This window comes from Amborella trichopoda, chromosome 8, assembly GCF_054954075.1.
Source record: "Amborella trichopoda isolate Santa Cruz 75 chromosome 8, AtrichopodaSantaCruz75HAP2 v2.0, whole genome shotgun sequence".
NCBI lineage: Eukaryota > Viridiplantae > Streptophyta > Magnoliopsida > Amborellales > Amborellaceae > Amborella > Amborella trichopoda.
Window position 1 is genome coordinate 27,388,297 of NC_142343.1, and position 72,089 is coordinate 27,460,385.

Sequence of the window (72,089 nt, forward strand, 5' to 3'; positions counted from 1 at the left end):
CACATAGAGGAATATACTTTTCCGTGTTAGAGAGAGAGAATGAGGAGCGCGCAAATGTGGTTTTAGAGAGAGAAAGGGTAGATTATTTCCGAGTTTCAATGTTTTGGCACAGAGAGAACGGAGGAGCACCACGTGTCACGTTGCATTATTATAAAATTAGATGACCAGCTTACTTGCGTTTCTTTTCGTCTCACTGTCAAAGAAAACGCAGAGATAAAAAGGGCATTTGAAGGGTAAAGGTCCACCAGAGGGGTCTAGGGTTCTCTTTTCCTCTCTCTGGAACTGACGTTCAGTACTATCGATGCCAGGTCTTTATTCTTCAAACTCAGAGGTTGACTTGGATCGACATGATTACCTCCATGAATCGTCTCCTGAGGCTCACGGGAAGCTTCTCCTGTATCCTTCCACTATTGGTTTTTTTCTTCAGTTTGTTTCTCTCTCAGCTCAATTTTCAGAAGGTTCTACTTTTTTGGATGCTTGATTTGAATTTTTTTTGTGCGCTTCATCTTTGGGTTGGCCCTTAACAGTTGCAGACATGATTTGCTCGATATCTCGCCTATTCTCAGTGAGGCAGCTGGTGCCATTGTAGATGTAAGTTTTCCCTATTCCTCCATCAATGCTTCACTTCTTCTATCGATTATTTTTTCTTTTCCCCTTTGGTGTACAGTTAGAATTGTAATGGAAGCTTCATGATTTGGGTGTCATTAATTTGTAGTTGATGGTGAAATTATGGGTCTCCGTTCTCTCTCTCTATAAGGCTTTTATGGGTGTCTATGATTGCATTATCCAGGGATGTGAACTGTATGAAGTGAAACCTTATGTTGAAGTGGTTTATGATTGTATCTGAAAGACTGCAATGCATGTGGCGTTCAATATATTAGGGCTGTGCGATGGAGAAAAATATCACCTCAAACAAGTATTGCTGCATAAATTCATCGTATTAACATGGCTCAATTATGTTAAATACAAGAGAGAACAACTGCTTTCAGAGGTTCATACACACCCAAACACTCTACAGCTCTATTTCTGTAGAGGAAATTTATGCATTATGTTGAAAAAATATTGTTACTGGCCTATTTCTTAAGTTCTTTATTCTTATTCATATTATTGGGTGGTGATCATTGATCACAAATGGAACTTAAGATAAAATGAAAATTTATGGCACTTGTTTGGAAATCACAGTCCATTAGTAGTTGGTGGAGTTATAAGATTGTTTCTAGATGGTTTGGGAGACTTGTCAGGGCCTGCTTGGATTTATAAATGTGGCACCACTGAAGCATTTATGCTTTAAGTTTGAGAGTCATTGTTTCAGCCCTCTCGGGGCTACCCATGGTGAAGGATTTGCTGAATGTCATTAAATAACCCCATTGAATTTTTGTTCACTTTTGGAGACTTGTAGACTTGATATCATGGTTGAGATCTTTTGGCTTGGATTCTTTACAAAAAAATTTATGTTTGTCATGCACGCAAATATGCTAATGATGCATCTGATAGGTTAACAAAGTGGGATTGACTAACTTTTCTCTTAATTTGGGATTCTCTCCCCTTAATACCTAATATCTCTTCTTCCTAAAGCCTGTTGCTAGTTGCATTTGTAGATTCTGATTTGGTTGATTGCCCTTACTGATATTTTTTGTTTCTTGATTCTTTGGTTTCCTTGAAGAAAGAAAAGACACCCTTTTTCAGAGAAATTTATCAAACTATGCCTGAGATTTGAACTATTTAACATCTTCCTCATACTTTTTGATCTACTTTCAAATTACCCATCATTCAAATTACCCATCATTCTTTTAATCAAATTTCAAATAACCCATTAAATGACAAGATAGATTTTAAGATTTATCAAAATACACGTAGGCTGAATTGTTGAATAGTTCAAATGTTATGTGTATTTTTTTTTTTTTTGTAATTTTTTAATTTTTTATTGTTAACAAAACTTCATTGATTTGAATGTATTTGTACTAATATAGTCCATGTACAAAAATAAAATGTGAATAAGTATGCTATACGAAATCGAATTCCTCTGTATCCTGAACAAACAAAGGAAAAAAGAAAATCCTTTGTAATCTGTAATGAAGAATGCAAAAAACCTTTGTAATCGGTAATGAAGAATGCTTTGGAAAGGCCATCATTTGCTTACATGTCCGCCACTTCATTGGACTAATTCCAAGAGTGATTGAAAGAAATCCTCAGCTTGCTAATAAGTTCTAGGACTTTTTTAAATATTTTAGTCACCACAATCTGTTTACTTTTCTGTTGCATAAAGCGATCATATTTGAGGAATTGCCCTAAATGTGGATGGTGACTAAGCTTGGGTGTAGGCTTTGCAACTTTATTATCTGGACACTGGCTTTGTCCTCGTTCGAACATATCTTGAAAGTGGTCAGAGTATGTCATGAGTGTTCGGCCCATATGATCTCGTAGAGTTCCACCTACACCTGCTGGTGTAGTATTCCCTCTTAAACTCAGATAAGGACACAACTGTCTATAACTCAAGAGGATAAAAGGTTCAATTGGCCAATAGATGTATTATTTGCAGCATCATGGAGGAATCCATCCCTTACCTCTTCATCACTGAAATCTGGTCTCTAAAGGATGGTCTTTCTTCCTCCAACTGTTCGACTACTCTTGGGTCATCCACAATCTGTTGAAAGCCTCTTCAAACTCCACATCTCTACCTTCCCACCTCGAGTTTTGGCTAGAGCAAAACCGCTGAACCTTAAACCAATGTTCGAGAAGGCGGATGCAGCCGCCTAGGCACCAAGGTGGCTGCTTAGGCGCCACCTAGATGCCTGAGTGGCCCTAAGGGAAGGCGGTTGGGGTGGGGGCTATATGTTGTTTTTTTTTTTTGTGTGTGTGTATGTGCATGTGCACGTATGTGTGTGCATGAGGTCTTGCATGAAATTCTTACATCCTATTTTTTTCTTTTTTTTCTTTTGGATCGGTATTTGTAAGAGAGGTCTTGAAGAGAGAGAGAGAGAGAGAGAGAGAGAGAGAGAGAGAGAGAGAGAGAGAGATAGATAGATAGATAGATAGAGAGAGAGAGAAAGAGGGACCTATGGGTCCATGTGTAACTTTGTGTGTGTGTGTGTGTGAGACAGAGGCAGTCCATCAAACGCTTGGAGTCCATCTTCTTCTTTATCTTCTTCTCATAAGTAGAGAGAGCACATGGACCCGGGAGAGAGAGAGAGAGAGAGAGAGAGAGAGAGAGAGAGAGAAGGGCAATAATAGGCCTTATTTTTGTTTGGGTGGATTTAAATTATTTTTTTAAGGGATGGCACTAGGTGGGCGCCTAGACCACCTAGGTGCACGGCTTGACCGCCTGGGCCCCCGCCTTGACCGCCTAGGCGCCTGTCTTAAGCATGCTGTAGCCTAGGCGGTTTGTCGGCCAAAACACTTGGGCGGCCGAATTTTTGTTCATTAACAACTCACTACCCCTAATCCTCGCACCCATTGATTGCATTAGAGCAACTCTTATCTTCTAGGTGCTTCTGTTAAAAGAATTCAAACTCCACTTGACAACAAACTTTCTGATATCATTCGATCTTCACCATCCTTGACTCCAAGATCCTCTTTGTGGTTGCAACCAAAACAAGGTGCCATCAAATTAAACTTTGAATTGGAAGCTCCATTGGGAACTAGGTTTGGCCTGCCCACGCCATGGGCATCTTCGGAACCCACATTGATGGGATCCTACTCACCTACTCTTGACCCGTTGGTATTGCTAATTTCTCTTTTACCAAATTAGAAAGCCTTCTAGCCGGCATGCAGTGCAATCATTCGATAGAAGATGGGACAAAAGAGTTAACATTGAAGGTGATTCCCCAAATGTCATATCCTGAGTTAATAAACACCAACCACACCCCCCACCCCACGCACAAAATAAAGGTCCATAAACCTCTTCGAGCAAGTTTTTCATTGGAGTTGTGACCTCTAAGTTTCTTTAGGCACACTTGACATGAAGCAAGCTGAATCACTGATCGTCTAACCGGAGAAGGGGTGAGTTAATCTGCACTACTAGTTACCCATCGGTCACTCTCACTCCGGTAAATCATCAAATTTTGTATACCTATATATATATATATATATATATATATATATATATATATATATATATATATATATATAAAATATGTGGCTTCCACCAAAGTGACATGGCAGGGAAGGATCAGCCCTTACTCATGGGCAAACCAAGCCACAACATGTGTGTTGTCTTAGTCGCCCTCTTCTTCCTCATGGCTTGAAGAGGGTCTGTGAGTATATAGGAAGAGACTACAAAACTCCTATGGGCGAAAATGAACAGTATTTTCTCACATAGCCTCGGCGCCGTCTGATTTTTTCGGACGGCATAGATTAAAGACCGCCACGAACAAAGCATGTCCGTGGCGGTTCGTCACGAATGTAGCATGTCCGTAATGGGGGCGAAACACTGTAGTAATTAGCCTAGAGGCATTTTTAAGACTTTTCCATATATATATATATATATATATATATCTCAGTGTAGGAAAAATCGAACCGGAATGTTTAACCGGACATGGGGTCAAAAGCGGTTACTTAGTTTTAATCGGTAAACCGGCTAGTTGAACCGGCCTCATTGGGTAAGTCTCAGGTGGTCAACAAAGTGTTAAAAAAATAAAAAAATACAAAAATAAAAAAATATGAAAAGTATATTTAAAGCATGATTAAACAAAGCACATCCAAATGAACTTGAAAATTAATGAAAAACATGGATTTTAAAGAATCGATTTGTGCTCAAGGGTATTTTTACAATTTTCCAAAAAAATGATGGGAAAATGTAAAAATAAGTATTAATGTCCAAAACAATTTTCAATCTTTGCCAAAATGATGACAAACATTACAAAATGCATTACAAACAAAATTCCTTATTTTTTGGGATTTTATGTAATTTTTCTTGGATTTTTTTAAAATACCGCTCCGGTTCACCAAAACCGGCCGAAACTGAAACTGGCCAATGGCCGGTTCTGATCTAATCAGGCGGTTTCGATTTGAACCGCTCGATTTTTCCTACACTTATCTATATATATATATATATATATGTCAAAATGTTTTGTAGAAAAATAATTAAAAATAAAAATAGTGTAGAGGTGTGACATTGTGATTGGGGTCATGTCAGTTATTCTTTCAGAATGGATAGTTGGATAGGGGGAAGTATATAAGTTTTATACATTAGGGAAAGTATAGAAAGCTTGCCCATATATATATATATATTATATATTTTTTGAACACCCACACACATATCTAGGCCTTTGTACCTTACATCAAAATTTATGAGTTTATATCATTTATACAAAGAGTCACTTATCAAAAACAAAAGCTTGAGCTTTCCTTGTTTACTTAAGACGATCTTATAATGATACAAGGCATATATTGTTTTTTTGGGGTAATTCAGTGTACCCGTTTTTCAAGTAGATTAGGAGTTTGCTTTTTGAAGGTATCAGTGGGGTGGTGTTAGTGGTGGGAATGGAAACCACAATGTGGTGACTAGGGTGTGGGGTGCTACCACCACGACCCTATAGATAAGCCTATGAACAAGGAAATACAAACGTAGTACCTATATTGTATATAATAGAGCACATTAAATTGAGTTTCCTACTTGAAGTGAGGATAATATAATATGATATAATATAATATAAAATAATGCATAATTGTGTGCTTTTTGTATATTGTACACATAATTGAACAAGCTCAAGTTGAGTTTGTCAAGCTTGAGCTTGATTTATTTGATAATCAACTTGTAGGCTTGCCTTGGCTTGGCTAGACCTGCTGAAAAATATTGCTCAAACTTGACTCATAATTAGCCGTGCTGTGCCAGCTCACGTGCTTTGCTTGTTTGCAGCCCCTATTTGCTTTATGGGCATTATCTTATGCAGATCAACAGAACTTTTCTTAATATTATTCTTATTTTGTGAATTTTGGATGCATTGATTGCACTGTTTCATATTAATTGTCTACCTCCTGATTGTCTGATATGTTCTGATTGCCAAGCTTTTGCCATTATTGCAATTCTCAGCTCCTTTTCACTAATACTGTGATTCTCTATTGCATGAGCAGGACTCATTCACTCGTTGTTTCAAGTCAAATCCTCCAGAACCTTGGAACTGGAATGTGTATTTGTTCCCACTATGGTGCTTGGGAGTGCTAACACGTTATGTGGTTCTTTTCCCTCTGAGGTGAGCAAAGCTAGCTTATCATTTTAGAGCGTTGGATGGGCTTGTGACAAGTTTTTCTATATTCAACCTCAATTCTTGGCTTGTTACACATCTTGTTTTTCCTTTTTTCCCCTCTAAAATTAACTTAGTTCCCGTTATTGTATGATGCTTACAAGTATGTCCCAAATTTTTTTGGGGAGAATAACAAGAATTGGCTGTTGGGTGTGCCTTCTATATAAAGTTGTGCTGAAAGGTATGAGAATTATGGGGAGAAGTGGTGATAGACTCTTGATTCTCTACCAACTCATTCCTTGCAAGAGTTTGGTCTAGTTTGTTTGCTTCACGTCATGTGTTGGAATTGTGCGATCAGATTCGGTCCAAAGAGCGAACCAGAAAGTGTTTCGTATGGTTTGATTAGCGGTTCAACGAGCCATCAAACTGGACCGTTGGAAACCGATCAAAACCCTAAAATATATTCAAAATTTGCACAAACATACATGCTTTTTCATGATAAGTCTTCACTGGTCCAAACCAATTTAGGTTTGGTTGACCTAGTTGGACTGGCTGATTTGGGTTTCTGATAACTTTGAATGCAACTTGATAATTGGTTGCCCCAGCAACTGTAGAAAATCTTCGGTCCAGCAAAAAGAGTGCAGTGTGTGGACATCAAATAATATTAGCCCAATTACAGTCAAGGTCAGTGGCCGAGAACCCCCTGAAGTACTGGCACAACGGGCCCCAGAGATAGATAGGGGCTTGATATTATCAAGTAGTTTCCTGACTGCTTAGATGGCTCGCAGAAAGGGTCTGTGATTGCATTCAAGTCATATACACCATATTGATGCTTTCAAACTTAGATGCCAAAGAAATGGTTCTTAGCATGAGAGGAGAAAGGTTGTGTGATCAGAGTTGCCCACTGCTCAAGAGTCCCTGGAGGAAAACAGCAGATGTTAATGAGGTTCATGATTGATGTCAAACAGATGTTTTATATGTACATCAGAGGAATACATCTGGTTGTTGTTCCATATTGTCCTTTTCAAAGTGGACCCTTTTTAATTTTGACTTTTCTTCTTTTCTCATCCTGTTTTCTCTCTCTTTACTTTGACAGTGAACTTCCTTATTCTTTATTTGAAAATAAGCAGGAAACTTTGATATTTACATTCTGCTAAACCTTAACAAAATCATTTATGTCTCATCTTCTTTGGTTTCATCATTGAAGTGTCTTAGCTGAAAGCCTGCAAGACTTTAAGAAGTTCTGGGTGAATAAGCTTCTGTGACTAATGCAATATATGTTTTACACTGCTTGAAATCATAGACTGACTGTTAAACATTGCCTTTTCTTCTCTACTATGAGAATCATCATTAGATATTGGGTTATGTTATCTAATATCTATGAATTGTAAACTACATTTCCGTTCTATGTTATAAGGGCTTTGTGCTGCAATGGGTTTTTTTAATTTCTTAATTTTTTTTTAATGTTGTCTAGTTTTTAGTTTGGGGTTATTGGGTTTTTAACTTTCTTTAGGGTTATTTTTGTTTTTATTGGATGTAGAGATTGGAGGGGTAGTTTGGAAGTTTATTTTATTGTTCAGAGAGGATGTGGGGGAAAGGCGATAAGGATAGTGTTTAATTTAGGTGGGGGCCTCCAAATTAAGAGAGTTACATGAGATTGAGAGAGATAAGGAGTGCTAGAAAAAGTAGGGTGGAGAGAGAGTTTTTTGTGGGTTTCCTTTTATTTCACTTTTTTATTATTTCTTTTAGTTTGTATTTAAAGGGAAGGATGTCCCTTCCCTCTTTGTGAACTTGGCCTTTTGAGATTATATAAATTGTTTTTGATCTAGTGAAGAGATCTTTGGGGTGGACTCCCTTGCATACCTTGAGAGAGGGTATATCCTCTCAGCCCTTTATTATTATTTCTATTTTAATTATTTTTTTCCCGTCTTCCCTGCATTAGTTGGATTAGAGCCAGTGGATCATTTGCCTTGAGATCCATACACCATGATACCATCCCAAACATCTACCAATCCAATTATGGAGCGTTTGGATTGATTGGATCAAATAATTAGGAGTCAACGAAGATATCATAGAAGTAATATGACAAGGTTTACAACATCTACTTAGTAGATTTCAACAAGAGGAAGAAGAATGTGAAAAGGCAAATCTCAACGCGAAAGATCTTGACAACAACCCAAAAGTGCTAGAAATTTCGAAAATTAATTATGTAGAAGACGATACGATACGCGTGTTGAGGCATGTAATTTAATTGGGCTTCTATGCTATTTATTTCCTTAGGGTTTTTTGAAATTCAATCTTGGAATAGGTTAACTTATGGTAAATTTAATTTGAGCTTATCCCTAAAATGCTTAAATCAATTTATATTTTTCCTTTTGCCAAAAAATGAGGTTGAGGAGTCTCTTTGGGTTCCACCTCCTTCAAATTAGTACCAACCTGACCCATGGGCACACGGTGAAGGCCATATTTCACTCAGGCGGGCATATGACACGACATTATAACACGCTACACAGCTAGTTGATAGCCCTGCTTGACATTGCAGCCATGCTTTTTTTTTTTTCCTTGTCTTGTTTTCTCTTTTTTGATTGGAAGTGTGGGATCAGATCAACAACCTTTAATGTGATAATAAGATTTCCAAAACACTACATGGCTCAAGCTTTTCATTGCTTTGAAAATTATTTTTTCCTTGAGAAATATTGGATGGAATTTGGTCAAGGATACTGCTATCGTTAAATAGAGGAACCAGGTACATAATTTGTTTCTGATTGCAATTGGCAGGGTTGTGCTTCTTTTTGCTGGATGGCTGATATTTCTTCCATCATTTAGTCTAGTACATTTTCTGCTAAGGAAGAATGACAAGTTAAGACGACAATTAGAGGTTAGCATCTGTAACATTTTCTTAATTGCTGCAAGCCAGAGAGACTTATGTAATGATATATGCTTGTGCTTGGGAGATGTTTGTCGTAGATGACAATGCATAGCCAACAGTTTACCAGTTATTTCACTCAAATATATTTTTCTGTCATTTGTCTTGTTGAGCACTTGAGCTTTTACAATCACATATTCTTATTTCTGTAAGCAGTTGCTCCATGTCCTGGATTTCTATGTATTCTCTTACAGGCAGATATCTTGAAGTCCTTAAGGTTCATGCTATTTAGTATATATATGTATCTTGTTCTGACCTTTGTTAGTGGTAATAATCTTTGTTGCGATCTTTCACATTCTATTTCAAAATTGAAGACCTCAGTGTTTGTTTTCATTTTGTATACTATTTTGTAAAATTTCAGGGACATATGCGTTCTTAACAGTTAACACATATGGTGCATAGGTCATATGTTTATTTCAACAAAGAAATTTGAAATTTTATGACTTAGATTTTATAATCTGAGTTGGAGCATTTCTTTTGTTTAAGATAAACTCATGACCTATTTTGTCAGCCTATGCAAGATAATGTTTAGAATGCATTGGAATATTTTCCTGAAATTTAATTACAGCTACTCTTCAAATTTTTGTTGAACCATGCTTTCAGAAACAAAATAATCCTGTGTGTGTGTGTGTGTGAGAGAGAGAGAGAGAGAGAGAGAGAGAGAGAGAGAGAGAGAGAGAGAGAGAGAGAGAGAGATGTTACTAGTCAATTTTGCAATGGAGAGGGAGGGAGGGAGAAGCTCTCTCTACTTTTTCCTTCTCGTTCTAGAGGCCTTCTAAATTGCCGCAGTTATTTTGGGCAAATTCATGAGTTCACTGTAATTTTTTGTGTCTCAGAGATATCTTGTGGAGTTTATCTGTAGCGTGTTTGTTGCCTCATGGACTGGGGTTGTGAAATATCATGGACCACGGCCTAGTATGCGTCCAAAGCAGGTAAAGTGAGTCATTTCCCCTTCTTCCCCCTAAAATTTAAACCTATCAGATGTCGTATGAATCTTTCGGGGTAGTAATGATAGTCTTTTATTCATGTTTCTGACTTTTAGTTCATCATTGAATCAGGTGTTTGTGGCTAATCACACATCAATGATTGATTTCATAATATTAGAACAGATGACGGCTTTTGCTGTAATTATGCAAAAGCATGCAGGATGGGTTGGTAAGTATTTTCATTCCGAGTTGTAACAGTTCCCACATCTTTTGATGGGCTCCTCTTAGTTTTTTGTCACTTCTCATTCATGCTGCTTTTTTACTGTAGACTGTAAATTTTGGCCTCTTTTATTTTTTAGTTTTTAAACAATTAAACTAAACAATTTCACTAATCATGTAGGACTTTTACAAAGCACTATTTTGGAGAGCTTGGGTTGTATATGGTTCAATCGTACTGAGGCCAAGGATCGTGAAATCGTAGTAAAAAAGTGAGAATATTGTTAATTGATGGAGCTTCCCATGGTATTTATATTGTGTTGTGGCAACCATGAATTATTGAATTCTATTATTGCAGAATGAAGGAACATGTTGAAGGCACGGATAACAATCCACTTCTTGTATTTCCTGAGGGAACTTGTGTCAATAACGAGTACACAGTTATGTTTAAGAAGGTATGTGGCTACATGCAATCGATTTCATTTTAGGTGTACACTACGAATTAATTAACATCATATGACTCTGTTTGTAGAAAAAGTGGATGTTGACATGGCTTCTGCTTAGGCCATTTGTGACCTTCTGCTTGTTAGATTTATTGATAAACTGATAAGGAATTGGTAAGATGCATGATAACCTTTATTTTAGTTGGAAATCTTATTTCCTCTTTCGATCTATCTTGATAGGTATTCAATTTCTCATTTGGCCCATGGGATCATAGGGTCTAGGTTGTTCTATTTTGACTATCACATGCATGATGTTACTATGCACCTCGTGATATTGGTAGCATTTTATCTGCTCATAGAATATGTGAATAGATGAATGGATTAAGTATCCAAGATGCAGTTCTTAGACACGTTTTGGTCTGTCTCACTACTGTATCGGACTGTTGATCGTCAGATACACCAGTAGACAACTCTGGCCAGGTTACTATGCATGCATCAGTTTTTTGTGTCAAACATGCAATGCTTTGCCTGTTCACATCTCCAAATTTCAGACACGGACAACTATGATCTTACATGTGTGCCCATAATTTTTGAGGTGTCTAGAAGTTGAATTCGTAGCCGACCCCAAATCATTGAGACAAGGCTTGGATGATGATGATATCTAGAAGTTGAGCATCTGTATTCATGCATTGGATGCATGTATTTGACTTTTTAACGAAGGCAAAAGTTTATACAAGGTTGCAACCTTAAAATGTAGAATTATAGATGCACCTCAAAAATCCATTGGAAAAGGTTGTTTTAATATTGAAAAACCCTCTAATCGATCATCTCGACATCGAGATGCATGAATATGCAAAAAAAAAGAAGATTTTTAGTCCCATAAATAGTGCATATTGCAACACATTATCTAAACCGTTCACTTTCAAGATTTTCATATGTTTATGGATCTATTTGATTTGAACCATTTTTAGAGTTTCAAATTTTATAATTAGAGATGAAAATAGATTTCAAGATAATCCTAATAATTTTTTACACCAAAATTGCATTTTATGATGAAATTCAGAGGTGCACCTTAATTGGATTGTTTAAGGTTGCAACCTTATAGAAACCACACCCTTTAAGTAATTTTGTTCTTATTTATCAGTTTAAAAAAAAAAAATTGATCTTATTTATTTAGTACTTTAATTTTATATATAGAAAAGTTAGTAGCCAACAGCTACAACATGCTGAAGCTCAGCATCTGTACAAACATGTTGTGTTTGATACCCTGTTTTTTGGGAGCCATGTCAGGCTCGGTGGTTTATTGTAAGATGTCATTGCCCCTGTCCATGTCCTAATGTAGGATTAGACTGATTGTCTTCTGTTTTGTTCACTCTAGTGTGATCAGAATACTTACATTGCTCCACTCTATTATGTTTCAAGGTTTGAGCAATCATTTTCTGACGTTTCATATGCAGTGTCAAATAAACCCTACAAGTCTATTACAGTGGATTAGAGTCCATAAATTCACATTGTTATGTTCAACAGGAAGTGCGGTGGAGATCAATACTAACAAAAATAATATGACTAGGACGAATTTTTATGAAATGATTGATAAGAAAGATCTTATTTATCCTATAGATATGCACTCTTTAAGTTTCTTCCTCTCTGTTGGATATGCATCTCAACCTGCTTTGAATTTTAGCCTGTGTTTCTTCTTCCTTGAATTGCTTACATGCAGCTCTTAGATATAGGCAAGGCCCTTTCCATGGTCTGAATGCAGTTGATTATGGGGGATCTCTTTTCTCTGGGGAGATTAATCTGAAAATTACGACCTTTCTTATGCCATCTACCTTTCTTCCACCTTTGTTTCTTTTGGGGGTTTTGCACCAGTCCCGAGTACTGAGAAACCTTTGAGATTCTATTATATTTGCCACCTTGTAACAATAATCCCACATGGTACAGTAAAAAAAAATTATGACGAGGCAATGTGTGGGCAATTGATAACAATACAAGGAATTGATAACAATACAAGGGAGCTGATTTTTTATTGATAGAAGCTGCTTTATATATAATTTCACACTATACTACATCCAAATGAATCATCTTCTCTTGTTGCCCTTCGAGTGCTAGGAGCAATCCTTAAAAGTGGGGATCAAGATCCAATGGAGTAATGGAGATACCCATCAGGGAGTGTTGGAGCGAGACCTAGGAGTGGGACTGACTAGTTGGGAGATCCTAGTAACTATACCTAAAAGAGCTACTCAAGAAATTTAAAGATTTTTGAGAGAATAAAGTGCTTTGAACACACAATAACACCCAAAAGTCTTCTGTTTAGGAAAAGGAAAACCGATGGTACATTTCATTTTATGAAGAGAATTTGAGTTTGAACCTCGATTATGGGATTCTACCTTGGGAGCAGGCATGTCTTTTTGGTAGTGTTCTTCCTCTATGTCTTGGTTCTTTCTTGAATAAATAACAGTGATGGTTGATGGTATTCATTATTTAATATAGAGGTTGGTTGGACAAACAGTGCAGAACTTGACAATGAGAATTTTTCTACTTGTACTTGCCCATAGGGGATCAAAGAATGCTTCTTGAACATCTGGAGATAAGGTATTATCTCATGGAAAACGACATTCTAAGAAGTGTAATACCTTTTCTTCTTAGAGTCGTAGCACTCGTACGTTTTCAGTAGGATAGTCGCCAAGGAGCTGAGACGTAACAGATTCAGAGATGAGTTTTGTCTCTTAACATTTTCATGTAATGTGCATAACAAATGCAACAAAAAACCTTGTTGTGGTGTGCATGTGTGTGTTTCTGTATGTCACTAGAATGGTAACCTTCTCAAAATGTTGTAGATTGCCTCATCATTACCAGATGACAATAATAAAAAAGAAAACTGATGTTCGGTTCATTATAATGCAGATTTGACCGTCCAAAAATTGGATGATTTGTGTTCACTGTTGGAGCTATTGGGGTCCGATTCTTTTTATTTATTTATTTGGATTGGCTGCTAGGATGAGTACATGTACATCCCCAAAATTTGGGGTCCAAATGACTCCCTAGCAAGCTTTTGGAGCCACGGTGGAAAATGTATTGGTTTGCCTTGGGTCTCTACATGATGAGGGCGTCATGGTCCTTCTATAGGACCTGTCTAATTTAAATTTTTAAAGGGTTTCTCTTTGTTTGTTGTTTTTTCAGAGATTAAAACTGGGGTTATTTTATTTTAGTTAAGGTTATTTTGAGTAATGTTTTAAGCAATTATGTATACAAAGGAGAGAGAGGGATGTCCAACCCATAGAATGTTTATTTTGGAGAATTTGAGAAGAAAGAAAATCCCTAGAAACGGCTTCCTGAACTCCTTGATTGAAGGCCATGGAGAAGGCTTGGTAGCACCTCCCAAGGTCATCCCTTTCAAGGCATTCTTCAATTACTTTTTCTCTTCTTTCCTTTCTTACTTCTTTTTTTCTTTTCTTCATTCCGTTCTTTCCTATTTTCTTCCCTTTCTTTTCATTATTTGCTCTTTTCTTTCCTTTCTTTTCATTATTTCCTCTTTTCTATCCTTTCTTTAACTTCTTACTTCTTTTTTTCCGTTCTTTCCCTTACTTTGTTTTTTTTTTTCATTTCTTTCCCTTATTTATTTTTTTTCCTTTTTCCTCTCATCTTATTTCTTTTCTTTCATTGAATCCTTTAATATTCTTTTTACTTTCTTTTTTTCTATTTCTCATTTATTTTTCCTATCTTTTGTTTTTGTGCTCTTTCCCTAACCCTCAAAACATACAACATTCCCAATTAAAAATCCACTAAAACCTTAAAATTAACCCTTAGGTTCTCCCTAGAATCAATCCTAAATAAATTCCTTGAAAGCTTATCCCTAACTTCAAATCTGAAGTCAAAACTCTAATTTGTTTTATGCCTCATTAAATTTAAAACCCTAAGACTAGTTGTGGAGACGTTCGGGAAGTAATTTAAAGTTATTCTACATCCACATGTTCTCTCTGGACTGTGGATTAACTTTAAATTTGATGGGTATCAACTTTAATTTGGCTGATTTTGTTTAAGGAAATTTCATTCCATTACGGATTCAAAATCTCATCTTCCGGACAATAAAATAAATTCCGAAAGTTGCACGTTAATTTTCACAAGTTCGTGTTGGTTGTTTGGGGTCTCACAGCCGTCAAATATTAGTCACGGTGGACATAAATTCCCCGAATAACTGGGACCAAAACCAGGGGATCTGGAGGCACGAGATACTCTCGCTTTCTTCGAAGTGTTAAATGCCGTCGTCTTGATAAAATTCTGAGGGGCAAACGGGTCATGGCGAGTACACTCCTTGGACACAGCCTGATTGGAATACAATTCTTGATTCCCTGAGTTGCAAACTCATGAGACCCGTACAAAATCACAGTTTATAAACTGATATGTTTTTCCAATTGGTATGGTTCTACAAACTTCAATTGGAAATATATTTGTCTCTCACATTACAAAATCTATCATCGAATCGATATACTAGAATAAAACATCGATTGAGAATATCTTCTTTCTCACTAAGAATTAGTTTTCCAATTGGTAAAATTCAAACATCGATTAGGATCACAAACTATTCTCGCGTGATAAAATCATCCAATCGATAAAATAACAATAATTTAGCATTGAATGGGAAATAAAAACATATTTATAATCATCTTACATAAATAAAAATAATATCTGTTACCTAAAAGTCGCTTAGAGAGAGTCATTTCTATTGACGAGAGAGAGAGAGGGTGTCTTGCTTCTTGGTAATGGGAAGCCTTTTCCTGTTAGCTAGGCCTGTAAATAGCCTTTTTGGAGAGATAGAGAAAGCTTCTATATCGGGGAGAGAGCCAAACATTACATCTTATAAAATAAGTTGTCAAGAAGACAAAAGGAGGGGTTGATGGTGCTACATAAAGTACAAAACGTGGCACACAAAACAAAAGATGAGGTGCAAAAAATGTGTGGATCAAAAGTCCATTCTTTAAAAATGGACCAGTAAAATTATGGGTTGTTTTGAAACGCTTTTTAGCAAAAAGCTAACAATAATACTACAAGCATTAATTGGAAACAAACATCTCTCTCACTACAAAAATCATCATCCAATCGGTATTATTCAAACATTGATTAAGATCACAAACTTCTCTCCCTCACTACTTATTAATCTTCCAAAACATCGATTGGAAACGAAATTTAGTGTCAATAGATATCTCTAATTGTTGGTCGTAGTGTCTTATCGATTGGAAATACATATCAATATTTTTGAGGCAATGGTTTGTATGGGTCTCTTGAGTGTGCAACTCAGGGACTCAAGAATTGTATTCGGATCTGGCTATGTCCTGAGAGTGTACTCGCCGGGACTTGTTTGTACCTCGGAATCTTATCGAGACAGGGGCATTTAACACTCTGAAGAAAGAGAGCTCCTCTCGAGCCCCCAGATCCCCTGATTGTGGTTCCAGTTATTTGGGAGTTTATGTCCTCCATGATGTATATTTAATTGCTGTGAGACATCAACCAACCAACAATTTTGAAGCATGAAACTGGTTACTTCTAAAGATGCCTATTAGTAACTCACTAAACTATAAGAACCATGATTATGTAAGGCCAGATCAGTTTTGATGATGCGCTTCTTTTAGATGGCAACAGAGGTTCCAATTTATTAGAAAATTGGAAGGTGTGTAATGTACAGACCTATGGTGTCTGCCTGCTAGCTATGTATTTGTTGATTTTATGGTTAATTCGATCACACGCAAAATTTCTGCAGGCTTCAAATGAAGCAAAGCCTTTAGCTTAGGTGATCGATGAACATATAGTATGTTATGATCTCCGATGTGAGTGTAGTAAGGGGCCTACTTTTTAATGGGTGGACTCAAGTGCCACTATAATAGGACATTGTCCTATAATAGGACTACCCCGTCTCTACCAAGGTAATTGGCAAAGGGACATTTGAATTAAAATTCAAGTCTGGTGAGGTCCTTGCTTTTTAAAATTTGTATTATGCCCCTGAAATCCGGAGATATTTTGTTAAGTCTATGTTTTACACCTCTGTAGGCATGTTTTGTATAAGATTTTTGATTACCCTTTGCTGTGGGTCAATTGGATAGATATACTAGTAACCCAGGTTAAGAGCATTGGGATGCGGTTTTTAGGGCCCTAAAATATTTGAAAGGAACTATAGACCATGATCTACATAATTTGGGTGATCCGTTGTGATGCTTTCTGGATTCTAATGAATCCATGACTTTCAGATGTATCTCCACTTGTGGTGGGGGTGTATTTTGGCATTCCAAGAGGTAGACTTGTATCTTCAAAGAGGTAGACTTGTATCTCCAAATGATTGGAGAAAATTGCCTTGGAAACCATAGTGAGGAGGCTAAGTGGCTAAAGACTTGATGGTAGATGTACCACCTCTTCAAGGCCCATGTCTGCAGTCTTATACAGTGTGACTGTGAAGCTTTTGTATACCAAGCGAAAGGTTAGGGCATTCTGAAAATCCACTTGTACTCGCTTGAGGCACAGTCAGTTGAGACTTATGCTTGAGACGAAGTCATAACAGTACTCCATATCTATTATACCCAATTATACCCAGGACTTGGTAGAATATTAATAAAAGACCTTGCAAGGTGCCAAGTCTGGAAGATAGTTAGAGGTCTCAAACGTATAATGCCACAGGGCGATGGGAACCCTACCTAGGATAAGGAGATCCCAAGTCCAAGATTCAAAAGGAAAGACCTGTCGCTTGTGTGATGTTTGATGGGTGCGGGTACCACAAAATTCTCTATTATGAAAATTTATAAAATTTCTGCCCCATTCCTGGATGGTGTGGTACAATTTATTGCAATGAATCGAAAGGTTGAGCTTTGCTCTTAATTATTCTATTTGCCTAGATGATGTAAGGCCTAGGCGGGGGTGTCGCATTGCAAGGCATCCTGCATAGAGTCACCTATGTGACTGTGGAAGTGGAGACCTCTTCTTATTGGAACTGAGCATTCCCTAGAGTGCTCATAAAAACTAGGATTAGTGCATGGCCTTTAAATGCGCAAACCTTTTAAAAAACCGTGGTTTTTTTGAAAGAGAATGTGGTATGTGGGAGGTTTATCAATAAAGGAAATAATTCAAGGTGTGCCCACTGACTGTCCTAGTATGCGTTCTGCATAACACTATGTGGAGGTGGTTCCAATTCACAAGACACCTTCACTTATGCATTCGCCGTTCCTAATATGTTTGGAGAGAGGTCTTATTATTTTGAAACAGGTGGGGGATTATTAGCTTTTTGATAAAAAGTGATTCAAAACAACTCATAGTTTTGCTGGTTCATTTTTATAGGATGGACCTTTAGTCAACACATCTTTTGCACCTCATATTTTGTTTTTTGTCACATTTTGTGTTTTATGTGGCACCTTGAATCCCCTCATTTTGTCTTCCTGACACCTTATTTTATAAGGTGTAATGTTTGCCTCTCTCTTTAATAAAGAAGCTCTCTCTCTCACCAAAAAGGCCCTTTACGGGCTCAACTGTCAAGAAGGGGCTTCCGGTAACTAGGGAGCAAGACTCTCTCTCTCTCTCTCTCTCTCTCTCTCTCTCCCTTTCTCTCCCGCATTAACATAAATGATTCTCTCTAAGCGAGTTTCAGGTAACAAGTGCTGTTATATTTATAATTTATTTTATGTAGTGAGATGATCATATGTATGGTTCTATTTCCCAATCGATGCTAAATTGCTGTTATTTTATTGATTGGATGATTGTTGTGACACTAGAGAAGTTTGAGATCCTAATTGATGGTTGAATTTTACCAGCTGGAAGACTAATTTTTAGTGAGAGAAAAGATATTCTCAATGGATGTTTTATTGCAGTATACCAATTGGATGATATATTTTGTAGTGTGAGAGAGAAGTATGTTCCCAATTGAAGTTTATAGAACCATACCAATTGAAAGACATCAGTTTTATAAACTGTGGCTTTGTATGGGTCTTATGAGTGTGCAATTCAGGGACTCAAGAATTGTATTCCGATTTGGCTGTATCTTGGGAGTGTGCTTGCTGGGTCTCGTTTGCACCTTAGAATTTTACTAAGAGAAGGGGGCGTTTAACACTTCAAAGAAAGCGAGAATATCTGTGCCTCCAGATGCTCTGGTTTTGATCCCAGTTATTTTGGAATTTATGTCCACTGTGATGAATATTTGACTGTGGTGAGACCCCAAACAACCAACAGTTTATTTATCAGTTTGGTGGACCAATATCTACAAAATTTAGAGACATTCAGCCTTAATGTAATTTAAAGTGTTATTCCAACATTTTTTGGGGTCATTTAATCGAAAATTAGCGAGCAGTTGATTTTAAGTTACATCACTACACAATTATTTTTATATATTTATATTAGTAAGGAAGAAGTAACCATCATCATCATTTTAGCCTTTTTCCAATTAATTGCGGTCGACTACATGAATCCTGGTTCTCCATTTTGCTCTATTAAAGGCCATATCCTTAGTGAGGCCATAAGTCTCCATATCTTTTTGGACTACTTCCAACCATATGCTTTTGGCCCTACGCTTGCCCTTTTCAGTCCTTCCACTTGAACTAACTTGTACCTCCTAACACATATTGTACTTGGTCGACACCACACATGACTAGCCCACCTAAATCTACTATCTCATTTTATCGTCTATTAGTGCCACGCCTAAATTCTCTCGAATAGATTCATTTTGAATTCTATCCCTTCTTGTCTTGCCACTCATCCATCTCAACATCCTCATCTTTGCTACACTCAATCTCTAGGTATGTTATTTTTTGTCCGCCCAACATCCCCCTCATAGAGCAAAGCTAGTCTCACCGCTGTCCTATAAAACTTGCCCTTCAGCCTCATTGGTATGCTGGGATCACATAAAATTCCAGTTGCACATGTCCACTTCGCCCACCCAGCTCTAATTCTGTGTGCGACATCTTCTTTGATCTCTCCATTTTTCTAGATTATCGACCCAAGATATCGAAAGTGTGACCTTTTTTGTTCTTCCTGTTCATCAATCTTGACTATTTGCTCATCTCTACTCTATTATTACTAAACTTGCACTCCTTAGACTCTATCTTAGTCCGACTAATTTTAAACCCTTTGGATTCTAGAGCATCCCTCCAAAGTTCTTTGTGTTGACGTCATTTTGGGTCTCATCAATCAAAACTATGTCATCTGTGAACAACATGCAACACGATACCTCATCTTGTAGGTGCATAGTTAAGTTGTCCATAACTAAGACAAAGAGGTATGGGTTCAATGCTAACCCTTGATGTAGACCTATTGTCACTGAAAACTCACTCGTCTCTCCAGTAGTTGTTCGTACACTAGTTAGTGCTCCATCGTAAACATCTCTCACCAAGTTGGTGTAGTGCTTTGAGATGCCTTTCTTTTCCAATACCCGTCAAATCAAATCTCGAGGTACTCTATCATAAGCTTTCTCTAGATCAATAAAGACCATGTGGAGGTCTTTTCCCTTCACCCTAAACTTCTCAATCAGTTGCCTAAGTAGGAAAATAGCCGCAGTTGTTGACCTTCCTGACATAAAATCAAATTGGTTTTCAGATATACTCGTTTCATGCCTTAATCATTGCTCAATGACTCTCTCAGAGCTTCATAGTATGGCTTATAAGCTTGATCCCTCGATAGTTCACACAATTCTGTATGTCTCATTTGTTCTTGTAAATATGTACCACAATACTTTTCCTCCATTAGTCTGGCATTTTCTTTGTTCTTAACACCTTGTTGAACAACTTCGTCAGTCAGTCACTGCCAATTTCCCTCATGCACTTCCAAAGCTCTATCGGGATACCACTGGTCCTAAAGTTTTTTTTTATCTTCATCCTTTTCAAAGCTTCTTTCACTTCCGACATCCTAATCCTACGAATGTATCTATGACCTCTGCTGTCACTTGTGCCAACAGTCCCTTCTACCACTATGTTTCCATTGTGTTCGTCATTTAGTAATTTTTGAAAATAGACTCTCCACCTTTCGTTGACCTCGTCATCCTTCACCAAGACACCTTGATCCTCACTCTTAATGCATTTAATATGGTTTAGATCCATATACTTTTTCTCTCGTATTTTTGCTAATTAATATGAGTGTGAATTTTGAATTCTTCTCGACATTCTTTTTTCCTTCCAATTTTCTTAGATATTTCTTGAAGAGAATAAGTTTAAAATTCCTAGAACATCTCTCATATTTTGTTATTAATTGCCATCACTAAGCCCTTTCAATAAATCGATATCTATTTTTAACTCCGACTAATTCGTGAATTCTCTGCCACTATTTGTAGTGAAGGCAAGATATTCATCTCATTTATTTCGCAAAATTTAAATTCTTTTCTTTTTTAAAACAAAGAACATTGGTAATTCAAGATCTTAAAAAAATATGATGAATAACTGTCATAACTAGGAAATTTTTAAAAATTGTTGAGAAATCAAATTATTTCATATAGACGTAAATTTATTGAAATAAAATTGAAAAATTAAAAGTAAATTGCTCATCTCTTATTGTAGATTGGCATTTATTATGTTTAAATTAAAGAATATTTGTTATATAGGATTTATTTAAAACTTTGATATATTCATTGCCATATAAAAATGAAATTGTTTTATTATAACATAGATTAGTTTAAAGTAAAATAAAATAGATCGTAATAAAGAATTTAAAAATTAGTTAACATTATCAAAAAAAATAAAAAAACTTTAAAATTACAATACATTTTGTAAATTAAGGCTTTGTGCAATGCACGTGCCATGGTCATGTGTGTGTGTATGTCTGTCTGTCTATGTATATGTGTGTGTACACATATATATTATATGTAAATATATATACACACACCTATATAATTATGTGTATGTGTGTGCGCGCATGCACTTGCGTGTGTGGATATGGATAGATAAATAGGTAGGTAGGTATCGGTTTCTCTACCATGTTCAAACTTTAGTTTGTCATACAGAACGTTTATGCATTCTTGGACTGGTGGCATGCATGCTGGTGCATGCATACATAAAGACATATAAAGGGCATATTGTGCTTTCTACGTAGACTGATTGTCGGCATACTGTCATCAATAATTCTCTCATTTTCTTTTATGTTCTTGAGTGGCAACAATTTGTGCCTAAGACTAACTTGTTTTTATTTTTGTCTCATGTCATCTTTATGGTCTTTGCTTTTGATACTCTTTTTCCTTTTTTAATCGACATTATAGTACTAGGGATTTTGATTGGAGTTATTCTGTGTACAATTATGACTGATGCTATTCGTGGTTAGATTCCATTAATATGTTCTTGTCTCAATTGAAGCCCGATTAATTTGTTAGTTTCAAATTGTTTATTCACATGGAAAACCATTTTTTGAAGAATATTGCTTAATTAATGGTTGTTAACAGACTGTTGTTGCTTATTATCACCAAGAGCATTAACCTGAATAAATCACTGTATATGTTCTCAAGCTGGTAAATTCATTTGGATGACGTCCTAGTTAGTACTTTGTAGGTCATACTTGAAAAGGTTAACAGTTCAATTATATTAAGAAAGAGGTATAGTAGGTAAAAAATGAGGCTTCCCACAACCTGGGAGCTCTATAGGGCATCCCCAAAGAAGGGAGTTCTGTACAAAAATAATAAGGCCAACCCTAAAGGGAAGCCCTATACAAAATCACCAGTAAAGAGGTGTAGTTAGATACCAAAAAGCTCCCATGATCAGGCTAGAGTGCGGTAGATGGGTGTCTAAGCCAGAGATGCAGCCTCCTTCGCAAGGGATTCAGCTTTGTGGTTTCCTTCCTGCCATATATACCTCCAAGAGATGTCCATACCCCTGCAAATGTGTGCGATCTCATCAAATATGTGAGCAAGCAACCAAGGCCGAGGAGAGGAACCGGTTCTTGGAGCCCCCCTCGAATATAGAGGGTTAAAAAGTTTGATGCCCTCAAGGAGAGGCATTATTCCACTTGATAACTTATTTTTGTCACTTATACGCACTATAGATGCATGGGCTTGGATGCTTTTGTATTTGGATGTAGTCATGCTAGTTTCACAATTTTTTGATATATACCCATAGAGAAATATTGCAAGTATGTGGCTTGGGCAGCTACTTTTATTTAGCATCCACAGTACTAGTATTCTTCTGCGAAGGACAGGATGCAAAACCATCCATTTTACTTCTCTTTTACTTGAAAGGCTTCTCCTACTGCTATTGTTCAATAAGAATCATATTTCTTTTCATCTTCAAATTCTGATATTCTTTATGGCGTATCTTTCTTTTAAGGGAAATTATTAAAATACCCCTAAGAGATTAACTATTTAACATTTTACCCAATTGCAACTATTCCATCTCGTGACCATGTGTCTTTTTATGGGCGTTTTGAAATTAAAATAAAAGATACGGGTAGAATGTTAAATAGTTCATCACTCATAAGTATTTGGATAAATTCCTGTTCTTTTAATGGGTGTCAGAGTTTTTTCTTTCATTATGTTAAAGTACTGCTGTGTTAGTGTTTGTTTACCTTGAGTTCTTTATGCTCTTCCACATGGTAGTGTTTTTTTACCTTGAGTTCTTTATGCTCTTCCACATGGTTTTTCCTTTGAGAGGACTTCCTAAAAACTAAAGATTGGATAATTGCCCAATATTTAAAAAACAAAAAGTATAGATAATGGAGTCTGATCTATAATGGATGATCATTAAGTTAAACCTGAGAAATGTGCTGACTCAGTCTTCAATTATGTGTTTTCATAGTGAATTCAAAATAAGTTGCTGGTATTCTTAATTTTTATGAGGCTGGTGGGCTGCTCTGGATGGGCTGTTTTTGATAAAAAATACATTTAGAGAGATTTTTTTTATATATCTGTTTACATTTCTGGTGACATCTATCCTTTTATTCGATTTTGCAGACTCCTTTCGAACTTGACTGCACCGTTTGTCCCATTGCAATAAAATACAACAAAATATTTGTGGATGCGTTTTGGAATAGCAAAAAGTACGTATTCTTCTAGTAGAAACCATGGAAATAGGTGTCGACATGTGTGCATGAATTCGTGTTCGTGTGGATATTGCCCTTGTTCCACTTTGTTTATTGTATTTATCAGCTGCACCAACCATATCATACTTTCCTGATTTATGAATTTGTCAGGCAATCTTTTACAAATCACTTGCTCCGGCTTATGACATCATGGGCTGTGGTTTGTGATGTGTGGTACTTGGAACCACAGACTTTGAAACCCGGAGAAACACCTATACAGTTTGCTGAAAGGTACTTAGCATTCTGCTACTTTATTTTTTTTAGTTGATTTGCATCTACTTTTAGACGGGAGGAGTTCTTAATAGAACTATTTGGAGTTTCAAGTTCCTTATTTTCCCATTTGTAGGGTTAGGGACATTATCGCTGTTCGAGCTGGTATCAAGAAAGTTCCTTGGAATGGATACTGGAAACATGAACGGCCTAATCCAAAGCATTCTGAACAGAAGTATGCATTACATATGCCCTTAAGTTTTCTCATAGTAGTAGTTACTACTGGGCTTTTTTCTTTGGGCTTGATGGTTTGAAATTGTTTCCTTCCAATTGATATGTTGTGCTTTTTTATCATTGGTGATGTGTTGTGCTCTCAAAAATGTTCCATGCCAGAACAGCGCTATGATGTTTGTAATCTAAAGCACTCAGACCGGATGCATGCCAAACATGCCTGTGTCTTTTGCAGCTTCGTAGTATATTTGTGAAGGAGTTTCTTATACATTTTGTGATGCCTGAGATAATTTTGTTCCACTACAATTGTTTGTGATTTTAAATTTTTGCACCTAGGTGATCACCATTATCACTTGAGTTTTCATTTACTCTTACTGGCTCCTCACTTGTGCACGTGTAATCTATGTGCACGTATGTGACATTATTCATTCACCAGCTCCTTCATATTTAATCAGGCTGTTTATCAAAGATTATATGGCAGCCAATATCATAATTCTATGAATAGCAAGTTCATATTGTTCTTTGTTCTTATGGATTGCTGATTTGGATTGAAACATATCAGAATTGTGTGGAATCTGACTTTCATTTGTACATCATATTATTAGCCAAATAGAGGGGAATATTTATATCTGGTTGTAATCTATTAGTTGTTTTTGTGTTAATTTCTTTCAGACAACAGGGTTTTGCTGAATCAGTCTTGCGGCGCCTTCAGGAAAGATGATGCTCTCAGGTTTATGACTAGTTGCCCTTACTTAATTTCGCTTGCGTACCTGTATTACTTTTGCTGTTACTATATTGTAAAGCAGGTAGTGAATATTCCTTGCTTTTTAGGGAATGATAAAAAACATGTTTAAGTTTCGTTCCCTAGATTTTACCCTACTCTATTTTTCTTTCTGTTGGCTTTTCTTCACTAATCGCCCCCCTTCAGTTTGTCAATGTGATGGAAGTGTTTAACTATTTGGTTGCTTAATAATGAGTTTACCTTCTTGTCCCATGTCTCTCCATAACTCTCATAATATGGCATTTTCAATGCCATGTAACTGGATAATGTGTTAGCATTATAAATAGTGTTTCAAGACTACAGAATTTTTAGTCTACCTAACAAATTTTCTAACTTAAGGCAAAGCATGGCTTAAGATAAGAGAACGGTTTAGTCCCAAATTGCGTAGAGGTAGGTTTTTCAATGGCTTTTTGAGTGGGAAACTTCCTTGGCTCCATGGGGGCTTTGGAGAGAGAGAGAGAGAGACTTGGGTCTTTCTGGTGCTTTCAACTTGTGTCCATGTTTGAAACTTACGTCTACATGCTCCCACTGTTGGCCTGGTCGTGGCCAAGATTGTGGCTGAGGTTTGAGTTTTGGTCGAAGTCTACCGTTTGGCCGGCAAACCTTTTAATCAAAGTTTGACCGCGGTTTGGGGAGAAGTGAAGGGTTATGCTTCGTTTTGAACTCGAACTTCAATATTACTCTTTGATTATTATGAAAATGGAGAGTTAAGCTCCATTTTGAACTCTAAAGCTTTTTTACCTTGGTTATGGAGTTTGACCACGGTTATGCACTTTTGACATCTTGGTCAAGCATCCCTCGGGGGGTTGCAGTGTATGTCCAGCATGAAAGAGGGATTCCTTAAGGTTTGGCACTCAAGGGCCCAAACGCCAACAATAATGAGATGATATTGAACTTGCTGCATTTCATTAACTAGGATCTATGATCGGTTCGATTTAGGGTTGCAAATTTCAATAGGTCATAGCAGAAGGTCCTCTTTCTACAAAGGACTCTTGAGGGTTGAGTACATGTCATGGTCCCACCAATGAGGTGACACCCATGTAGACAAAAATCGTAGACAACAGGGGTTTTACAATTATTGCCAAATTGCCTCCCATCTCGGAGGGGGATCATAAGAATATCCTTAGTTGAAAGCCAGAGGAGATGACCATGGAGTAGTTTATTACTCATTCCCGCAACGAAGAAGAAACCCAACTCTAAGACATGAAGGAGCTGGGGTCATAAATGCTCGATAGGCCTGCAATTGATCAAAGGCCTTAACAAGAAGTTGATGCATCAAGTAACTGAGATCAAGATCGAAGAACAGAAGGGAGAGAAAAACATTGAGAAACTATAGTTTCCCGGAAGGGGTGCGACAAGAGATCTGGGATTGGGAGCAAGAGTGGGGGGCATGATGGGCTCGAAGTTCTGGGGTAGGGGCAGCAAGGTCCGTTCATTGTCATGTAGAGGGTCTGGATCCTTGGCTTTTAGGGAGCGTATTCCATATTTGCACGAGAGCATGTTTCTTATCTCTATAGGAGCATGTTTCTTAGTGTTCCGCTGTGCATAGGATCAAGATTCTTGAAGTTCATTTGCCCTTGTATTGCAATTTGGGAGTGAATTCCAATGAACAATATGTTTAACTTTATCCAAATTCACAAACCCTAGTAACATTATGTACAAGAATCATTTCATTGAAATTTTCTTTGAATTTTTGTTGTCATCAGAGTATGATTCTATGCAAATAGTGATTACGACCCAAGTGCTTGGGCACAAAAGGAGCTATGTGTCCTTGATCGGGCTATCTCTCTCTCTCTCTCTTTCTTGTGTGTGCAATACAATCATCGGGGAATTTTGTGGACTCCTATTGTTTTCAAATGCATTGGGGAACATTGTGATCATCTCCCTCTTGCACATAGTGACAAGAATAAATTCCCTCAGCAGGTGAAATGGCAAAAAGCAACAAAAGAGGAAGCATTTCTCTGAGGCAATCTCATACTTTTAGTGAAGGAGGCCCTTTTCAACTACAGATTTCAACAGACAGCAATCTCGTACTTTTAGTGAAGGAACCCCTTTTCAACTACCGATTTCAGCAGACAACTTGATTGCGGTGTATTGTGCTACTTATTCATTCAATTCCCATCTCGGCTATTGATAGTCGATGCTAGGTTAGATTTCCCATTTCAATGACAGTTTTGGTTTATTATGATGTGTGGCAGCAATGACTTGACTTGTTGGATGCAATCTTCGGGGCAGAATGTTTGGCCTTATCTAATTTTCTGTAGAGAGATAGAGAGAGAGAGAGGTTACATTCTTTTTTTTTTTTTTTTTCTTTTTCATTTTTAATTATTTTGTGGTTGCCCATAATCATAATTCAGAGAGTGAGAGAGAGAGAGAGGGGTAAGGGAGGCGGGGGGGCTATAAGTCACACGATGGGCGAGAGAGAGTTCACGCCATGAGCAAAGAGGGCAGATGTAGCCCTTTCTTCTTTCTTTTTCTTCGTTCTCTTTTGGCATGGTTATCTATTCGAGCTGCAAAATAAAGAATTAAAAGAAGGATGAAGATAGCGTCAATGTTTTTATATTTGTAATTATAAACAAAACGATAATATACAATTAATTCCACTGCCCTTCCACTTTCTATTCCATAAACCCTACCAACACGAGGGGTTAATTGTGTGAGAGAGAGAGACTATTCCTTAAGAATTGCCTGATTTAGAGAGAGGATATTATAAAAAAACAAGTAGAGGGAATAAAAAAAGGACATGCAGCCTATCGAGAGAGGGAGGGAGGGAGAGGGAGACCCTATTTCATAAGAATTCCCTACTTAGATTAACTGTTTGAGAGAGAGAGAGAGAGCATTATAAGAAGCGTGAGGTTTGCATAAGGTGTGAACCTTAAACAATCATGGTAAGGTGCCCCTCAAAATCTCATTAAAAAGATGTATTTTCGGTGCAAGAATTCTTATCATTCCTTAAAAGTTTAATTTCACCCTTTACAATGAGAACGAAAGCTTTACAAATCTAACGGATCTATGAGCGGTTAAAAATAGGCGGTCTAGATGACATGTTTCAAGATGCACCATCTTTTTCGTTTACTGTGTTAGATGCGCCTCGTTGACACGTTATATGACCTTTTCCTTACAAGAAAACAAAGGAGAGAGAGGGAGAGAGGGGAGAGCATTATGAGAAGAAGTACATACAACCTATAAACGTGTCCTTTGCTGGTCCTCCGAACGGCTTGGAGGCTCTGAGCGCCACCGTTGACATGTGGAGGTGCCTTGATTCGGTAGTTGACATGTGGAGGAGCCTCGATTAGGTAACCGGTACATCTACGCATGGATCACCCATTGGGGCGTCACTAAATCTTTGGGCTCATAAAGAGTAGTCGGGAGGCAATAGGTCTCAATGGTGGTCGAAGAGGTACAATCTGTGTCAGCTCAGCGCTGTCTATTGCCACCAAAGTACCAATATTTGTATTTGAGATGGTCGTCTTTAAGATGAGCATCCAAATTCATGTATTGTATTTTCATAACATGATCACAATCAACAACCTGACATTATGATGGGAATACACCCATAATTCTGAGAGATCCACATTCAGGTGGTTGCGTTTCACACTATGAATATAGCTAGAGGAGTTCCAACATCTCTCCACATGGGATGAATTGATGCTCTGGGATAAACACCCTTATTGCAATTGAATACAACTCTAGAGCACCTCCACCGTATAAGTTCTACCATGATGCAACTCCTATAATGCGGTTGTGGAAGTTGCTAGAGAAAAAAACCCCTCTATTGTCAACAAAATCACTTATTTGTTGTGGCGCTCTCCCCACCCCATGTTGACCACGTCTAAGACCAACATGTCTAGAGCAGCATGGTAACAAGATGACACTTCTTTATCATGGTGGGGCTTTACCCCTTGATGTAGGGGTATGGGAGTAGTACTTGGTACTAAACCGGGATGCTAGACAAAACAACAGAAGATTTGAATGGCCCCATCAATTAACAACAAATTCGTTAACTCACTGAAGTAATATCTAACTCGCTGGAATGGAATAATATAATCGTACATGGCCACTATTATCTCACCGATATATTGTCCATGTGCTCATATTCAGTTTATTTTCTCATTTTTTGTCAAAAAATTTCATCCATAATCACTCTGTGAACCTCACCATGCTCAATGTCTATTGGTCCGCGTTTAAGATCAGCCCAATGCCCACCCAATATAAGAGATTCTAAGGCAATTCTAAACCCCATAAGCTTCCACAACATGATATAGTGATAATGGAATCGTCTTCTTTGATTTAAGGAGCTCAAGGTTGACAATAGTCTTAAATACGAACAATATGGTCCCAGATATACTTCACCACCCTCTTTGCTTCCTTGCAATGATTCCTACCAAATTAGAATGCCAAATTTTTCCGTTTTTTTGTTTTTTATCAACAATTATCTTTCATTAGTGAGTTCAATGTGTGAGCCAAGCAACCTATCCAAAAATAATGAGGATGGCAACGGTGAACTATGGTACCAGCACCTTTGCAATTTGTAGCATTGTCAGTCACATTTTGGACTACATTATAATGTCTATTGTTGTCGATGGTGCTCAAAAGAATTTATGCAATATTTCGTCTTGTAACGTGGCTTTTCCACCAGACACAATATAGATCAAATATTCATTCTTAATTTACTCCACCCATAAAAGAAAATTGAAACTCCATAGCTTAGCCCATTCGTTCTTTAGCACACCTAATTCACCGTCAATCTTACTCCACTCTTTATCCAAGAACAATGTCCTATGCCTTTCGTACTTTGGATTTGTTAGTATTTTAATAAAGTAAAATACTATTAAGTTATTTTAATATATATATATATATATATATATATATATATATATATATATATATATATATATATATATATATATATATATATATATATATCATATTTCTAAGTTTTAAATATATAGAGAGAAAGTAGTGGGTTTTAGTCTTACATGGAAGTGAAGTGTGAAAATAGTGGTATAAATATAGGAACATTTTCATGCCTTATTTTCATGGAATAAGGGAGAGAGTATGAGCACTTGAGTGGAGTATGCAAAGTGTGCGACCCGCATACGTGTGCATGTGCGAGGGTGCTTGATGGTGCATATTGCACGCTCGCATTAGTGAGGTGCCCTTTACAGATGTATAGGTCAGACTTGGGGCTTGATCCATTTTTACTTGACGAGACTCATGCCCACACGTGCAAGAGTGGGTGTGAGCATGGCGTGTGTGATCCAATGACTAGGACACTAGCCATTCATGTTGAGGGGTATGCTCATGCCTATCCAGTGATATAACGATTAACAATTGTTGGATGATAACGGTTGGAAGCCCAACAATCACTTGTCTCGTAGACAATTACATTAACAACCACTATTCACTCTTTATATGGGTTTTTTTTCCTCTTCTTGTGAACCAACTTTTTACCCATTCGAATACTCTCTCCTAATATTTTTTTTACTACTTTTATATTTAAAAATACAAAATGAGCCACTTTCTCTCTTAAAATTCAGGCAACTCTGATGCTAAGTAGACTTGTTTATACTGTACAAAATTAGACGAGTATCATTAGTGATTTTCTGTTTATAGATATCCCAATGAATGATTTGCGCATGTTACCTCTTTGCACACTCTTATTTTATAGTAAGGGGTGCAAATTACAGTCTTGAGAGAGCGCATAGCGTGGTTGTAAACATGAAAGTCCTTCTTATTTGTTTCTTTCATTCCTTTATTATTACAAATTTGAACCCTTGTTGCACCCTACTCCAAATTTTCAACAGTTTAAGACTAATTTTTGGGTGAAATAATGAAAGCAAGTGTGAGTTACATGAAAGTTATGAATCAAGACTTTAAGATAGATTCGATGGGACAAATTTGAAAAGGTGACAACAAAAGCTTATGTTTTTGTTGACAACACTTCAGGCGGCTTTGTGATTATTGAAAATACATGGGAGATGCCATCACCATATGAAGGCGAGGACCCCGAATTATCCAAATATTGGAAAAAATGGGTGGACGATGGTTACATATGCAAGGGTCATATTCTCAATACACCTACTGCTCCGATTTATGACATGTATTGTTCAGTGGCATCGGTGATGGAACTTTGGCATTTGTTGGAGACCAACTATTTAACGGAAGAATTAAGTAACCAACGTTTCTTAATTCCTAATTATTTAGAGTTTTAAGTATTCTGATAACAAGCCAATACTCAACCAAGTGTACAAGTTGCAACTTCTTGTAAGTGAACTCAAAGCTTATAGTATTGAACTTCATGAAGCCTTTCAAGTAGAGACATTTATACATAAGTTTCCCTTGGAAAAAATACCAAAAGAAGATGAAAGACAAAAAAGTTGATATTGACTTAGTTAAACTTTAATGATCTCTTCGCATAGAGGAAGAGAGTAGGATTCCAGAAAAGAAGGAAGAAGCGAAGGACTATAATTCCAAAGCAAATCTTGTGGAACAAAAGTCTAAGAATATAGCTCAAAATAATAAAAGGGCATTATCCTCTCATAATCAAAAGGACCTAAGAATAGAAAAATCTAAAAAGAAGAAGGGTGCGTGCTTTGTCTATGGAAAATTCGGTCATTATTTAAGGGAATGTCAACACCAGAAAATACCTCAAAAGCCTCAGAGTCAAATTAGCTTAACCACTGATGAGAAGGTAGTGGCAATGGTCACCGAAGTTGATATGATTGGTAAAGAGGAAGGTTGGTGGGTAGACACTGACACTACCGTTCATGGCACTGACAACCGAAACCTCTTTAAGACATGAACCCGTGGGAGAGGGTAGCTCAGTTCAATTGGGGACTCAAGCACAAACATGCATGGCAAAGGGACAATTGAATTGAAGTTTAATTTCGGAACGACATTGACTTTGAAAAATTTGTAGCATGTATTAGACATGAGAAAAAATTTGTGTGGAGTTATTTGTTGAATAAAGGGGGATTCAAAATGGTCATTGGATCTCACAAGATAATTTTGCTAAAAAAGTGGTATCTTTGTAGGGAAGGGATATTCTTATAATGGAATGTTTAATGATCAACGAAATAAAAATAAATTTTTTTATTTTAGGAGTTCTTTTAAGCATGCGAGATTAGGGCATTTAAATTTTGCTGCAATAGAACCCATGGTTAAGAACCTTTTGGTTTTGAGGGACTTTGGTGAATCATTGTGGTTTTTATATGAATCTAAGGTTTCAATTGATTCGTAGGGTCTCAACAAGAGAATTCCTAACAATTTCCTAACAATTGTATGGTATTTCCTTAAGTAAATCCGTATTACGCACAATTAGATCTTATTTCTAGTTATGACGATGTATCTAATGACAAATGTGAGTGTTATGTGCAAGCAAAAATTACAAAAAAACCTTTTCCTTTAGTAAAAAGAAATGCTAAATTATTAGGGCCTGTACATAGTGATAAATGCTTAAATAATGTACTCATAAGATGTAGAAAAGTATATTTTATCATTTTTATAGATAATTTTTCACGCTATACATATGTATATTTTCTAAGATATAAAGATGAAACTTTGAAAAATTTAAGATTTTCAAAGCCCAAATTGAAAACCAACTTAATAAAAAAAAAATAAAGATGTTAAGAAGTGATAGGGGTGGATAGTACTTATCTAATGAGTTCACAAATTTTTGTGAAAATAATGAAATAATCCATCAAGTTATTGCTCCATATACCCCTCAATAAAATGCTTTAGCAGAGAGTAAAAATGGAACACTAGTAGAGATGGTTAATTCCATGTTAATAAATTCAAGTTTGCCTTTAAATTTATAGGGTGAAGCCTTGCTATCGGCTAGAATTTCATATAAGAAAGTTAATACAATGCCATATGAATTATGGTTTCATATAAAACCCTCATTAATTTTTCTCAAAATATAGGACTCGCATATGTGAGATTCCCTGATTTTAGAAGACGCAAACTTGAAGCTAGAACCTCTAGATGTGTATTTGTAGGATATGCTCAAAATAATAAAGCATATAAATTATTAAAACTTAGTAAAAAATGCTATAATAGAATCTAGAGATGCAAAGTTCTTTGAGAATTTAAGGCATAAAAATGAACTTGAAAATACTATTGTTCTACCAACTGGTGAATGACAAATTGAAAATCAAAATAAATACTTATATTGAACCCATAGAAAACAATGAAGAGGTAATAGAACCTAGAAGGAGTAAAAGAGTAAGAGAAAATCCAAAATATAATTTTGGCCTAGATTTTTATATTCACCTAGTTGAAGCAAATCAAAGTAAGGTATTAAATGTAGTAACTATTGCTTTAAATGTGGAGGAAGATCCTTCCTCAATATATGAAGCTTTGGCATTTCGTGATGCAACATTTGGATAGAGGGTATTAATAGTGAAATGGTCTCCACATTTGCTAATAAAAGTGAATCTACCACCTCCAAAACTATAGGATGTAAATGGATTTTTAAAAGAAAACTTAATGCCGATGGGTTAGTTATAAGTGTAAGGCTAGATTAGTAGTCAAAGGTTTGCAAGGTTTAAACAAAAAGAGGGCATATACTACTTTGACACATATGCCCTAGTGGCAAGGATATCCAACATTAACCTCAATTAACCTCTAGTTCACGAAATGGATGTAAAAACTACATTCTTAAATGGTGACCTTGATAAAGAAATGTATATGGAACAACCCGAAGGGTTCCTCATGCCTAGTCATGAAAATATGGTCTATAAATTGACAAAATCTCTTTATGGACTAAAGTAGGCACCAAAGCAATGGCATAAGAAATTTGATAATGTATTGTTGTGATACAAGGTATCAAAATAGTGACAAAAGAAAATGAGCTAATATTGACTCAATCTCATTACATTGAGAAAATGCTCTATAAGTTTGAGCATACTGATTGTACCCCAGTCTCTACACCAATAGATCCACATATAAAGTTCAAGAATAATAAAGGGAGATACATATTTCAATTAGAGTATGCTAGAGTTCTTGATAGTTTAATATATGTAACGAGTAACTTGAGACTTGACATTGCATATGCAGTGGGCAAACTTAGTAGATATACAAGTTGGCCCTAGAAGAGAGAATTATGATGTAATCTCTCAAGTAATAACATATTTAAAAGGAAACTATCAATTGTGACAGACATTATGTGGGTTATCCCTAGGTGGGATGAATATAGTTATGAAAATTGGAATATGAAAATCCAAGATTCACTATCAACATCCGGATAGATTTTTACCTTTGTTGGATGAGAGGTATCATGGAGGCCAACTAAGAAAATTAGTATTTCGCGCTCTACAATGAAAGCATAAAACTTGTATTCTGCTTCTTGTTGTAAAGACACAGAATGACTTAAGAATGTTTTATATGACCTACCAATGTGGCCAAAACCGATACTGACAATCACAATATATTGTGATAATCATGCTACTATTGCTAAAGTAAATAATGATATATACAATAGTAATTCTAAACACATTATTCACTGACTAACTCCACAAAAATTAATAATAGATGAAGTGATAAGTCTAGACTTTGTGAAGTTAAAGGAAAATTTGGCCAATCATTTGACAAAAGGCCTTGCATGCGATGCCAGTAAAATGCTAAGGAGAATGGGACTAGAGTCCATAAAATAATCATATACAGTGGGAACCCAACCTAGTCTCTTGTAAGATTAAGATTCTAAGTTCAATGTGGTAGTAACAAAACTGTATATATGATTAGTACAGTTACTGGATGAATACTTATTTAAATACTCATTCTAATTGTTTATATTAAAAAATGCGGGCACAAAACTCGATCCCAGCCTTGATTTCGGGTTCAAACAATTCAAAAGAAGTAGATAGAGAAAGGTCCCATCAAATTTCGTTCCGGACAAGAGTCGGGCCACAAGGCCCTCTCCCTCTAGGATCGTCAGCAAAGTCGGCTTCCCATATGCCTTAGCCTTGGAGTTCATGAGAGAGTTTTGAAGTTGCTTAACGAAGAAAAGGGAGGTTTAATGAAAAGGTTTTTAGAAATAGGTTAAGCGGGATAAAGCAATAAATGAAGTAAAGAGATCAAGAACTGAGGAAAAAAAACATTAAATAAAGCTCATAGATAACAATCGTTAGCATGAAAAACAAGGTTAGAAGAGGCGAATAAATAACAATAAAAAAGAAGAAAGAGATGGAGAAAGGGAACAAGGCAATGAATAAACTAAAAGACTAAAATATGCATGGGAGGTATTCAAACAAAGCACATTAATATAATCACAAACATGAAAATAAGATTAAAAGGTGCTGATAAATGGCAATAAAGAGAAGAAACAGGAAAATGAACGATACTGAAACAGGAAAATGAACGATACTTGAGGTCATGCCCCTAGACCCGGTGCCGATTCATAGTAGTTTATTGCATGATCAATCCCGGTCCTTCGGGTTATGACGAGGCTAGTGAATATAGGGAGAAGAGGATCCATAAGGTCCAATTATCCTGACTGCCTTTGAGATAGAGTGTACAAGATTAAGTTAAAGGCTTAGTTTTAGGTCGAGTAGGTTCAGGTATAGTTCGGGCTTGATATGGCAGAGTTTTTGCATGATCTCTAAAAAATGGCCTCCCCCCCAGGAAACAGGGAGAAATGCCTTTATTTATAGGCAAAGTGGGCTCAAGGCCACCATTGGATAGTTTTTGGAGCAATCTTGGCCATCCAAATTCTGTGTCCCTTTAGAAGGGTGCCGACGGCCTTTGGACCAGCGCTGGGTTTGCATTAATTAGCATTAATGATGATCAACAAAACTAAATGCGCTTTAAATGCGTTCAGATCACATGAGATAACACAAGTACAGTTTTGTGGGCGGAGGGTTGGAGGCCTGACGCTAGTCAAAAACGCTTCACGACATGTCATCTTTTGGGTGTTCTTTTGTACATTTGTTGGACCAATATGATTTCAGAGCATTTCTGATTGCCTTCGGTGCCATTCCAAATAGAGACGGTGTTAGAGTGTCTTTCTGGCTCCTTCGTATGACTGTCAGTTGAGGTGACTTTTCTTCGATGAATACGCGGGCGACAACCACCCTCCGTATTGATATCTGACATGTTAGTATGGCATGACATGTGTCAGTACGATCTGGAGCACAACTTTTGTACCATATGTCAGGTTGGTTTCTATTTTGACTGACTGGGGCCTATCGCTGGTGTGATGGGTGCCAGTGCCATTGGTAATGGCGTTAGACCCTTCTCTCTCTATGTAGGTTGTTTTGGTGTTTTGTGTCTTCTGTGTCACTTTTGTGTCGGTTCAGAGTGTCGCGACAACTTTTCTTCTGACGACATTGGGACTGGCTTCAGAATTTTCCTCTTCATGTTTAGAACTTTGGGACTTTTTACTTCCTGATTGCTTCCATCTTGGTAGTTCTCAGTTCAGATCTACCTACTTCGCTCTTCAGGGGAATTTTTTAGTATTTCAAGCTCTGCGGTTGCCCCTGTTTGGCACTTATGTCGCACTCGAGCGATGGGACACAAGGCGACAAAGAAGTAGATCCCTAAGATATAGATTTTGGTGATGAGGAACCGAAACGTTGTCATCCCTCTTACATCTCGCATCGTAAAGACCATGGTGCATATTGGCCATACGAGGGACCTAGAGGCTAGCTAGCCCATTGTTCGGGGCAGTCGCATGTAATATCGCTCCGTTTGTAGGTCAAAGGCTGGTGTACCGTTATTATGAGGAAGTCCCAATTTTGATTATTGGGCGAAATGATTTAGATGAGAATGACAGAGAAATTCCAATTAAGTCAGCCATAGGCGACCTCATGCCCCAGGTGTGTTCTTAGGCTTTAAGGCTGCGATGACTTAGGACTTGGGTGTTTTTCTTTTTGTTTTTTTGGCTTTGACGGGGTCAAAGGGTATTGCAGTATTCATTTCCACGACTTCACCCTTTGGACCAAGTGCCCGTATGTGCATCTTGCTAATCATTATTGGGGCCGTTCTAACTCATTTGTTTTCGAAAACATTTCATGAGGTTTTGAAACTATGGGAAGATGGTTTTTGAACAAATAATGATGTCCTGTTACTATTTGAACCAAAACAATTAAAGTCAAACACAAAGCAATTTTATGAAATTCCCTGACCGGGTTGCAAAGTTTGGTTATTTGGAAGAAGGTAAGATTTTATAGAAACATTTTTCTAAAAATAGAGTTGTTTTGCAGTTTTAGCTCATGCAACCAAGGAGCCAGCTAAGCAGTTTAGCATCATGTGATGATGGACAAATGGGCTATCTGTGCCGAATAGGCATTCACCAAAATCCTATTGGGGTGGTCAATTATTAATCTTAGGTCAATAATTTTGTCATTTGGGGGGTCCAGCATACATATGAGTCGCATCCGGATTGGTTCAAGAGATTTCTATTGTTAGCGTTGAGCCAAGGGAAGCATCATTTTCGGTCAACTTACTTCGATTCCGACTGAAGAGATTGGTACACTAGAACCTTGGGATTTGATTATGAAAAGACCAGTCTCTTAATTATTACTCATGAACTTACCTATATAAGTTTGAGTTATGTATGCATCATATAGACACTTTTCGTCAAGGATTTTGGATTGCCTGCACATCATATGGATTAATCGTCGATTACACACACTTTATCAGGTTGTTTATGCTTGTGGATTGAGCCTCTTGTATATATATGGGTCGATTACTTATTGTACTGAGCGTGTGCATACTTGGCGGGTGAGAGATGGGTCCTGACCCTTATAAGTCGGTTTTCCAATTTTGTTGGGTTGTTTCAATAGACACACACAAAGAATGGATTTCCCCTTTTTGCCTCAAGAATGAGAGTGAAAGAGATTCTCTTCACACTGGTTAGCCTCGTCACTGGTAGGGAGACGATGTTTCCATAAAATGGTAGTTAGCAGTTTAGAGTCATGCAACCATGGACTATAGATCCCATTTTCCCCTTTTTGCCTCAAGAATGAGAGTGAAAGAGATTCTCTTCACACTGGTTAGCCTCGTCACTGGTAGGGAGACGATGTTTCCATAAAATGGTAGTTAGCAGTTTAGAGTCATGCAACCATGGACTATAGATCCCATTTTCAAAAATAGTTATGAGAATGGTTTGAAACGAAACATTTCAAATTTTTTTTCTGAACCAGGAGGTAGACCTTGCAGTTTAGACACTTGTGGCCCCTTTGGTGGGGATAGAGAATAAACATGGTTATGAGGTTCAATATTGCCCAAAATTAGTTTGGAATCTTAATTTTTGAAAACATTTTGCCCCAAGTGAAAAGCTCTTAAGAGTTGAGTGGATCTTTTCCAAAATGACTAGCTAGCTTTAAAAAAGGAGATTTTACCATTAGATCGAAAATTTTAATTAGACCCGGATCGATTCTAACAGGATTAAGGGGACTCGAAATTCTCGAGTACCTCTCATCTTGGAACCCCACTCCCTTCTTCGCATGTCGACAAATCTTCTTTGGCTTCCCTTCAAATCCTGTCTTAGAGACCAAACAGTGTCGCCCTAGCCCGGACAGATTTGAGAAGTCGTGATCCTTGGATTTTACCATGAGTCTCGGATGGTCTGATCCCTTACTTATTTAAATGAGGTATGTGCCTCAGATGCTTTTTTAGGGGTAATAGCGCCATTTTTGAGTTTTCACTATTCCCTATATTTGTATTGCGACTTTTTTGTCCATAGTGTTTCCACCATGTTTGTTGTTCTTTTCTTACCCATGATGCTCTTTCGGGTTTTGAACTTGTCCTATTATTTTGGTATTCTTACCCATGGGCCATTTGTTCGGGTTTTCACCATGTCCAACATTTTTTTTGTTTTTCTATTTCTTTCTTTTTCTTTTGCGTGTCTCTCTACGTGTAGTATCTCTTGAGATACATGACATTAATGGGGTTGTTTAATTCCAACCCCTCTTGATTTTTCAACTTTGTAAGAGTTCTTGAGATGTACCTCGGTTATCATGAATGGTCCTTCCCAGTTGGGATTAAATTTTCCCAATGGGTGTGGGTTGGCAGATGTATGGAATATTTTTTTTATTACTATGTCACCAATTTGAAATTGTCTCGGAATGACGTTCCTTAGGTATACTCATTCCACCCTTCGATGATAACTTCTGATTGTGTTACAGGCTCGGAGCCTTCTTTCATTGAGAGTAATGAAGGAGGCAAGGCGAGCTTCATGTAGTTATTTGTCACTTGAGGCATGGTGGGTGAGTATCCTAAAGGAAGGTACATTCGACAGGCGTTACTGCCTCTGTGCCATATACGAGTGAGCATGACGTCATATCAGTGGGTGTGTTTTCATTGGTCCGATAAGTCTATAAGGGTTCTTGTTACTTTTCATGCCAATCTCTTCTATTCTTGATGATTCGGTCAATGATCCTAAGAAGGGATTTATTGGTGGCCTCAACTTGGCCATTCCCTTGCAAGTAGTATGGTGTTAAGAACTTCTGGGTTATGCCAAATTGCTTGCATACTTGGGTCACCGTGTCGTTCTTGAAGGTCGTCCCATTATTTGTGACAATTGCTTTCGGGACTTTGTACCTAAAGACTATGTTATTCTTAACGAACATGGCTACATGTTGTCCTTCAATTTTTGTGAAGGAGGCGGCCTCAACCCATTTGGTGAAGTATTTGGTGGCAATTAAGATGAACTTATGTTCATTTGATGCTATAAGGGTTGTCATTCCTATGACATCAAGGGCCCACCTTGCGAAAGGCCATATTGGTGGCGTCGAGTTTAGGGGTATGGATGGCACATGGATGAGGTTCCCATGTATTTGACATTTGGAACAACTCTTTGCGTGCTTCGAACAATCTTCTGCCATTGTGGTCCAATAGTATCCATGGCACCATATTTTCTGGGCGAGGGCTGCTGCCCCAGTATGTCCTCCCTCATTATGTGCCTCCTTGAGGATTTGATCGATCTCAGGGTGATCGACACATCTTAAGAGGATCCTTCAAAGGATTTCTTGTAGACTTGGTCACCCAAGATAATAAAATTCATTGAGAATCTCTTTTGAGATTCCTTGCCTTTTGTGCTGGCTCCTTCTGGATATTCGTAATTTTTTAATAGGGCCATGACATCACTATACTAAGGCCTTGTTTCTACTTGGCTGTGTGCGTTTACGGAAAGGACCATCTTAGGAGAGAATTTGATTACGCAACATAGGCCCATGGTTGTGGACGTCTGCATAAAGACATGGAAGAGAAGGGGTGAAATTAATAGGTATCAAAGAATTAGGTAGTGGAATTGTTTTTTCTTTTTAAAAAGACTTATTTAGGGAAAAATTAGTAGAACAAAGCAAATAAAACTTTGAACATGAGGTCCATGTTATTCAGAATAAGATGAGTCTCTATATTAAGAAAGTGGCAAAAGAAGTTTTATGAGGAACTAGAGGGGAAAGAAATTTCGACAAGGAAACTTGGTGGTGGAGTTATGAGGATTAGAAGGTCTAGTAAAAAAAGATCATGTTATAAAACTTATCAATATAATAAAATTAAAAAAAACTTTGAATTAACAAAAATGCTGAGAAAAATGCTAAACAAATAGTTAGAAAGGCTCAACTTAAAGCATATGATAATTTATACAATAAACTGAGAAAAAGTGTGGGGATATAGAATATATTAAATGCATTAAGAGTGAGGATCAAAAGGTCTTGGTGAAGGATGAAAGGGTCAATGAAAGGTGGATAATTTATTTTAAAAATGATTAAATGATGAATACAAGGGGAGGATAGTGGTAGAAGGAACCATTGCCATAAATGAACGCGGATGTCATAAATACATTCATAGAATTAGGATATCAGAAATGAAATAAGCTTTGAAGAGGATGAATATAGAAAAGGCTTAAGGACCAGATGGTATCCCGATAGAGGTTTGGAAGTGCATGGGAAAATTTGACATTGGCTGGTTGATTAAGTTGTTCAGTAAGGTATTGAAAATAAAGAAAATGCCAAATGGATAAAGAAAAAGTATTGTGATACCTTTTACAAGAACAAATGAGACATACAAAATTGTGCAAACTATCGAGAGATCAAACATATGAGTCGCACTATGAAGCCGTGTGAGAGAGTGATTGAACAACTACTGAGGCATGAAACGAGTGTATCAAAAAACCAACTCAGTTTTATACATAATGGTAAAAACTTTGCGTTATTTTCATATTTAGGCAATTGATTGAGAAGTTTAGGGCGGAGGGAAAAGACCTTCTCTGCACATAGTCTTGATTGATCTAGAGAAAGCTTATCATAGAGTACTTTGATATTTGATTTGGTGGTGGTGGAAAAGAAAGGCGTCTCCAAACAGAACATCGACTTGGTGAGAGATATGGTTGAGGAAGCGCTAACTGGTGTGTGAACAACTAGTAGAGAGACGGGTGAATTTTCGGTTGCAATAGGTTTACATCAAGGGCCAACAATGAGCCAATACCTATTTGTTTTAGTTATGGACGACTTAACTAAGCATTTATGAGATGAGGTACGTTGTTCGTATATGATATAGTTTTGATTGATGAGACCCAAAACGGTGTCAACACAAAGTTAGAATTTTGGATGGATGCTTTAAAATCTTAAGGGTTTAAAATAAGATAGAGTATATGAAATGAAAGTTTAGTAATAATAGGAGTAAAGAAGATAGAGTGGCTAAGATTGATGGCCAAAAAATACAAAAAAAAGAGTGCACTTTCGACATCTTGGGTCAATAATAAAAAAATTAGGAAAATTTAGGAAGATGTTGCACATAGAGTTAGAGTTAGAGTTGTGTGGGCGAAGTGGAGATGTGTGTAATCAGCTCATACTAGCAAGCTGAAGGGCAAGTTCTATAACACAGTTGTGAGACCAGCTTTACTTTATGGGACAAAATGTTGGGCAGTTAAGAAACAACAAACCCATATAATGAATATAACGGAGATAATTAGATGGATGAGTGGCAAGACAAGAAGGGATATAATTCAACATGAATATATTTGGGAGAATTTATGTGACACCAATAAGTGATAAGATGAAAAAATTAGACTTAGGTGGGTTGGCCATGTGCAGCATAGACCCAATAAAACACTTGTTAGGATGTGTAAGTTAGTTCAAGTAGAAGGCTAAAAGGACATGGTTGGAAGCATTGTTTTAAAAATCGCCGATCCAATCCGGAATCGGACATCGGATTGGGTATCGGTTAGACCGTTCCGGATTCAACCATAAAACGAGATTTGATCGTCACATTTTTTGTTTTCAAAGTTGGGAGGGAATTTTTGTAATTTTTTTAAGTTAGGAGGGTAATTTTGTAATTTTAAAAAAATTGGGGCAACTGTGATGTACAAGTGCTTCTCGTTCTATATGCTCTGCTTGGGCCACGTGCCCCTATCCTACAAGGGCTTCTTTGTTCTACATGCCAAACATGCCTTGCTTGGGCCATGTGCCCCTATCTTGTCTTCCACAAGCCCTCAAGAACGCAAGCCCCTTTCCAGGCGTGCATATGAGAGTTTTAATGAAGATGGTTTTATACATGTCAAAGGTATTCTACATGTTCGATGTGGGATATTTTGTCCCATTCACCTTGTCAAGCATTACCTTTTTTTTCTCTTTCTCTCTCACACATATCAATACCTATTTGCTATTTGTTAGGCTATTTTTTTTTTTTACCAAGAAATAGATGGCATAATTATATTAATTTCTTTTATAACATGGTGGCCTTTAATATAAATATAGGAATATTAATTTAAAGAGGAGAGAAATTATTAAAAATAATAATTGGTAGATAGGACCCACCACCCCTGTCCTTCACCAAAAAAATTTAAATTTACTTATCCAAAAAAATATGTATTAGTATTAGGTTATTAGCTAATTGGGATTAAAAAAATTAGTACTAGCTCATAAGATATTAAACAAAAAGAAAAAAAAAATAATAATACTAGTGTATTAAACATTAAAAACAAATACTAGTTTATGAGATATTTTAAGAGAAAAAAATAACACTAGTTCATACTACTTTAGAATTTATTTCAAATTGCTTCATCAATTATCCCACATTGTTAATTACAATATTATAATTAATAATTGTACTAATTACAATGATAATCAAATCTTATATTTTATTTATTAATTTTATTTACATTATAAATTTTGCAATGTATTATTTTTTGTTATAGTTGTAAATTAGATTTTTTTGGAATTAGATGATATTATAAAACAAATTTCAAATTTATTCTTCTTTGTATAGTAAAATGATGATAAAATAATAAAATATAAACCAATAATTCTAACTTCAATGTATAATATTGTATTTAGTTAGGTTTTAATAAATGTTGGATGAGAATATTCATACAAGGAAATAACATCTCAATATTCGCATATTGATATAAAAGTTATTATTATAGTATCCTCATTTCTTATTAAATTCCTAAAAACCAATATTTATAATAATTTTTAATAAATTTTTGATTTTTTTTAAGGCTGAATTTGACCGATCCAGCCGATTCTCGAACCGAAATGCCGATTTACCGATCTGGATGGATTTTTGGGGTGCCCAAATCCGGGGCGCCGATCCATTTTTTAAACCACTGGTTGGATGCAGTGAGAAACGATAGTAGGACTTATGGTCTCATTGAAAGTATGACCCTTGATAGATCAGAATGCTGGATTGGGATTCGTATATCCGACACCAATTAGTTAGAAAAAGGTTATGATGATATGATGAAATGTCACAGCTTCTTAAAAATTAAAATTGTTTTTTTTTTCCTTTTCAAATCCATTAGTATTGATTTGCAAGTTTTTTGGGCCCTACTTGCTATTTTGTAGTTATGCAAGGTATCATTGAGTACAAGACACGGTTTCTATGAGCCCACGAACTCACATGTAGAAATACAAGCCCCTGAATAATTTATTTTTGAAATAGAATTTGATCCTAGTTTTTAGGGAATATATAATCGTTGACATGGAGATTATTAATATGTAAAAATAAATAAATTTTAAAAACTAGTAATGATATTTTTTGGAGAAAATATTTGAACCGTTGATTTTACTTTTTATTTAGAGGACTATTATTTATGAGACACGGTTTTGGTGGATGGTGTAGATCTCCGAGCCCACATAGTAATAGGTGCGGGCTTGGATGCACCAAACAATTTATCTTGAGTAAAACTGCCATCTTATGGATTGCTTTTTTATAAGGGTGTGGTTTGTATAGAGTTGAGGCTCTAAACAATCAATTTAAAGCCCACCTTCAAATAGTGTAAAATATGGTTTCAAAACTGAATTTTTTTGTAATAGCCGTAAAATATACTTTCATCTTTAATTATAAAATTTAAAGCTTCAAAATACTGTAGATCGAGCATATTTATGAAAACTTGAAAATCTTGAAAATTGACGGTCAAAAAATGCGTTTCAAGATGTACCATTTTCGACTTGAAATCCATTTTCTTCTCATGTCCATGCATCTTGATGTCAAGATGATTAATTTGATGATATTTGGGTATCCAAACAACATCTTCTAGTGAAATTTTTGAGTTAGGCTCTAAATTGATTGTTTAGAGCCTAGGCTGTACATAAACTTTTCCCTTTTTATAATGATTGCATTTTAATGTAGGTGAGACCGCATACAGTTCCACATCTTGCATCATACATGTTAATTGAATGGTGGAGATTGCACCTGGAAATAAAATTAGTGTGCAATCCGCAATATCCAATTATAAATTAGATGATGCAAATGGCTGGCATGCATGTAGTCTTGCCGGCATAAAACACTTTTACCTTTCATAATTTGTAATTTATTTTTCTTCAATTAACGTTTAGACATGTAGGGACCATAGCTTCACATGATTCTTTGAAGAGCTCTATGTGCTAGAATAACCATACTCTTGGGAATTGAATAAATAAACAACAAAATGGAGTACAAGGCACTCAGCAATTTAAAAATTGATACACCTAAGCAACAAAGCTGACATAAGTACGAGGCACTCCGCTGAAAAGTTCTTGGAGCTTCAATGATTATCTATACTTACAATGAAATGGGCTTTTAATGGGTGAGGTTTGTATAAGGTGTAAACCTTATACAATTGCGCATCTCAAAATCTCATTAAAAGATATATTTTTGGTGCCAAAACCCTTATCATGACATAAAAATCAATTTTTGATGCAAATGTAGCAGACATATGAGCATTCGAAAATCTTGAAAATGGGACAGTCTAGATAATATGTTATAAGATGCATTAATTTTAGGACTTGAAATTTGTTTTTTCTTTCATGTCCATATATATATATATATATATATATATATATATATATATATCGAGATCAAGATAATCAATTTGAAAATTTTATAAAGGTCAAACAACCTTTTTCAATAGTTTTTTGAGATGCACCTTACTTAAAAAATATAAGGTTGAGACCATATAGAAGCTTTCTCCTTAATAAACAGATAGTATCCCCACCGTCTTTTTCAGTAGAGAATGAGGAACCCCCGGGTGCTGAGCTAAACCAAGATCAGGAGTCACTGATACGACACGTAGCAAGGGAACAAATACAAAAATAGATTGAAAGTACACGGATTTGTAGTTTCATCATGGATTTTTCGACAATGCCCGTGATGATTCTAACCCAGTGTTTCGAAATTTAGACTGGTGGGTGGATTGTCCAATCACGTATCTCTGGTGGATCATCGAATCATCAATTTAGATGGACCAAATCAATGACCTGAAAAATGTTAAAAATAATAAAATAAGGAGAGATCTATGGGGGCTTTAATATTTGATAATATTTTTTTTAAAAAAGCAAAATATCTAAAGGGGTTTTAGAGTGGGAATTAGGGGTACTAATACTTTTTCAAGAACAGTTCGTTACCGGCCAATTCTCACTCCAGATCAGTGATTCTCAATTCATATTGTCAAATTTTAAAACATTGGTATAATCGCACTCAGCCGTTTGTTCATGACATTTGACAACTGTAGAAATGTTAAAACATTGTAGGGAACTAATACTTTCCCTTCTATTATTAAGAAATATGTTGATAACCTCCCTAACACACCATAAACACAACTATTTAGATTTCTATCTTCCACATCTGGATATCCAAAGTGTAACGTTTATGCACATTATTTTATTTTTAATATTTTCTCACATCGTTTTGCCCTATAATTTTGATGAAAGGTGCACTTGACCTAGATACACAAAAAGAAAAAGCTTAAAGAACAAAGACCTAAAGACCCCCACCTTTTTATCAATGGCTCACTATGGAGCGTCGGGTCAAAACTTTCCCACAGGTCTCCTGGCTCACATAATCTTGGTATCCTTAATTATTTTGCACCTCTATTGTTTATTTGTTTTGGTCATAGTTATCAAAACCGAACCAACCAGCAGTCTGACAGGTTGGACATTTGATTTGCAGGTTGGTCCAAAATGAAATTAGTTTTGATCAAAATTAAGTAAAATATAAGTATTATGTGAGTGTCATTTTGCCAGCCAAATTTTTATCAAAAACAATTCTCTTTTGCCCACCCACGGTTTTATTTCAAGGCTTAAAGTTTAGCAATTCATATCCAAGAGAGATCCTGACCAGTTTTTGCTATGCTCATTAAAGTGGTCCCGCACAAAATGTGTGACCTTTTTCCCGATGCACTTGGTTTTGTGTGATTATGCAGGTGAGTTCCCTTTTGTTGGCAACTTTGGAAATGGAGAAAGGAGACGGAGCCACCGACCAATTCACATTTATTATGTAAGCAGCACATGGCTTTGCGTGCTTTATAGTCTCCCTTCAGAGTTTTTCGGATTAGATGTGTCCGTGCATATATGAATATATGCTCCCATGGGAGCCTATTGTACATTTGCTTTCTCAGGGGGAACCTCTCTTAACCGGATTGTTAGTTCCCAAACTTTGGGAATCATTTTGGGTGCAATTGATTTCAGAAAGAAGAGGCTCTGAAAGCCTCGTTTCTCGAAATTTTACACTATTAAGGGCCATACTGTAGAAATTGTAATAAAAGAAATAGAGACAAAAGAGAAAGAAAAAGATCAACAATACATTTACGTGGTTCAGCAATAGTGCCTACATTTACGAAGGGTAAACCAGTATCTCATTTGTAGGGATTACTTTGATTTACTAGAGATTTATAGAGTTACAATTCTTGTCTTTTAGGCAACAAATCTCACTACAATAGTAATCCCACAATAGAAAACCCAATATAAAAAATTTAATATTTTGTAATATCTTGTAACATACAAGATATAAAGCTCAATATCTGGTTTCCATAATTGCCAATACCCTCCCTCAAGTTGGTGCGTAGATATGAATGGAGCCCAACTTGTATAATATCTTATGGAACTTTATCTTTGCAATAGCTTCAGTAAACATGTCTGCAAGTTGGTCTTCACTTTGAACATAAGAAGTGCTAATAATATTTTGTTGAACCTTTTATCTCACAAAGTGACAATCAAATTCTACGTGTTTGGTTAATTCATAAAAACTGGATTGGAGGCTATATGCATAGTTGCTTGATTATCACAAACATCTCTATTGGATTGACCGTTGGGAACCTCATATCTCGAAGTAGGGATTTTAGTCACATCAATTCACTTGTAGTTGAAGTCATAGCTATATATTCGGCATCTGCATTGAATCGAGTAACTACATTAGGTTTTTTGCTTTTTCAAGTAATTAAGTTTTCTCCAATCAATGTACAATAGACAGTAGTGGACCGCATGTCAATTGGACTACTTGCCTAGTCAGCATCAGAATGACCAATAATATTAATATGACCATTCGATTTTAACCAAATACATTTGCTAGGTGATGACTTAAGATATTTGAAAATCCTATCGACAACCTCCATATGACATGATCTAGGAGCATGCATAAATTGACTCACAAGACTAACTGCATATATTATATCTGGTTGTGTTATAGTCAAATAAATCAATCTACCCACAAGTCTCTAAAAGTGACCCACATCTTCAAGAGGTTTTCAATTTCTTGAATCAAACTTGTAATTAATATCAATAGGGACGTCGAAGGGTTTGACTCCCAACTTCTCAGTTTATTTCTACAAATCTAATACATATTTCCTTTGAGAAATGAATGGTCACTTTTTAAAATGTGTTACTTTAATGCCAAGAAAATACTTTAGTTGACCAAGATCCTTGATGTCAAATTTCTTGAGAATATAGTTTATAAGCTTCATGATGCTTTCTTTATCATTATTTATAATGATAATATCGCCAACATAAATGAGTACAATTGTTATACCTGAAGTTGTCCTTTTGGTGAACATTGAAGAAACATCAAAACTTCTAAGAAACCCAACACTCATCAAGGTTGTGTTGAGTTTGACATACTATGCGTGAGGCAATTGATTATGTCTAAACCATGCCTTCTTTAATTTCCATACAATACCTTTTTTTTTCTCTTTAGAATGACCCGGAGGAAGGCTCATATAAATTTCTTCTTCAAAGTCGCCATGTAAAAAGGAATTTTTAATGTCCGTCTGATGCAGATATCACCTACAATTAACTGCGATAGACAAAAGAACACGAACATTATTCATCTTGACAGTTGGTGCAAAGTCTCTTTATAATCGACTCCATAAGTTTTGGCCACCAACCTGGCCTTATGTCTCTCAATAAACCCATCACTATTGGTAGCTTGATAATGTCCTATGTATGGTTTTTGTCAAGTGCTTGAAGTTTATCTTTCATAGCCTTCCTCCACACAGGTTGAGAAATGTCATTTTGAAAATTGGTTGGCTTAAATTTTTTAGAAATAATACTCATAAAAACAAAATCGCCAATAGATATTTTCATAAGAAATATAATTTTGAATAGGATAAGAAATTGAATGATAAATATAAAAATCTTGAAGTTTATAGGAAGGTTGAAAGATACGAGAAGACCTGCGCAAGGGGCAACCACGACATAGTCTTCTTCTTTTAAATCTGCTTGGTGAGTTTCAGAGGTATCTTCAACTGTGGTTTTATCATTATGACTTTCTTCAACTTCACCTTGATCATCATTACTTATTCCAGGTATATTGAACACATCACTGGTATTAATATTAGGCAATGGCTAATTACCTCTTAAACATTTCCCTTGAGTCCTATTTTCCAAACCACTCGCCAATGGGTCATGAAAATATGATTTTATTTCAACAAATTGAGCATCTCTAGAAATATGAATTTTTCTACTTGTGAGATCATAATATTTATATCCCTTTTGAGTAGAGGAGTATCTAAAAAATATACATCTACTGGAACGTTTATCAAATTTATCCCGGTTGTGCCCTGCCACATAAACATAAGACACACATCCAAATACTAGCAAATGAGACAAATCAATTTTTTTATTTTTCAAAATTTCAAAGGGAGATTTATCTTTAAGAATTTTACTCGGAAGTCTGTTAATCAAATAGCAAGTAGTTAAAATAGCTTTAGACGAATAATTTTTTAGAACATGCGTCTGAAACATCAAAGACCTTGTAGCTTTCAAAATGTGTCTATTTTTCATTTTAGCAATTTTTTCTGTCGAGGTGTTCCAGTATAATACCAAGATTCAATAAATGCTCAGAAAAATGTTTGTTCACATACTCTGTGCCATTATCAGTCCGCAAAATTCTAATATTACCATTGTACTGAGCGGAAATCAATTTGAAAAAGTCTTTGAACATAGGGAAAACTTCTATATTTTATTTCAATAAATATACCTAAGTAGCACATGACCAATCATTAATAAAAGTAATGAAATATTTAAAGCAGGCATAAGAACTATTGGGACTGGTTCCCACACACCAGAATGCATCAAATAAAAAGGTTCATTTGAAACATGCATAGAAGATTGAAAAAGAAGTCTTGTTTGTTTTGAGAATTTACAGACTTCACAAGAATGAGAGTTTAAAGATAGATATGGGCATTAAAATTTTTAAACTTTATCTGAGGGGTGTCCAAATCTCTAATGCCACAATTTATTAATATCAGAATTATCTTGATTGACAACCAAAGCCTTATTATCTCGATTAACTAAATAATGCCCCATAAGATAGTCTTCCTTCACCAATCTTTTTCCATGTGCCCCGGTCTTAGAAAGTTACATACTTTGAAGAAAAAATAACATTGTAATTCATGCTCTAAGTAATTCTACCAACAGACATCAAGTTAGAGGAAAAATATGGTATAAAAATAACTTCAAAGTTATGAGACTTGGAGAAGAACTTGATCTCACCAACACCATGGACAAGTATCAAGGAACCATTAGCAATAGACATATGGTTCATATCTTTATTATTTTTTATGGTGGATAAACATTTTAAGTTACTAGTCATATGATCAGTGGCCCTTGAGTTTATTATCTAAGAAAGTGTGTCACAGGAAGACATGGAAGCATAAGGGTTACTTGTGTCCAGTAATGAAAAAGAATGATCCTTATTGGAGGAAGAACTAGTGTTGTTCCTTGGTTGCTATAATAATCACAATTGTAGTGATGATTACTACGATCCCTTCTACCATCATGATAATTGTTAGGGTCTCTATCTCCATTGCTATTTTGAGGCCTTTTTGTTTCATATTTTTTATTATTAGCAACTAAGGAAGATTTCTCAAAACTTTTTTTAGAGGTTTTGAAATCAAGATTCATGATTTTCTTCCTAGTAATGTGTCCAAGTTTAGATTGTCCAAAGAGAGAATGAGAAACAACTTTCGACTAAGCAAGATAATTAAGTCCATTCAAAAGAATAATAGTAGGTTTCATGCTGGAGTTTTTTTTTTTTTTTTGGAATCTGCCATTATAAAGAGATAATAGGAACTAGAAGGCAACAAGTCTGCATCAACAGTAAGGTCAACTTGAGGGTGCACCCAATGCAACCTTTGCATTACAAAACAAAGTATGCAAATTCGGCCTCAGGCTGCAAAACCGGCTAGCATATTATATCCTTGAGGTTTATTTGGCTCTTCGAAATAACTTGTAGCTACGGAAATAATAGTGCATCTCTGGCTCTCACGTGTTCACCGACAATTGGAAAATGAAAAAAAAAAAATCTTGCAGCAAGGCCATGTATCCGACCCAAAGTTAGGGTTCAAACATTGCTTACTTGCCAACTTAATTAAATAAGAAAGAGACGTCTTGGCTCAAACAAAATTTCAAAGCAAGAAGCAAAGATAGAGGACCCATTCAAACTCGGTCCACCACTATGAACGGATCCACATGATATGAACTACGATCAAGAAATATGACGCAACCACCATTGAACAATGGATCTTGTGATAAATTGGCTTGCTCTGATACCATGTAGAAATTGTAATAAAAAAAATAGAGACGAAAGAGAGAGTAAAAGAGAGAAAAAGATCAAGAAGATATAAACGTGGTTCGACAATAGTGCCTACATTCACAGAGGGTAAACCAATATTTCATTCATAGGTATTACTCTGGTTTATCAAAAATTTCATAGAGTTACAATTCTTATCTTTTAGGAAACAAATCTCACTACAATAGTAATCCCACAAAATAGGAAACTCAAAACTGAAAATTTAATATTTTGTAATATCTTGTAATAAACAAGATAGAAAATTCAATATCTGGTTCTATAGCTATCAACACATACTGATGCTATATCATATATTCTGGATTCATGAGAAGTTTGACGAAGTTTTGTATTGGTTGCCTACCTAATACAACCCACCATCTTTACCGGATCTTGTGACGGGTTAAGGAAAAGTTTAAGGTCATCTCGTCCATAATTTCTACAAATTACCCTATTATTATGCATGAGTAGCAACCACAATTTGGAACCAAAGGGTTTTGAACAAGCCAATAAAAGCATCAATTGGTGTTGTTTTTAGGAGCTCGCCCCCTTCTATGATTGCCCATGGAAGGGGTGGTTTAAGAACCCCATGTTCTATAAAACTAAAGTATGCAACAGGCCAGGCCCGACCTTGTATTTTCTTTGTTCTTTTCAATTTTACTTTTCTTTTCTCTTTTTTTTATTAGGTCTAGCTAGGACCGTGCCAGAGCCCCTTTGGCCCGATCTAGGCTAGGGCTTGCCTATAAGGATTGCGGCTAGGCATAGGCTAGGTCTGGCCCTTTGCCAGTGCCCTACATAAAACAAACACTCCATTGGGAAAGTTACAAATAACTCCCAAGACTACACTTACTATGCAACTTACCCCGAACGTAACCATTTCTCTCACGTTTTTCTCCAAAATATACTTTCTATGCAAATACCACTTAACCAAATAAAAAAATAAAGAAATATCTAAACTACCCTCCTTTACTTTTACCTTACCCACCTCTCTCTCTTTTCACCAAAATAGGGGCTCCGACACTATGTAAGCACGGGCCGACACTAGGGCTCCAACACTGTGTAAAGTGCGGTTCGATAGTAGGGCTCAGGTACTATGTAAAGTGCTGTCCGACAGTAGGGCTCTGACACAGTGTAAAGTTCGGTCCGACAGTTGCAAATGGCGGTCTGGCAGTATATGTTACTGGATTCTAGGGCTCCGGCACTATGTAAAGGGCAGTCTGGTCCGGTAGTTGTCTTGGGGGGACTGCCACTTATGCGCTTCGGCAATGTGATGGTGCACTCTGGCAATGTGCTACTGGGGTCGAAAAGTCGACATCAAATCTAGCCAAAATGATTTTTGTGTACATGAAGGGCATTTCCGTCTAAAAAAAATGAACTTTTGTCCTTTAGGGGGAAGGGGGGGGTATTTGCATAGGTAGTTTATTTTGAAAAAAAAAGTGAGAAAAAAAATTAGGTTGAGAGTAAGTTGCATAGAAAATGTGGTCTGGAGGGTTTTTTGTAATTTCCCCTTTATTCATTACACGTATGCGCACCTTGTGATTATATAGAAGTAATAAATGTAAGAAACCCTAATAGAGGAAGACAAAATCACTAAAATAAAAAATAACGATGTTTTGAGTTTCAAAGGCCAGTCTAGTCCGTTGGTTGTATTAACCTCCCTAAAAGGTAAATCATATTAATTGCAAAAAAAAAAAAAGTGATGTCAATTGCCTACAAAAAGCATTACATTAAAGGTGTGGTTTGCATAAGGTTGCAACCTTAAATAGTCTTGTCCAATGCATGTTTTTTTTTTGGAATGGCATGGGACCTTGGCGGTAGTATTGCCGAACCTCATGATGGGGTCGCTGACTCCATTCTCACCAAAGAGTCCATTCTCACCAAAGGTCGAGGACCGTATGCCTACATACTTACCACTTTGCAAAGTTGATATTTAGCCCCATACCTTTATTATAAATGTAATTTTAATATAAAAAATTCTTAGGATGGCTTGAGCAACTATTTTCATATCTAATTATAAAATTTTAAACTCCAAAAATGGTTCAAATTAAGTAAATTTATAAACACATGAAAATCTTGAAAATTGACTGTCTAGAAAAGGTATTGCAAGATATACTATTTCACGGACTCGAAATCTTTTTTTCTTTTCATATTCATACACCTCGATCTCGAGATGATCAATTAGAGGGTTTTCCAACATCCAAACAACTTTTTATGATGAATTTTTGAGATGCACCTTTAATTCTACATTTTACATTAAAAGCATTACTTTGTGTAACTTATACATCAATGTTTTGCATGAATTAGGGTACAGTCCTTTTTTTTCTTGAACGTTAAAATAAATTTCATTCAGTATATGAAAGCGTAAAAAAGGTGTAATACACAGATGTAAGATAAATGACAGTCCAAAGGAGCTCCACAAAGCACACTTTGAGCTCCCCTAGAAGGTCGAAAGATGCCTTCTAAGACAAAGGCTTCCAACCGAATGAAAGAATACAGTATAAGGCCATTGACGATATAACTTTTCATAAACCCTACCCATCCGTCGAGGTCTGCACTATTTTATAATATTAGTTGAATCTCCTTTGATAATGTTCCTATTGTTGTAGTTTTTTTGAGGACCATATTTTTTAAGGTCATCAATTCTTCCTCATTGTAAATGTTCTTGGCAAAGTCCAAATTCTCCCTTTTTTTTTTTCTTTTTTTTTTTTTTTTTTTTTGAGAAGCAAAAAAGCAAGTCCAAACTCTCTCTTCTCTATAATTTCTTAGCAGTCCCCCCAAAACCTGCTATTTGTCAATTTTCTCGCACACTCCCATCGAAGTTCAACTTGCCCAATCATTTTTTTGAGGGACCCACTTTGTTGCCTTTCTAGACCTTTTGTGCACGAAGAACATTATATCTCAGGTTTGTTACAAAATCATCTTCAGGTACTTCCTTGAATTTTTTTATATTTCATGCCCATGCAATTATTATCCCAGGGGAGCCCAACAACATTGGTTTATCTAAAGCAATGGGGCTCACAGATCACATCACAGAGATCAGATATTTCTTTTTAATCAGTTGTAATCAGTAAAGGGCCTAATGAGAAGCCCACCATTTCAAAAAGATTTTATCTGATATAAAGAAAAAGTACAAACTGTGAATGTCAGTTTGGTGCTTCTACCTGACAAGGGAAGGAGACAAAAGTAACCAACTTAGAAATAAGTGCAAGCAAAAAAAGCTAGAGAAAAATAGTGGGAGACTCAAACAAGCCAAAACTAAAGAAACAACAGCTTAAACATGTAGGAAAGGACAACCAATGGGTTCAAGAAAGGGCCACATGCTAGTGCCAAAAAGATGGTTCAAGTCAAGACTAAATTTACTAGGAGATGACTTGTTCTACCATAGAAAGATAAGCTTAACAGAGGAGAGAAAAAAAGTGACTTAGCGAGAGAGGAGTAGCAAAGACCTTAGCAGATGCGATTTCTTCGCAAGAAAACAGTAACAGAGACAAAGAAAACGACTTTGTTCACATTGATGAGGTGAAGCCACCAATTGAAAATTGACATGCTGATCATATCTGTCACTGGATTTCTGAGTGGGTTTCAGATGTGGCTTCAGATCCGGACGAGGATGAAGAAGAAAGAGGCAGCGATTTATTTTACAATAGAGAGAAATCTAAAGAGAGAAAGAGGGTTTCAAAAGTTGCAGGGTGCTTAAAGGGCACCGATCGCCATTGATTCCCAGAAGCATTGGTGTCAAGCCTCAGCTCATGCCTTCAACGGAATCACAAATTCCGACACCATAAAACCAAGTCGCAGCGTCCTGTTCTTCTCCAATTAAACTGAAAGGCCTACTTCCTCATCAATAAAAAGAAACCCCTAAAAATTGTTTACGAGATTGTAGATTCCTCAAAATTGTTTACGGGATCACAAAAAAGGAAAAAATCAAATTCCGACACCATAAAACCAAGCAGCAAAGTCCTCTTCTTCTCCAACTAAACTGAAAACCCTACCTCCTCCTCGACAAAAAAAAAAAAACCCTAAAAATTGTTTACCTAGTTGTAGATTCCTGAAAATTGTTTACGGGATCACAAAAAAAAAGATTTCTATTGAAATAGAACCGTGCTTGATACAATGTTAGAAATTGTATTTCTATATAATTGGGTCTTAAGCCCCCCTTGAAGATATATTATTGAAATTATCAAATATGTGAACAAGAGCCCCAATTTATAAGGTTACAAAGTTGTGTACTACTAAAAAAACTAACATAAGTAATAAACAACTTTATTAAATGGGTACATATAAAAAGAAAAAATATATTGATACAAAAAATAAGTGGAGGTTTCTATATTTCCAAGTTGTAGAATTTATAATACAGGAAATAACAAAGAGAGAGAAAGAATAACAAGACATATATGTGGTTCGGCAATGGTGCCTACATCCACGGAAGGTAAACTAGTATCTCATTCATAGGGATTCCTCTGGTTTACTAGAGATCTATAGAGTTACAGCTCTTGCTTTTTAGGAAACAAATCCCACTACAATTGTAGTTCCACAAAATAGAAAACTTAATATATTGTAATATACAAGATAAGAAACTCAGTATCTGCTTTCTATAATTGCCAACACTCCCCCTCAAGTTAATATTTAGTAAGATACAAGATAAAAAATTCAATATCTGATTTCTATAATTGTCAACACTCCTGCTCAAGTTGGTACGTAGATGTCAATAGAGCCCAACTTGGACAGTATCTAATGGAACTTTGTCTTTGCAATAGCTTTGATAAACATATTTGTAAGTTGGTCATCACTTTAAACATAAGGAGTACTAATAACTATTTACTTAACATTTTCTCTCATAAAGTGACACTCAACTTATATGTGTTTGGTTTTTTCATGAAAAACTGGATTAGAGGCAATATGCATAGTTGCTTGATTATCACATAACATCTCCATTAGATTGGCGGTTGGGAACCCCACATCTCAAAGTAGGTATTTTAGCCACATCAATTCACTTGTAGTTGAAGCCATAGCTTTATATTTGGCTTCTGTATTAGATGAAGCAACCACATTTTGTTTCTTGCTTTTCCAAGTAACTAAGTTTTCTCTGACCAATGTACAATAGCTGATAGTGAGCTTTCTATCAATTGGATTACCTGCCCAGTCAGCATCAGAATAACTAATAATATTAGTGTGACCATGCAGTTGCAACCAAATGACGACTTAAGATATCTGATAATCCTGTCGATAGCCTCCATATGACATGATCTAGGAGCATGCAGAAATTGGCTCACAAGACTAATCGCATACATTATATATGGTCGTATCACAATCAAATAAATCAATCTTCCCACAAGTCTTTGAAATCGACTCACATCTTCAAGAGGTTATCCATTTGTTGAATTAATTTTACAATTAATATTAACAAAAATGTCAACGAGTTTGATTCCCAGTTTCTCAGTTTCTTTGAACAGATCTAATACATATTTCCTTTGAGAAATGAAGAGTCCTTTTTTTTAATGTGCTACTTCAATACTTTAGTTGACCAAGATCCTCGATGTCAATTTTTTTGTGAAGATAATTTTTAAGCTTCATGCTACTTTCTTTATCATTACCTGTAATAGTAATATCATCAACATAAATGAGTACAACTATTGTACTTAAAGTTCCCCTTTTTGTGAATATCGAAGAATTAACTGAACTTCTAAAAAACCCAACACTCATCAAAGCTGTGTTGAGTTTGGCATATCATGCACGAGGTGATTGTTTAAGTCCATACAAAGCCTTCTTTAATTTGCATACAAGATCTTTCTCTTTATTTAGAATGGCCTGGAGGAAGACTCATATAGACTTTTTCAAGGTCATCATGTAATAAGGCATTTTTAACATCCATTTGATGTAGAGATCACCTACAATTGATTGCAATAGACAAAACAACACGAACAGTATTCCTTGGCAGCTGGTACAAAAGTCTCTTTATAATCGACTCCATAAGTTTAGGTAAATCCTTTGGCCACCAACCTGGCCTTATGTCTCTCAACAGACCTATCAGTATTATATTTAATAATATAAACCCATCTACATCCAACTGTTTTCTTCTCTTTAGGTACCATGAAGTATAGTTCTTGTCAAATGCTTGAAGTTCCTCTTTCATGATCTTCCTCTACACAGTTTGAAAATTGCATTTTGAAAATTAGTTGGCTCATAATTATTAGAGATAGAACTCAATAAAACAAAATTGCCAGGAGAGATATTTCCATAAGAAATTTTATTTTGAATAGAATAAGAAACTACATGATAAATATAAAAATCTTGAAGTCTAGAAGAAGGTTGAGAGATATGAGAAGACATACGTAAGGGGGGATCCGGTGGGGCCACAGTGAAGTTTTCTTCTTCTATACCAGCTTGGTGAGTTTCAGAGGTATCGACAACTTCGGCTTGATCATCATAACTTTCTTCAATTTTGCCTTGATTATCATGACTTATTTCAGGTGTGTCAATCACATCACATTTATTAACATTAGGCAAGGGCAAACAACCACTTTAATACTCTCCTTGAGTACTATTTTCTAAACCATTCTCCAATGGACCATGGAAATATGACTCTATTTCAACAAATTGAACATCTATGGAATTATACATTTTTTGATAGTGAGATCATAACATTTTATCCCTTTTGAGTAGAGGAGTATCCAAGAAAGATACATCTACATGAACGTTTATCAAGTTTATCCTGTTTGTGCCCAACCACATGAACATAAGACACACATCCAAATACTCGTAAATGGGACAAATCAAATTTTCTATTTTTCAAAATTTTAAGGGGAGATTTATCTTTAAGAATTTTACTTGGAAGTCTATTAATCAGATATCAAGCAATTAAAACTGCTTTAGACCAAAAAAATTTTGGAACATATATCTGAAACATCAAAGATCTTGTAGCTTCCAAAAGGTGTCTATTTTTCCTTTCTGCAACTCCATTCTGCTCAGGTATTCCAACACACGATGTTTGGTTTTTAATACCAAGATTCAATAAATACTTAGAAAAAACTTTTTTCACCTACTCTTTGGCATTATCAGTCCGCATAATTCTAATATTGCCGTTGTATTGAGTGGAAATCAATTTGAAAAATTTTGAATGCAAGAAAAACTTATGTTTTTTATTTCAATTAATATACCCAAGTAGCATGAAACCTATCATCAACCAAAATAACAAAATATTTAAAGCCGGCATAATAATCAGCTGGGGCTGGTCCCCATACATCAAAATGTATTAAGTAAAAGGAAATTGTTCATTTGAAACATGCACATAAGACTGAAAATGAAGTCTTGTTTGTTTTGAGAATTTACACATTTCACAAGAATTAGAGTTTAAAGATAGAAAGGGTATTAAAAAATTTAAAACTTTATCTAAGGGGTATCCAAATCTCCAATGCCACAATTTGTTAATATCATAATTATCTTGACTGGCAACCGAAACATTATTCTCCTGATTTAATAAATATAGCCCATGAGACGATCTTTTTTCACCAATCTATGGCCCGGTCTTGAAAAGTCATAGAGTTGAGAGAAAAAATAACATTGCAATACATGCTCAGAGTAATTTTTACTAACAGACAATAACTTAGAGATAAATAAAAAGAACTTTAGAGTTTTGGGATTTAGAGAAGAAATTCGTCTTACCAATACCATGGATTTAAATCAAAGAACCATTGGCAACATACATATGATTCATATATACAAAGGAATAAGCCCTCTGATCAAAACTGTTGTCTTTGTCATTTTCTCTCTAGAAGCCCACACAAAACAAAAATGTCTGCGACAATGACCACAATGTCTTTTTCTCTCTAGAAGCCCACACAAAACAAAAATGTCCGCGACAATGACCACAATTTTGATGGAAATACAAACGTCTACACCAACGTACTAAAATTTTGATAATCCAACTCACCAGAATATAGTTGGTCTTCACATATTTGGTGATGACATCAAATTTTGACGAATTATGATGTCTTATGAGAAAATATCCTAGATCTTCGAAAAAACTTGCAAAGCTGGAGGTATTTTTTCTGCAAAACAGCTTGGAGCAATAGTTTGCGTCACGATTTAGTGAGAGAAAGAGTGAGAGGAAACGAATCATATAAGAGATGATATCCACCTTTGGGTGAAACATATGCATGTATGAGAGAAACCCCTATGCGTCATAGAGCTGTGCTCGTATCAGGTCATGATGACCTTGACTCGTCTATAGGGAAGGACCTATAATCCACAGACTGAGATTGCGACCCCTTGATTCATCAGCCTGACTTTGGTGACCCGCTAATGAGCCCCTGCTTGGACTATGGTCATGAGAAATATTGGGTCAGTTCGATAAAGCTAGTGTGGTCTGTAGTCCACAGTTGAAGATGGAGTACCCCATTATTACAGATTGAATTCCTAAAACCATATGGATCTTTTTTCCATCATATTAATTTAATTGTTTTCATTTTATTATTGAAATGATTTTTGTTTTATTATTTGAATTTTTATGAATCTCTCAATATTTTATTTATGATTTTTGGACTTATAAAAATACAGTTATTGATTTTACAAAGTTGTAAAAATTCAAATATATATTAATGCGTTTTATTTAATTTTAAAAATCTTTATAAAATTCCATGGGGGCCCAAAGTGCACATGGGCCCACCATGTGGCGTGTGGGTGGGGGCCTACATGTGCCACAAAAGGGTGGCACGCCCCACCCTTGGATGCCTCTTCTTGATTACTTTGAGTACAAGTTTATTGAATATGGTAACTCTATCTTGTAGCATATGGTCAAATATTGATTAGGAAATATTGACCATATCTTATCTTGATTATTGAAGGAATATCTTGACTTGATATTATTGAAATATTATTATGGAAATATGAGATGGAATATGTAATTTTATAGTATGCACTATATCCTTGATAGATTTAATTTATTTAAATATATTGATGGGAAAATGGTTTAAAGAAAGGGGAATAATGGTCCATGTACCTTCCGTAATGTTAATGGTCCATCTATAGAATGGATGACTCAGATCCCTCACCCCACAAATCACCTTGATCAACGGGTCCATATTCAATCTTAAAAAAGAGGTAAATTATCGGAAACCCTAGATCTAAATTTCACTATAAATAGGAGTGCTCTTCCCCTATCTCTACACACCTCTCTCTCTCCCATAAACTCTTTCTCTCTTCTCTCTCTCCTAGAGGGGCACATCATACTCTCTCTCCTCTATATTTCTCTCTCTAACCCTCTCTCTCCTAAGACCCATAGGGCGCACGCCCCAACCCTAGGTCTCATTTTCTCTCTCTCTCTACCTAAAGATTTAACCCTAGGTCTCCTTTTCTCTCTCTCTTGACCTAAAGATTTAAGGGTTGGGAAAATTAGGGTTTGAGCCTAATTATTTTGGAGTTAGGGTTTTGTAGAGATTTAAGGGTGGTTACCTCAAAACTAATAACTTAATAGTGTGAATTAATATTGGTCATAAACATTGAGTGAGCTATTTTAGTCACAACCTTTAAATATTGTTAATTTGTAGTTTAAATAGTAAATGGTGGTGTATTTTAAAAAAAAATTTATTGTGAAATAATAAAATATTTTAAAAATTAGATTGAGATATTGGAGGAGGCCAATGTGGAAAAAACAAATACAACTAATATATTGTAAGTAATTTATCAAATACAACTAATATATTGTAAGTAATTTATCACTTCGTTATCTGTATCTAAACCTTAATCCCAAAAAATCTTTTTTATTTATTTTCAAAGTAGTAATCATTATAATTTAAATAAAATATAATTTATCACATTTTTTTGTCTCGATCTAAACCCTAATCCCAAAAAAATCAATTTTTTTCCACAGCATTTAGTAATTATTATAATTTATCAAAAAATCATTACAAAATATACGTATAAAATATAATTTATCATAAAATCCTTTTTTCTCTCTCCAAAGATTTGGGATAAAGGGATGTAAAAATTGGTATGTAGGAGCGTATAGAAATGGATGTACCCTAGGACAGAGGGAGAATGGATGTGTACAAGAGAGAGGGAGAATTGAGGGAAATAGAGGATTTTTTGGGCAAGAGAGGTAGGCGTAATAGAGGGAGAATGGATGTGCACAGGATAGCGGGAGCATGGCGGGAAATAAAGGAATTTTTGGGCAACCATTAAATGCATAATGGATTTCAGTCATCCTGCGCTTAATAGATTCCACTTATTTTGGAGAAATCTTGTGTAATTTATTTTTATGTTTTTACTGTTGAAGTGTACCGAAACATGATAAATATCATATTTCCTTGTAATATATTTTACTCTAATAGATTTTCAGGTACCCAAACGACCCTATATGTTTTGAGACTTGAAAGGTCCTTTAAAGCCCAAATAAAAAATGTTTAGATTAGTATATTAATTCAATATAAGTATAACAAGGATTGAAAGTCCTTGGAACTACTCAAGAACCTGTTCATATTTATAAAACCTTATTTCCCATTATATGGAATTTAGGGCAAATTAGAGTGTGTTGGTTTTCTCAGGTTCCCTTCATATATTTAGAGTTGAGTCCAATTCTAACCACACACATTCCGAAGAAAATAACAATACTAAAAAAGTGAGAAATATAAACTAGTTGTCAAGTTTGGATAGTCTTGTGGCTGCTTTGAGGAAATCAATTATCATTTATAGTATACATAGAGAAGATATTATTTTAATAGACATTTTTAAAAGTTAAAACAGTGATTGTCCATTAATTAAATTCAAGATCAGTAGCCCTCTCTCCCGTGGCCCTTCAAAGATTTTACCCGCTCTTTCTAAATTTTAAAGGCTCAACCCTTCCTAGAGTCCAAAAACCCCATTAACTAGAACCAAAATGGCAGTTGTCCAACATCTTTTTCTCATTAAAAATGAGTAAGAGGCATTATAATGGAGAAAAATATGTAATATAAAATAAATTGAAGATAAAAAATACAAAGAGTTTTTGGGGAGCTTTCCCGCTTTTTGACTTTGGATGGTCGGGATCGGTGACCTCTGAAAGTCCTTCCACTAAGTGCTAAATAAATAAATAAATAAAAAAAAAAAAGGACAATTTGAGGGGTTATCGAGCAACCTGAAAACCTCGAATGAGGGAGGAATTTGGGAATACCTGTACATCTAGATCATTAGTGGGAATGGTCACCAAATGCAGTAGAGCATAATTTGCATAAATCACCCTAGAACATGCAAAATTAGGCTAAATCGACCTATAATACTTTCTAATTCAATCCTAAATACTAGATTAGGCCTCTAATCAGCCTAAAATCCTTAATTTGACTTAAAATAATAAATAAAAAGGTCCCAAAAACCAAAAACCACAAAATTATCACATGTTTGACACTAAAGGTGGCCATTGCGTAGCATGGGAGGAGAGGTGGCTTGAAACCGCCCCTGTCTAGGACCCACAACTCACTGCGAGTGTACTTGTGTCATGTGGGACCCTACCACATGTCTACCACATTCAGAGTTAGGCATGGCGCAACACACCCAAGGTTGCAATGCCTTGAATAGCTCAGATTGAGCCGCCACTTGGTAGAGCCACTCTCACTTCCTTCTTCCTATATCACCCAAGGTTGCAATGCCTTGAAACTCTCACATTATCAAATAACCCTAATTTCAGCCTAACCCTAGCCCTAGACCTTCTAGGACCCTCTTGTAACTCCAAGAAACCTGAACCATCTCTCTGATTCTCAAGTAGACCATAAAATGCCCTAAAATCTAGACCATAAACTACCCTAAAGTGTTATTGACCAACGTGATCCCCTTTCTCCTCCAAAGTCTTTTTAACTCTGATAGAACTCTACAAATCGACTATTCTGGGTCAACAATATCAAAGATAATTGGAATGATTCCCTTGCACTGACACTACTTGGACTCAAGCCCCAATTACAAGTTCTGGGACAATAGTCCCGGCTTACAAGTATACCCACATCCGTTGTTTTCTATTTACTTTGTTTCATTTGTTTAGTTCTTTAGTTTAATTCTTTTCTATTTTCTAGAAAATCTTAGAAAGCCTTTCCCCCATTTTTTAAAGTCTTTGAAAGCTTCTATTTTTGTTTTTTGATGATTTTTAGCAAGTGCGGTCAATAAACCAAAGAAAAGGATGAAAGAAAGACCTATGTGATCTTTTGCCGAAGAAATACAATTTTTTTTTTTTTTAATAATAATCGCCCCTTATAATTTTGACAACAAGATCACTCATAGATGGTCTTATTACAAACAATAGAAATTTCAAAATTAAATAACACATCAATAAAATAAATCTCAACTACTTGATGCCATTCATACAACCTAATACTGTGCTTGAAAATATAAAATAAAATAAAAGATGCCAGAGATTACCTCAACCGGGCTTTTTACACCCCACATCGAGTCATCATATCTAATGGCGCGGGATCTGTGGTCTGGTTTCAATCTCGAACCGGGATAGCTGATTTCGGCCAAACTAGGTAACCACCCCTTAAAATCTCTACTAAACCATAACCCCAAAATTAACTTGGGCCCCTTCTAATTTTTCCAAAAAAATTAACTTAGGTCTAGAGAGGAGAGAGAGTACTATCTAAGGTTTTGGAGAGAAAAAATTAGAGAGAGAAATATGGAGGAGAGAGAGTAGGGTGTGCCCCTCTAGGAGAGAGAGAGAGAGAGGTGAGAGAGAGGTTATGGGAGAGAGAGTGAGGTTGTGTAGAGATTGGGGGGAGAACACCCCTATTTATAGTGGATATTTAGGTTTAGAGTTTTCCCATAGTTTGTCTCTTTCATGAGATTTAATCTAGACCATTAATCAAGGTGACTTGTGGGGTGAGAGATCTGAAGCATCCATTCCATAGATGGGCCATCAACATTATGGAATGAGCTTGAACCATTATCCACCTTTCTTTAAACCATTTTCCTATCAATATATTTAAATAAAATAAATATCATGGATTCCATAAAATTGCATGATCCATGTCACATATTCCATAAGGATATGTCAAATATTATCAAGTAAATAAATATTACCAAATATAAATAAGATAAGGTCAATATTTACTATCTATTCACCATATCCCTTTAAAGCAAACTTGCTATAAAACAAATAAAGCCATGGTCAATATTTTCATTCCAAGATTTGACCACATGCCACAAATCAAACTTACCTTAACTTAAAGTCATGAACACAAAGCAATTAAAGAGAATCCAAAGGGTGGGGCGTGCCACCCCTTTGTGGCACATGTGGGCCCCCACCCACATGCCACATGGTGGGCCCATATGCACTTTGGGCCCCATGGAATTTTATAAAAAAGTTTTAAAATTAAATAAAACGAATTAATATATATTTGAATTTTTACAACTTTATAAAATCAATAACTGTATTTTTTATAAGTCCAAAAATCATAATTAAAATACTGAGAGATTCATAAAAATTCAAATAATAAAAATTTAGTATGGTCCTCGAGGGACCACACTCCCATTGAGTTTATGTTTTACTATAATAAAAGTATTTCAATACACACTCATAAGGCCTTTAAAGGCTACATAAACTCAACATCTCCCACTTGGCTTTTGAAGGCCTTACATTCTCTCTTCTTCACTTTCTCTCATTCCTATCTCTCTCACATGTCTTACAAAAACATTAGGGACAAGTCCCTTAGTCAGAGGATATGCAATCATCAAATCTGTTGAGATGTAGCTAATCTCGATCTCTTTCAATCTCACATCATTTTTCAGGTGATAAAAATAAGGCTTAATATGCTTGGAGTTCTTGTGAAACCGAGGTTCCTTAGAGATACAAATAGTCATAGTGTTATCGGAGAAAATTTATACTGCCTCACACCGTACTACTGCCTTACAATGTACAGGATGAAAACTAAGTTCATTAAGAAACTTCTTAATCCACACAGCCTCCTTGACTGCTAGACAGTATGCCACATATTCGGATTCCATGGTGAATAAGGCTACAATATCTTGTTTCTTTGACTTCCAAGAAACCGCACCCCCTCTAAGCATAAACACATACACAAATGTAGACTTCACATCATCTGGATCCGTGAGATAGATTGTATTTGAATATCCCTCTATTGCTATTTCAGTTCCCCCTTTATAAGTGAGTGCATAGTTCATGGTCCCCTTTAAATATCTGAGAATTCTTTTTACAGCTTTTCAATGCTCCTCTCCTAGATTACTTTGGAAACGACTCACCAGACTCATGACGAAGGACAAGTCAAGCATTGTTCCCGTCATGGCATACATAAGGGACATAACTGCTCTCTTGTATGACACTCTCTTCATGGTTCTTATATTTATGTCTTCGGTAGGACACATCTTATTACTAAGCTTCGTCTTTTTGTCAATTGGGGTAGACATAGCCTTACACATACTCATATCAAACTTTTTCAGAATCCTCTTACAGTAGGTGGCCTGAAAAAGTTGGATTGTTTTCTCTCTCCTGTTTCTTCTTATTTTGATGCCCAACACATATGAAGCTTCTCCAAGATCCTTCATATCGAAGTGTTGCGCAAAGAAATTTTCGTCTCTACTACTAGAGCAATTGAGCTACTAACAATTAGCATATCATCCACATATAACGATATAAAGACTATATCACTCCCACTGACTTTTTGATATATGCAATAACCCTCATTATTTGTAGAGAATCCTGCAAGAGCAAGGGTCTCTTGAAATTTTATATACCATTGTCGCGATGCTTGTTTCAGGCCATAAAAGGATTTATTATGTTTGCATACTAGATTCTCTTCCCTTTTATCCTCAAATCCCTCAGGTTGGGTCATGTAAATTTCTTCTTCTAAATCCCCATTTAGAAAGGTTGTTTTGACATCTATTTGATGAACCTCAAAGTCAAAATGGGCTGCTATAGCTATAAAGACTTAGATGGATAAAAATTTGGCAATAAGGGAAAAAGTTTCATCATAATCTATCCCTTCTTTCTGGGTGAAATCCTTTGCAACCAATCTAGCTTTGTATTTTTCTATTTTCCCTTCAGAGTTGAACTTTTTTTTGAAAATCTACTTATAACCAATGACCTTACGTTTTTGAGGTAAATGTACTAATTCTCATACATAGTTTTGGCTAATCGAAGTATACTCACCTTTCATGGCTTCTATCCAAAATTCCTTTTCATGACAGGTCAAGGCTTCCTAGTGAGTTCTATATTCTGAATCTAGATCTTCTCCAACCTTATCAAAATGTTCTCCAAGGTAGACAAAATGTTCTAGGTAAAGAGGTGGTCTACTGACTCGATCACTTCATCTTGGTTCAGGTCAATGTTCACTTTCTTTAGGGAGTTCAGGAACAGGTTGGGTTGGTTTAGAAGTTTCAGGTTCAGGGTCTCGAACTACATTCTTGTTTTTGGCCTCTTTATAAAAGTTGGCTTGTTTTCAACTCTCTCTTGATTCAAGGAACTCTTCCTTGAAGAAATGAGCATTGTGGCTTTCAATGACTATACCTATTTCAAGGTTGTAGAATCGATACCCTTTACCATGATCTGGGTAACCAATGAAAATGGATTTGACAGTTTTGAGTTATAATTTGGTTCTATTTTGATGTGGGATAAGGACATAGGCTGAGCTACCCCAAACTTTCAGGTTTTCAACGGAGGGAGTACGACCTGTGAAAATTTCGTGGGGAGTAAGTAGGGTAGCTTTTGTGAGAGTCCAGTTGAGGATGTAACGTGCTATTAATACAGCTTCTCTCCAAAACTCCAATTAGATATTTACATGCCCCATCATACTCCTTACCATTTCCACTAAGGTCTTATTCCTTCTCTTATCTACATCATTTTGTTCAAGAGTATAAAGCATGGTGTACTGATGGATGATCCCATTTTCAATACACAATTCTTTGAAAATGTCAAAGAATATTCTCCCCCTCTAACGTTTCTAAGGACTTTAATTTTCAGGTTGGTTTGATTCTCTACTTGGGCCTTATATTCTTTAAATTTTTTTAGGGCTTCTGATTTTGCATGAATAAGGTACACATGGCCATATCGCGAGTGATCATCTATAAAAGAGATAAAATATATTTTTCCACTTTTGTTGGTTACATTCATTGGTCCATATATGTTACTATGAATGATTTCTAATACGTTAGTAGCTCTTTTTGCCCTGGTGGTATTTTTTCTTAATAGTTTTCCTTGCACACAGGACTCACACACATTCGAAAAATCTCCCTTATAATTTTAAAGAATCTCGTCACTTTTTAATATTTTCATTTATTTGATATTAATGTGTCTTAACCTCATATCCCATAGGCTAGCATCTAATTCATTAGGGGACGAGACATAAGCAAAGTTATCTTTTATTTCAATAGTAAATAGCCCGTCTACAAGTCGTCCAATCATGATCACAACTTTCCCCTTCTTGATTATCACTTTCTCCCCAATGAAAGTGGTTATGAATCCAGCTATAGACATCTTAGGAACCAAAACCAAGCACTTCATCGTATCCGGAGCATAAAGTGTTTGCTTTAAGATCAAGGTGCTCCCATTCTTCAGTTTCAGCTTAAAATCTCCAACTCCAAGTACATTAGTCTTTTGATTTCCTCCCATATAAATATGTTGTTGTTCTGACCCCATGGGAGTGAAAGAATGATAACCTTCCTTGGTGTTTGTGACATGGGTCGTAGCCCCCGAGTCAAGACACCAAGAAGCTCCCTTGTCAACTAGCATGGGCTCAAAAACTACACATGCCAATTCCTTGTTAGTTCTATCAGATTTGTTGAACCGACAATTATTGGTTATGTGGCCCACCTTCATGCAAATAAAACAAGTTCGAGTCTCTCTCTTTGCTCCCATATTTCCAAAATCTCTTATTTTGAAATATCTTTTCTTCTCAAAAGTATTTCTTCCATTTCCTTTCTCAAATTTAAAATATGGTTGAGATTTTACCATATGCACAACATCCCTTGGGGTTTGCTTTGAACTCCTCCTTTCTTCTTCGGATTTGATGGTCGTGATGAGTTCCTCCAATTTTGGTACCTTTCTTCTAGCAGAGATGGAAGATATAAAAGTCTCCCATGAATTAGGAAAAGAATTCATTAAATGCATCACTTACATGGATTCATCAAGCTTCATGCATGTATGTTCCAAATCTTTGACCAACGCACGAAACACGTGCATATGATATGCAAACTTGGTACCTTCTATCATTTTTAAATCATTGTACCTTCTCATAGCCATAGTTTGTTTCATGAGAGAGGGTTCAATATACTCTCTTTCAAGTTTATCAAAAATCTCACCTGTAGTATAGATTGACTCGTACTCATAAGCATACGAGTCGGTCATGGCACATAAAAGAATGTGCTTGCATTTCAAGTTCCTCATCTTCCAATTGGCGTACTCATCTTTGATTATTTGAGATGAGTTGTTAGTTGGACGATGAGGCCAGTCTTCAAAAAGTATCTCAAGCAAATTTTCTTCATAGAGCACAAATTTGATTTTTCTTTTTTCCATAAAGCAAAGTTGGTCCCATCAACCTTTCGATTTTTAAGATCTCAGAGATTAGGTACAAGTAGCCATAGATTTCTATTTTCAAGCTAAAATAAGAAAAGACTCATAATGACAATCAAGTAAAATTAGCTCTGATATCAATGAAAGAAAAACTTATGTGATCTTTTGTCGAGGAAATACAACTTTTTTTTTTTAAACAATAATCACCCCTTATAATTTTGGCAACAAGATCACTCACATATGGTCTTATTACAAACAATAGAAATTTCAAAAAGAAATAACACATCAATAAAATAAATATCAACTACTTGATGTCATTCATATAACCTAATACTGTACTTGAAAATATAAAATAAAAGAACAAACAAATAAAAGAAAAGATGTCGGAGATTACCTCAACCGGGCTTTTTACATCCACACCAAGTCACCACATTCAATGGCGCGGGACCTGTGGTCTAGCTTTAATCTCGAACCAGGATAGCTGATTTCAGCCAAACTAGGTAACCACCCCTTAAAATCTCTATTAAACCTTAACCCCCAAAATTAACTTGGGCCCCCTATAATTTTTCCAATCCGTGAAATTAACTTAGGTCTAGAGAGGAGAGATAGTATTACTTAAGGTTTTGGAGAGAGAAAATTAGAGAGAGAAATATGGAGGAGAGAGAGTAGGGCATGCCCCTTTAGGAGAGAGAGGTTATGGGGGAGAGAGAGAGAGAGAGGTTGTGTAGACATTGGGGAGAGAACACCCCTATTTATAGTGGATATTTAGGTTTAGGGTTTCTTAGGGTTTTCCCATAGTTTGTCTCTTTCATGAGATTTAATCTAGACCGTTAATCAAGGTGACTTGTGGGGTGAGAGATCTGAAGCATCCATTCCATAGATGGGCCATCAACATTATGGAATGAGCTTGAACCATTATCCCCCTTTCTTTGAACCATTTTCCTATCAATATATTTAAATAAAATAAATATCATGGATTCCATAAAATTGCATGATCCATGTCACATATTCCATAAGGATATGTCAAATATTATCACGTAAATAAATATTACCAAATATAAATAAGATAAGGTTAATATTTACTATCTATTCAAATTGATCATATCCCTTTAAAGCAAACTTGCTATAAAACAAATAAAGCCATGGTCAATATTTCCATTCCAAGATTTGACCACATCCACAAATCAAACTTACCTTAACTTAAAGTCATGAACACAAAGAAATTAAAGAGAATCCAAAGGGTGGGGCGTGCCACCCCTTTGTGGCAAATGTGGGCCCCCACCCACATGCCACATGGTGGGCCCATGTGCACATTGGGCCTCCATGGAATTTTATAAAAAAGTTTTAAAATTAAATAAAACGAATTAATAGATATTTGAATTTTTACAACTTTATAAAATCAATAACTATATTTTTTATAAGTCCAAAAATCATAATTAAAATATTGAGAGATTCATAAAAATTCAAATAATAAAACTAAAATCATTTCAATAATAAAATGAACACAATTAAATTAGTATGATGGGAAAATGATCCATATGGTTTTAGGAATTAAATCTGTAATAATGGGGTACTCCACATTCAACTGTGGATTACAGATCACACTAGCTTTAGCGAACCGACCCAGTGTTTCCCATGACTCACAGTCCAAGCAGGGGCCCATTAGCAAGTCACCAAAGTTTGGTTGATGAATTAAGGAGTCGCAATCTCAATCTGTGGATTACATGTCCTTCCCTTGAGACGAGTCAAGGTCACCACGACCTGATGCAACCACAGCTCTATGACGCATAAGGATATCTCTCGTCCATGCGTACGCTTCACCCAAAGGTGGATATCTGGCTTTCCTGAACGATCTATCAATATGTACCGTGAATGGAACATGGATGAGGTTTTGGCCCCCGTCTCAGTAAGCCTACCATCACGCAAAAGGGTTACACAGTCCCTCGGCTCTGTCATCTAGGTATAGGCTCCGACTTCATCAAGGGCTAACCCAAAACCCTCCTCGGTTAATTCTTCATGCCCAGGTATCTTGAGTTTTCTAACAGACTGGCCTAGATTGATAAGCACAGTTGGGTATAAGCAAACATCATTCGCTTAGTATGGTCCTCGAGGGATTACACTCTCACTGAGTTTATGTTTCACTATAATAAAAGAATTTCAATACACACTCATAAGGCCTTTAAAGGCCACATAAATTCAACAGAGGAGACCTGGAGGTCATCTCTTTTGTGGTCCATAGAACCCTTCTCATCCACCCATGGAATTAATGTTGTTGAAGCGCAAATTTATATGGAGAGGTCTCGTGTCCTCTTTACTTGCCCAAATCTGGATGTAAATAGAAAGAAACACTAGTGATCTCTATAAAGGTTTAAAGGAAGATGTAATATTATGCTCTCGGTCACCTTTTCGGGTTATAGAAATGAATTTTCAAGATAGAGACATGATCTCCTAGAGAGGCGGTTTTCTTATAGGGTTTCAGGTTGATAGTTTTTACTTTTATAAGAAAAAGTCTCTCGGTTAATATCAAGGTTATTTTTCTAGTAGCAGTGTAGCATTGAGAAAGCGGAAGTTGATCAGCGATATTATTCGGGGCGGGAGAGCATGTTTCAAAGGGAAGCACAATGTCGCTTTTGTCGATATCTAGAGAGAGGTTTATCACTTGTAATCTTCATTGTGGTATTGTCTTACCGAGTTTATGGATACAGCTCCATTAAGGTGCTGGTGGACCATTTGTTTACGTTATTTCTAACACCTTTTTTTTTTTTGTCATTCCTCTCACCTATTTCGCATCAACCATGCACACAATCTTGGGTGGGATCTCAATAGAGAAGAGTAATGTTTGTACCATAAATTTTGGGATGTTACTTGCAACCCGACTATGAAATATAAAAGCTTCATTATGGCCCTAAACATGTATGAAAATATTTACACCCTAGAGTTGCGTGAAAAAATTACAGTTGCACACATATTATCTAAAATTTTGATGGTTAGACCTAGGTAATCTAAAATTTTGATGGTTAGACCTAGGTAATCTAAAATTTTGATGGTTAGACCTAGGTATGTAAGCAGTAAAAAAAAGCTAAATACTCATTTTGTGATTTGGACAATAGTAGCAAATTTTGCTCTTGCGGGCGCATCAAGCTTATTTTTCAGTGATATTCATCCACCCTTGTTATCACTTTGCTCGAATCTATTTTGGAGTTTGGGAAAATCCAAAAAATTGACATTTAAGAAATAAAGGGAAAATCCAAAAAATTAGAAAGATGGTGAATAAAGGAACTATCAAAAGCCAATGGAAGAATTTATAATGAATAAATATTTTGAAAATATAGTATTTATAATGAATAAATATTTTGAAAATATAATATTTTATCTGTGTTAAACAAGGGCATTTTTTCAAGCGTGCA

The 72,089-nt window shown here is 36.0% G+C and overlaps 1 protein-coding gene across 5 annotated transcripts; it reads left to right on the forward strand.

The window, feature by feature from the left end:
* Positions 1-243: 243 nt before the first annotated feature.
* Positions 244-27,189, forward strand: GPAT9 (glycerol-3-phosphate acyltransferase 9). 5 transcript variants are annotated; one of them, XM_088874286.1, is made up of 13 exons: positions 244-396; positions 534-591; positions 6,073-6,191; positions 8,961-9,060; positions 9,945-10,045; positions 10,167-10,263; positions 10,435-10,522; positions 10,609-10,705; positions 23,586-23,671; positions 23,825-23,944; positions 24,060-24,158; positions 24,827-24,884; positions 26,856-27,189. In XM_088874286.1, exons 6-12 carry the CDS (start codon positions 10,191-10,193, stop codon positions 24,873-24,875), a joined length of 612 nt encoding a protein of 203 aa, XP_088730412.1. In that variant the 5' UTR covers positions 244-396; positions 534-591; positions 6,073-6,191; positions 8,961-9,060; positions 9,945-10,045; positions 10,167-10,190; the 3' UTR covers positions 24,876-24,884; positions 26,856-27,189. The 5 variants fall into 5 exon arrangements, with proteins under 5 accessions (XP_088730412.1, XP_020522187.1, XP_006843264.1 ...); XM_020666528.2 differs by having other exon boundaries at positions 9,945-10,040; XM_006843201.4 differs by having other exon boundaries at positions 9,945-10,040; positions 26,859-27,189.
* The last annotated feature ends 44,900 nt before the right edge of the window (positions 27,190-72,089 follow it).

Bases quoted from the DNA above. Each gene is read 5' to 3' on its own strand.
- GPAT9 (XM_020666528.2), top strand. From the start codon at position 302: ATGCCAGGTCTTTATTCTTCAAACTCAGAGGTTGACTTGGATCGACAT. The intron at 397-533 runs GTATCCTTCCAC...TAACAGTTGCAG, and splicing joins GCTCACGGGAAGCTTCTCCT to ACATGATTTGCTCGATATCT. The intron at 24,159-24,826 runs GTATGCATTACA...AATTTCTTTCAG, and splicing joins CCAAAGCATTCTGAACAGAA to ACAACAGGGTTTTGCTGAAT.